The 55,207-nt window shown below is 50.9% G+C and overlaps 2 protein-coding genes across 6 annotated transcripts; both read left to right on the top strand.

Annotated features, from left to right (window-relative positions):
• The first annotated feature begins 25,025 nt into the window (after positions 1 to 25,025).
• MAJIN (membrane anchored junction protein) lies at positions 25,026 to 40,648 on the top strand. Of its 5 annotated transcripts, none has more exons than XM_048315598.1 (11): positions 25,026 to 25,108; positions 25,641 to 25,768; positions 27,641 to 27,686; positions 28,937 to 29,012; positions 31,525 to 31,650; positions 32,949 to 32,980; positions 33,707 to 33,861; positions 36,321 to 36,375; positions 39,156 to 39,228; positions 39,335 to 39,479; positions 40,293 to 40,648. In XM_048315598.1, exons 2-11 carry the CDS (start codon positions 25,668 to 25,670, stop codon positions 40,336 to 40,338), a joined length of 855 nt encoding a protein of 284 aa, XP_048171555.1. In that variant the 5' UTR covers positions 25,026 to 25,108; positions 25,641 to 25,667; the 3' UTR covers positions 40,339 to 40,648. The 5 variants fall into 5 exon arrangements, with proteins under 5 accessions (XP_048171555.1, XP_048171556.1, XP_048171557.1 ...); XM_048315599.1 differs by having other exon boundaries at positions 25,039 to 25,192; XM_048315600.1 differs by lacking the exon at positions 25,026 to 25,108 and adding an exon at positions 25,357 to 25,447.
• A 3,729-nt stretch (positions 40,649 to 44,377) lies between these two features.
• Positions 44,378 to 53,210, top strand: LOC125331742. The gene is made up of 11 exons (XM_048316084.1): positions 44,378 to 44,582; positions 44,893 to 45,150; positions 45,309 to 45,590; positions 45,711 to 45,995; positions 46,102 to 46,198; positions 49,828 to 49,991; positions 51,225 to 51,485; positions 52,022 to 52,306; positions 52,392 to 52,676; positions 52,799 to 52,895; positions 53,026 to 53,210. Exons 1-11 carry the CDS (start codon positions 44,393 to 44,395, stop codon positions 53,069 to 53,071), a joined length of 2,250 nt encoding a protein of 749 aa, XP_048172041.1. The 5' UTR covers positions 44,378 to 44,392; the 3' UTR covers positions 53,072 to 53,210.
• Positions 53,211 to 55,207: the final 1,997 nt, after the last annotated feature.

The raw sequence follows: 55,207 nt of genomic DNA, 5'->3' as shown, positions 1-55,207 counted from the left end.
GGCTAGGGGTTAGGGTTAGGTGGGGACAGTGCTGGCATGGGCTCGGCATTCAGGATTATTGACTCCAGCTGTGGGGAGGGTGCTGGCATGGGCTCAGCATTTGGGATTATTGCCTCCAGCTGTGGGGAGGGTGCTGGCATGGGCTCAGCATTTGGGATTATTGCCTCCAGCTGTGGGGAGGGTGCTGGCATGGGCTCAGCATTTGGGATTGTTGCCTCCGGCTGTGGGGAGGGCTGCTGCCTGTGGCTGCTTTTGAGGAGAAAGGGGTGTTGTTTGGGGTCCTGGTTAAAGTTAGGTTTAGGGAACAGGGCTTGTGTGTCATACCCCTTGTGTTTGTTGTGTAGTGTGTGATTTTTGAGCCCTTTCTCTTTATTCCCTGGACTCCCCCCGGGCTCATGGCCTTTGTTATGTTCTCCTGCTGCCTCCTCCTTGGGCTCTTGGCCTTTATTATGTCCCCCTGGAATGTCCCCCTGGGCTCTCGGCCTTAATTGTGTCCCCCTGGAGCCTCCCTCCTTGGCTGCCACCCTCTGTGTGTTTTTCTAACCTTTTTTGTGTGGGTGTTGTCCTTCCATGGGGGCTGCGGTGTTCTCCTGGTGCTGGGGGGTCTGCCTGCTGCGGCTGGGTGGGCTAAAATGGTGGCCTGAGGGGTGCTGTGGGGTGGTGCATAAATGGCGGGAAGGGGGGGCTTGCGGGGGGGGGCGCCCTGAGGGGAGCCGCAACGGCGGGAAGGGGGGCCGTGAGGCGGCGGGGGCTGCCCTGGGGGGACTCGCGGGCGGCACGGGGCGGGGGGTACCCTGAGGGGAGCCGCAAAGGCGGGAATGGGTGCCGTGAGGCGGTGGGGGCTGCCCTGAGGGGACCCGCGGGCGGCACGGGGCGGGGGATACCTTGAGGGGACCCACAATGGCGGGAGGGGGGAGCGGCGGGCGGCGGGGAGGTGCGGTGGGGCGGTTTGAGGCGGCGGAGCGGTGCGGGACCGGCGGGGGGGGCGGCGGCGGCTCACGGGGGGCTGGCGGGTGGCTGCAGGCGGCGGCGGGTGCCGGACCGGTGGGCTCCGGGTGGCGGCAGGTGCAGGAGCGGCGCGGGACTGGCGGGGGAGTGGTGCCGGGGGCAGGAAGCACCGTGAGGGGAGAGGGGCGGAGTGAGGGGCGGAGCGTCGTGACGCGCGCGGCGGGGGCGGGGCCGGGGGCGGAGCGGCGTGACGCGCGCGGCGGGGGCGGTGACCGGGGCCGGGACCGTGTGACGCAAGCCAGGGGGGCGGCGACCGGGTGCGGGGGGGCGTGACACGGGCCAGGGGGGCGTGACGCATGTGTGTGGGGTGGGAGCCTGTGATGAATGGGGGGTAGAGCTTAGGATGAGTGAAAGGTGTGGGTGGTGTGTGTGCACGCCGAAAAATTGGCTAATTAACTAATTATCCAATTATCTAATTCAATTAATGCTCCAGCTGGGATATATTAGATTTGACAAGGAAATTCAACTCATTTCCTTGACAGAGAATAGTCAAAAACAGCAGTGAGCAATGGCTACAAGAGCCTACAAGAAAGATGAGGAGAGACTGTAAGAGTGGAGTGACAGTGACCCACAAAGACCGTGCTGTACCCGGGCCCGTGCGTGGTCCTGGCACTTTTCCTGCATTCTGATTTTCTGTTCAGAAGTCACTATGTGGCCAAATCTCTGGGTCTGGCTAAACGGTGTTTAGTGCAGAACTGATGTGATGGTCACTCGGAATCGCCCAGAGCAGAAGCCAACTTGCAACTCTGGTGAAACACGCTCCAGATAACACACTGTGGGTGTGCCAGGGTCAGGGGCAAATGGTCAGGGCTTACCTTCTCCTAGTTTGAGGCCTGGTTTGGCAGCAACACAACATTCCAGTGCAGGATCAGTGCCAAAGGGAAGGGCTGCACAGATGCCCTGAGCCCCAGTCTCTGCATCAGCAGCAGTGGGTGGGTGGACCTCACCTACTTCCAGATTCAAATCCCTTTGTTTGTCACTCCTGCTAGTTTATAGGCTCCGAAAGCTCATTTCAGCTGTTCAGTGACAGCACTAGCTGGTCCATGGATTTAAGGAAGCAGACAGTCTTTGGGAATGTGTGTTGCCATTTGAGACTTGTCCAACAAAAGGGGCACAGGAGGAAGACAGGTGTTAGGGACCGAGTCCGGAGAGCTGGCCGCATAAACAACACGTACACCGATACGATTAAGCATCCTTCTCCCTTTATTGTTCAACTATGCCGACTTATATCCACTTTTGCAAAGATTCATGCCCAGTCCCTCTAGATGGCCTCTAATCAGAGGGGGAGCCAGGCAGCTGTATACCTTGCCAAGGACTCTCAGGGCTGCCTGCAGTCAGGGGCCTGTTCAGGGGCTTTTCCTCAGCAACCCTGCATTGTCCAATCTTTCCAGGGGTATCATATGCCCTTGTTCCATAAGGAATCCCTCTACAGACAGGGAGTTGTCACCGGCCCCGTGCTCATGGGCTGCAGGGGACACCAGCACTGAGGAGGAAATGGAAACGGCAAAGAGGGAAATGCAACCGGATGGGACGCACCTCTGGCACCACACCTCCTCTTGTTCCTGCTGTCCTGAAAAGGCCCAAGTAAATCCAGTCCCTCAGACCTTGCATCCCTGAATGCCAGGAGAGCCGGTGTTTTACCCAGATCCCAGTGCCCTGCACGGCTGCGCTGACACGAGCGCAGGCCGATCGCTCCGCCCAGCACCATCCCTCATTTGCCTCCCACGGCTCCCCAAGCGGCCCCAAACCACCCCAGCGTGTCTGTGCCGGGGCCAGGGCCTGCCCCGAGCCTGACCAGAGGCTGTCACCCAGCCCTGCACCAGCTCCCACCCCCGGGAGAGCTGGGAATGCACTGAGAGCTCGGCTCCCCGGGCTCCCCAGCACCCAAACCGGTCCTCACACACACAAAAATGCCCAACCTGCCCCTCTGGGCACAGCCAAACACCACAATTCCATCATCCCCAAGGAACTCTGGCACTTGCCCCTTCACCTCTGCCCATTTCCAGTAGCCGGGGCTAGGACCGGCCTGTCAGAAAGAGCATTCCCTAGCCAGTTCATCCCAGCCCAGAGGAGAAGAGGAGCCTGTCCCTGACCCACACCATGGGCAGGACAAGGGGGGCCCTAGCTGGCTTTGCCTACTCCAACACCAAAGCTCTTGGTCCCAAAGATGGGGCGAGTTCAGTGGTTTTTCCTGTCCTGAAAGAGAACAGAAAAGGGAAGTTAATCCCACTGTAGAATCCAAGACTCCTGCATTTCATAGTTCTGCTCTGATTGCTCACCGTGCAGTTTTATCCATGGGAAAAAAAAGGAGAATGACACCATATCAAATAAAAAGTTGGTTAATCCACGTAGGGGCTGTGGAGAGAAGGATACAAAGGAACTTTTCCATGATTTTGGGGCTTGAAGAGGGAGTGAATTTCCCTCGAAGCTGGGAAGGGCCTGAGGATGATAAAGCAAAGGAGCAGCTTCATCTCTCCCTGGCAGAGAGCTCTGGGCTCCATTATGGATACAAATCAATCCCAGCAGGATTTCAAAGGGTTTCTTTAGGATGTCAGGTCCCTCTTTATCAGATCCCTGCTGGGATTCAGGGCCTGCCTGGTCACGGGGTGCTTTGATAAGGGCTGGATTTAAATCCCAGATCTGAGAGCAGACATGAAAGTTCCCTGGGTTTCTAAGGGTTGAAAAGCTCGAGCTGGATTCGCTGCAGAGCTGAAAAGTCAGGATAAGAGAGAGCAAGGAGTGGCCAGCAGGCTCAGGCTCCTGATCACGCCCCTGGGATCCATGGGATCCATAGGATCCGTGGCCTCTGGCACGCTGCTCCAGCACCCTGCAGGGTGACTGACAGCCGGGCAGGGGAAGGAGCCACCAGCAGCTCTGCGATGTGCACCATCATTCACCTTGCACGTGGCCTAAACAGCCACCAAGCACCGATGGACTGACTGAGCCGAAAATATTGGAGAGATCTCAGTTTGCACTCCAAATTCCCTGCAGCCTGTTCCCTTCCTGATCCATCCCTTGAAGCAGCAAGAGTGGAATTCCTTCCGTGGTTGCTCTTTCCCTCCTGTTTTCCACTCAACAAGAAAAAGCAGCCACTTGAACAGGAGTAAAAGCCCCAAACCCACAAAAAAGCACACATTCTCAGCATCACTAATCCCTGCCAAATTGCCAGGAACCTTCCAAAACTACATCCAAGCTTGGAAACAGGGAGCCAGTTGTTTGTTTAAGCAGCTATTGATCCAGTCTCTTCCAGCTAATTAAACTATTCACTATTTAAACTCATTAAACTGCTCATCCTGCTCCTGGCAGCCAGAGGCAAAGAAGAAATTGTGTCTAGATTAAATGGTGATGGTGAATGTGCCCATGCCAGTCCTTGGAGAGGTTGGAATTGCATCCCTGTTCCTCTGCTCTCTTTTCCTTCCTTTTTCCTGCAGTGATTCCCACCCGGATTCCTCAGCTCCAGCTCTCTGAGCAGCCTCACGGGGAGCATTTCATCCCCTTGGAGCCAACTCCATTTGTTGCATCCTTCATGCCTCAACCACTCCTAAAAGCAGGGAAGTGCTGATGGGCAGTGCAGCTGCTTCCACTCGGGAATGTTTCCAGTGGAACAGGGAGGGAATTCTGAGAAGCTTCCACCCACTGCACGTTATTGCTGGATAAAAGGTGAGGCAGCAAAGGATCAACAAAGGGAGATTTCAGCAAGACAAAGTCCAGACAGAGAGGCTGCAAGTGTTGCTGGGGCTGCTAAGCTGGGAAAACTGCAAGGTCAGGCTGTGGGAACATGGATTATACTGAGGTCTGGAACTGGTGTTGGGAAGAGAGGGAGAAGGAGAAGGAGAAGGAGAAGGAGGAGGAGAAGGAGAAGGAGAAGGAGAAGGAGAAGGAGAAGGAGAAGGAGAAGGAGAAGGAGAAGGAGAAGAAGGAGAAGGAGAAGAAGGAGAAGAAGGAGAAGGAGAAGGAGAAGGAGAAGGAGAAGGAGAAGGAGAAGGAGGAGAAAGGGCCCAAAGTAACTGCACAGCGAATTTCCTTACCATGAGCCAGGCTCATTCCCTGAGCTGACCAATATCTCTGAGCTCCCCTTCATGGCACAGCCCTGCCAGTAAAGAACAGAAGTTCCTGCTGCTCCCACTGGAATTCTGTAGCGTGCCTGGCATTCCATACGTTCTGCTGCCTGAGAATTCCTGCAGCCGTCCTTGGGAAGAGCAGTTCACTGCCACAGGAGGAACAAGAGGAAAGCAGTTGCCACTCTCGAGTTCTGTGCTCTGTAAAAAGTAAAACCAGATAAAGATCAAAGCTCCATAAAGCTGGAACCATCTCCAACCTCGGGACAGCCCTTCTGTGGGAAAAGCGTGGATGGGCAATTAGGAAGGAGATCATCATGCACATGGGCAAGGGGGGGGGAATTAAATTCTGTTGCTTTCTGATTGAGGCCTGCTTCAATTTGCAGCCTTTATAATATCAGTTTAATGGGACTTTTTGTGCTTTAAAGAGGTTTTTATTAGCTGGGGGTTGTCCCTGCCTGGACTGAGGCACAGCACAATGAGTCTCCTGCCTCCTGAAGCCGTGTCGTTATCCCAGCATCTGAAATTAAAAACCAGCACTCTGGGAAACCTCTCTACTCTGAGGAGAAGTGTGAGGAGTGCTTGGGTCTGTGGAGAGCCTGGAACAGGTCTGAGAGACACCAAACATCCTGTGGATCCCAATGAACAGCAAAACATTCCAGCAGCTCCTTCCAACACCGCCCTTGTAGGGAACTCTGTCACCCCAGTGGGTATTTGTGGGAGTAAGGAAGAAATCCCACTGATGACCTCAGTGTGATCACCTCTGCTTCGTCTGGGGATAAATCTCCTTTATCCTTCTGGGAGAATAAAGGAATCCAATGCTGCCTTAATCCCCTGCTCCTCGGAGTCTGGATTTCCAGAATCCATCTCCTGGCCCAGCATGGGAAGGGTTGTCCAGCGCTGGAACAGCTGCCCAGGGCAGTGGTGGAGTCACCAACCCTGGAAGTGCTCATAAAATACATGGATATGGCACTTGAGTGTTCATAAAATACATGGGGAAATACATGGGAAAATACAGGGATAAATACAGGGGGAAATACGTGGATAAATATATGGATAAATGTATATGGATAAACATAGATGGATAATCCATGGATAAACATATGGATAAATATAGGGATAAATATGTATGGATAAATACAGACCTTGCATCCCTGAACACCAGGAGAGCTGGTGTTTTACCCAGATCCCAGTGCCCTGCACGGCTGCGCTGACACGAGCGCAGGCCGATCGCTCCGCCCAGCACCATCCCTCATTTGCCTCCCACGGCTCCCCAAGCGGCCCCAAACCACCCCAGCGTGTCTGTGCCGGGGCCAGGGCCTGCCCCGAGCCCGACCAGAGGCTGTCACCCAGCCCTGCACCAGCTCCCACCCCCGGGAGAGCTGGGAATGCACTGAGAGCTCGGCTCCCCGGGCTCCCCAGCACCCAAACCGGTCCTCACACACACAAAAATGCCCAACCTGCCCCTCTGGGCACAGCCAAACACCACAATTCCATCATCCCCAAGGAACTCTGGCACTTGCCTCTTCACCTCTGCCCATTTCCAGTAGCCGGGGCTAGGACCGGCCTGTCAGAAAGAGCATTCCCTAGGCAGTTCATCCCAGCACAGAGGAGAAGAGGAGCCTGTCCCTGACCCACACCATGGGCAGGACAAGGGGGGCCCTAGCTGGCTTTGCCTACTCCAACACCAAAGCTCTTGGTCCCAAAGATGGGGCGAGTTCAGTGGTTTTTTCCTGTCCTGAAAGAGAGCAGAAAAGGGAAGTTAATCCCACTGTGGAATCCAAGACTCCTGCATTTCCGATTTCTGCTCTGATTGCTCACCGTGCAGTTTTAGCCATGGAAAAAAAAAAAGAGAAAGACACCTTATCAAATAAAATTGCCCTTTTCCAGCATTTTTATTCCAGGCATTAAAAGGATGCTCATTTCTCTTCTAGCATTGTTTCCCTCATTTTAGGAGAACCGTTTTCATCCCAGACCCCACTCGTCAGTTGTTCGATCCTCTGGCACTGGATTTGGACAAAAGAAGGGACGCACCCGGATCGCAGGAAATCACTGAGAGAAAACCCTTCCAAAACCTGACAGAGAAAAAACAACAGGACATGCAGGAAGACACAACCCTCATTTGCACGTCTGGAATGCTTTTCTAAAGACTTCTCTGCACCTGGACGCTCCTTGCTCTTGGCTTTCTTTACAAGAATGCATTTGCTGCTAAACACGTCTCAGACCCTTACTTGATCGGGATAAGGTGGGATGGAGATGAAGACTCCCACAGGGAATAGCCAGGGAGATGCAGGGCCTGGGAACATCAAGGACGAAGAAGAGAAGGAACAGGGATTGTTTTTCTTGTTTAGAGCCAGCAGTGCTGTGAGCTTGGAGAACACACGGCACCGCAGGGATCCAGGGCAGGAGCGGGATAACTCCGGGATAAGGGGAATCTGCTCCCACTCCAGGGCTGTGCCAGTGAAGGAGGGGAATTTTTTAGTGCCTTCATTGCACGCAAAAACCAAACCCAGCACCACCGAGCTGGACTTCCGTGAGCTGCAACACAAAGCGGCCCCTGGCCTTTGGGGGAACACAACCTCCCCGAGTCACGGAGCCAGGGGATGACACTTGGGAATGATCCTTGCTGCCTGCAGGCAAATCAGATGAGGGAGCCACAGGAGCTCTGGGGTTTCCTGCTCTTCCTGCAACACCATCGGTCCAGACCAGGAGACCTTTCCTGGAACAGATCTTCCCTGTAAAGGGAGCTGCACCAAAGCTCAAGCCCTCATTTAGAGACCCTTGGAAAAGCAAAGGTGAGAGGGGATTACCTGGAGCCCCAGGGGACCGAGGTGAAGGCGATGAAGAAGCAGACAGCAAAGTGCTTCCACTGCTTCTCACTCCAGCAAGGGGAACATCCCTGGAATTTCATGTCCAGCGTCGCTCCCAAACCCCACCGGTGAACCCACACGTACTCCAAGGCTGATCTCCTTCAAACTTCCAGCAGCACAGACCCACCGGGAGGAACTGCAATCCAAGGACACACATCAGCAACCGTCTTCCCGCTTACTGCTCTCTCCACATTTTCCCTTTCCAGTGGGATGCAGGTGCCACCCCCCAGAGGCAGGAGAACTGCCTTGCAATCCGCTACAAAACCTGCCTGGAAAGCCCAGGATGCCCGGAGCCAGCAGCCGTTTCTCCTGGAGCTCCTGCTGACAGGCATTTGAAGCCTGCTGTGCCTCACAGCTGCTTTTCTGCCAAGGGCATTCCCATCTTTTCTCTTTTAGCCCAAATAAAGGTTTGCAAAGCTGAGTTTTGTGAGAAGTGCTTCATATTTGGATTATTCTTAACTTGGAGTTTCCCTCGGCACCAAAATCAGGGGGTAAACCCAACATGGCCTCAAAGGGCCATAAGATCCCAGATACCTAATCCCCAGTTCCCTCAGGATTGGTTCATTAAAGCTTTTCAGGGGTAATTTGGCAAACTTCAGGGTTTGCTGATTTCACCATCAAAGCCACATGAAACCTGTGCAAAAGGAACTTAACTAAAGCTAGCTAAAAGTGGTCCCTGCTGATGACTCATTAAAACACCCCCTTAAAAAGGAGCTAGGATTGATTCCACACTCACAAACCCCCCTTGCCACGATCGGCGCTCTCTGCCCACCAAGGACACAGCACCGGGCAGGGACATTTCTCCCACTCCCCGGCAGAGACCTCCTCCTGCCACATCCAGGGAACCGCAGCCGCTCAGGGAACACCAACTTTGTCCTGGGCTGGGAACAGGATAGGGACAAGGAACACTTTGAAGTCATTCCCACCTCGGTGCTGTCCAGACCTGGCAGAAAGCGCTTCCCACACCTCTCCTGGAATTCTCTTCCCCGGCCCTTCCAGCTTCGGAAGGCTTCTGGGGGAGCCTCAACTTTCGGTGCAGCTCAGAAGCTGCACGCGCCTAAAGCATCCCCACGGGAACACGAAGCTTCCCTCGGGCATTTCGTTTCTTTATCCCAAATATTCTCCCCACTCAGCCACAATCTAGAAAGAACAAAAGGGAAAAGAAGGAAGACCAATTAATTCTGACGTAAGGAGTCTTGACTATCCCGACACACTGCCACGTGAAAAAACATCCCTGCCCCTCTAACAAATCCCTCTGATACTGGCTCCATTCAGGATCAATTATTTAAACACTGTATTAAGGAGCGTAAGGACACAACGCTTGGAATTCTCAAAAACGGCTCAGCTCTCGGCTACTCCAAGCACTTTCCCACCCGGGGAGCTGAGCTGGCCCAGATTTAAACGCCACGTTTGATCCAAATCCGAGAGAAAACTGATCTTGTTTGGCTACTGAGCTTTCCCAAAAGCTGTGCAGTCAAGCCTGGAAATCCTCACTGAAGCTTTGCCATGTCACATCGGGATTTACCCTTGGGAAAACCCCACTCTGAGCACTTGGGTTTCAAGAGGTTGCACCCGATGTTACAGACGCAGAATTCCTGTGGGGTTTGGCATTTCCTGCACCTCCAAACACGTGAAAAGAATGAAGTGCAGAGTCCCAAGGCTCCATTATTGCCATTCTCCTCACATCCCTTTCCTCAGCTGCACGTGGCTCTGTGCCTCCTCTGAAGGGCTGGAAAGGAATTTGGGAACCCCCCCTCAGCTTCTTCGGTTTTCAGCCTTTTCTCTGAGGCAGCCCAAAAGGCAAACAGGAAAAAAAAACCCCAGAAGTGCACAAAATCCCAGCCCCTCCCAAGATGCAGCTCCTCACACCAAACCTTGGGAGAATCCCTGGTGCTTCCAACACCGCTGCAATCCCACCTGGAGCTGAGCTTACAGGCTGCTCTGCCTAATCCACATGCAAGCCTGGATAGCCCAAAGCCTGCAAGAAAAGAGGAGGCAAAGTGAAGGAGAGAGGGGAAAAAACGGAGTTTTGGGTTTTCCCCATGTTTGCAACAGGATTGAAGGGCAGGATGGAGAGCTTTCGTGGAAAAGAAGTACCAAAGGCTGCTTAATTGCCAGCAATTAGCGCCGCTCAGGTTGAATCCAAGAGGACAAATGCACCAGGATCAAACAGGAGCGGCCGACAGGATGGGTTATGACACAGATCTGTGAAGCTGGAGCCTTCTTTCTTCTCCCGGGCTCTCCCAGAAATTCTCCATGGCCGGACGTGCTCCCGCTCTCCCCGCTGGGGAGGATGGACTTGGATAGCCCGGCTGACTGGTGAGCCTAAAACAAGAAAGTGATGCAGTGATCCAAGTGTTTTTCCAAGGAAATGACATATTCTCTGGACCTGGGATAACCCATATCCCATGGCCTTCTCCAGGAAGGGTCCCAGCTGGATATGGTCTCCCAGAAAGGATTCCATAGGGGCTCACCTTTTGCCTGGAGCTCGGCTGAAGTCCTCAGCAATGCCAGGGAATGTGGCCATTGGAGGCTTTGGGCAGGATTTGGCTCATTTGCCTTTTTAGGCTTTGTTTCCTTCTCTCAGCCTTCCCACTGGATTGTGGTCTCCGAGGAATACGTAAAATCCCATTGGATTCCTGCTCTTTTGGACATTTGTTTGTACCGTTCCTGTACAAAACGAGGCCCCCTGTTCGATGCTTTTCCCCACCGTTCCCCGGCAGTTTTATCTGCCAGTGCATTCCCTGCGTTGCTTGGGCTCTTCCCACATCTCTGAGCTCCTTCACAAGGCAGGAGATCGATTTGGCCCAGGAACTAAACCCTCCCGAGGAATTGTCTGATGCCATCTCCGCATTTGACAGCTGATCCTTGTGCTCAAAGGATCCCTCTTTCTTCCCTTCAGCCAATTCCAAGGCTCATGCCCCCAGCTGGGATCAGTCCCCAGTCTGATCCCTGCAGTCTTCCCTGCCGGGATCCTGCTCAGGAATCCATGGGCTACGAATGTAAGAATTAATTCTTCCCACCCCTGCCCAGTTCCAAAGGATTTGGTGTCTGCCTTACCCGGCTGGAGCCTGCTTCCAACTCTGTTCTTGCTGCTTCTGCTGCTTTCCATTTCCCAGGAATTCCACCGACGGAGGGACAGCGTTTTCCACCTCCTCCAGGATTCCCTCTGTTGCGTTTGGGTGCTGGAAGGATATCAAAACTTTATTCCTAATGCTGGGCTCTGCATATGGCCGAGAAAATCCCGGCCTCCACACAGACCCAGATTCCAAACTTTTTGATACATTTTAGCAAACCGAGAAATTCACCTTCCCTGCTTCTTCTTAAGGGCATCCTTCTCTTCCCTTACCCGGCGGGCTCTCTCCCACTGGGGGTGGGTTTTCCCCTTCCCATGCTAATTAGTCCCTACTTCTAGGAGGTTTAGGTACCTTTCTTCCCTGGGAGGGATTTCTTAACACAGCTACCGAGGCTTTGGGAGTCTTCTTTTTCTCCTACTTTCTGCAAAAACACCCTGTGATCCACAAATGCCACAATCCAGACGCCCAACTTCAACAAGACATCCTTTTTACCTAAAAACACTCACTCTCAACTCTTAGGTCTTTGGAAGTTTTACCCCTGCAAAATTCCTCTATCTTTCCACCACTGAATTCCTCAGTCCTGCTTCCAAGGATTTCTTGAATACCACGGGGCTTTTCTCAACATTTACCCCCACCACCTTCCCTACGTGCCCACTGCTCATCACCTCATTTTTCCCTCAATGTCTTCGTTCTCCACCCCAGAGAGTTTGTCAAGTGTTGCCTCCAAAATGTTCCCCATCTGTCCACTACTGAGTTCCCCATTTTGCCTCCAAAATATTCCTTCTGTCCCCTCCAGATTGCATCCACTTTTACCCCCAACATTTTACTTCCTCTACAATATTGATCAAACCTTTTCCATCCCAAAAATGTGCACTCTCTCCCTTAAACAGCACCTCAGCTTTTCCCTCAAAAACGCCCCAGAGAGAAATTCAGATTCAGCCCCCAAACTCCCATTTTCCTACACAAACAGTTCTTGTGGCCCCTCTCAATTCCCCCAGGCTTTCAGCTAAAGGAAGAACTGGAAGCCTATTCCCTCATCTCCGCCCCTGTTTTGCTTTCCCGGAAAACCTTGCGATCCCACACTTTCTCCAAGAGATCTGCTGGGAGTACTGCAAGGTTTGCTCTCTCAGAGCGCCAGGGGGGTTTACAGCACTTGTTCCTCTGCATCTTTACCCTTTCATCAGCTTTCCCCTGGAACGGTGTTGTGGGAGAAGCTTGGAATTACCAGAAATGGATCAGGTTCACATTTCTGCCCCACCAGTTTTTATCTGGTTTGAAATTCCTGGAATTACCCTCAAATGTGCCCTAGAACACTGCTGTGAAAGGATCAATGAGAAGAACAGCCTGAAAGCAGAAAACCACCTCCAGCAGCAGCCAGAATGATCCCATTTCTCTTCTTACCTGGTCCTGCCAGAGCTCCCAACAGCCATTCCCATTCCAAAACAAGAGCTGTGGAAGACATTCCTGCTGTCCGTGAGGGTGAGGTGGCAGTTCTGGATGTTCTTTGCTGTGGAATCAGACAACAAACAGAGTGTAAAGGATCTTGGTGGTCCCTTCCAAGCCAAACTAGCCCGTGATTCCATGCGTGGATCAGCACCTGTCCCAGCTCCATTCCAGAAACCTCCTCCCACTAACCCAGAACTTTCCTTTTGCTGCTCAACATCAGGGATTTGCTGCCGAGTGCCCCGAGCAGGGGACGCCCCAGCCTTCCCTGGGACCGCAGCATTCCCTGGGACCGCAGCATTCCCTGCGCTGCCTCAGCACTCCCTGCGCTGCTGTTCCACGCCGATCCCGTGGTCCAGCGCCTGTGCGGGCTGCAGTGCCGGGCTCTCCCCACAAGGCGGCAGCACCGGGAGCGAGCAGCCCCGGCCGGTCCCGCTGGCTCGGGGCAGCTGCGCCTTGAACCCGCCCTGAGCCGGCGGGGCCGTGAACGCAACGAGCAAAAACCCCACCGATCCCCTTTATTTCACCCTCAGAGGCACAGGATCGCAGCATTTCCTGGGCTGGAAGGGACCCGCAGGGAGCATCGAGTCCAAATCCTGGCCCTGCACCCCAAGAATCCCACCCTGTGCCCGAGAGCCTTGTCCAGACCCAAACTCTTCCCCCAAGATCCTGAAAACACAGCGGGGCTGGGAGAAGGATGACCATGGAGGATTTTTTATATAGATCTCCTTGTACGATCGTTATATAATATTATTAGATAGTCCAGGAACCCATCCCTGTGCCTGGACACCCATCCCTGTGCCGGGACACCCATCCCTGGGCCAGAATACCGATCCCCCGCGGCCCCCACCGTCCGCTCGGGGCTGTCCCCGTTCCCCGCTCACCTCCGAGCCCGGAGCAGCCGCCCCGGTGCCCCCGGCCCGGCCGCGCTGCTCCCCGGGTTCCCTGCCATTGCCGCTCCCGGCGAGGAAGGGCGGAAGTCGCCGGAACCGCACCAATGTGGCGATCGGGTCAGTGGCTATTCGACCTTCTCAAGATGGCGGCCGGAAGGACCCCGCTCCGTCTATTCAACTGCCTGAATGCTCCCGCCTGCCCCAGGCGCCGCTGACGCCACAGTCGGTGTCCACATAGCGGGAAACGCCTCAGAAATCTGCGTGCAAGCGCTGGGCTGGCGTCGGCGTCGGCGTTGCGTTCAGGCAGCCGAATAGACGCACCTTGGGGGGGGGGGGGGCCTTTCCTGCCGCCATATTGAGAAGGTCAGAAAACAGCGTACACGGCCGCCATATTTAGTGTGGCGGTGACGCAACTTCCGTCCTTCGCCGCCATCTTGGGTGCTGGCAGAAGCCACTTCCGGTCGAGCCGCCATCTTTAGTGTGGTACACTTAAGGGCCCCCGCCGCTCCTCACAAGGGCGTCTATTCGGCTGCCTGAATCCGGCCCGGACTCCGACGCCGGCCCCGCGCTTTCCGCGCGATTTTCCGCGGTGCTTCCCAGTGCGAGGACACGGCTGGTGGGGTCAGCGGCGCCGGAGGCGGGCGACTGCTCCGCGACCGGCGGCAGGCATCGGCAGGGACACCTCTCAAAGGGGCCTAGTGCGTCCGCCATCTTGAGTGTGGCGGAAGTGTAAACCACCCTCTGCAAGGTCCTGGCAGGTTCTAATAAAAACGTCACTTAACGCCGTCCCGAGAGCGCGGAACTGCGCCTTCCTTTCCGAGCCGCCTCCTTGAGAGCGACACGCGGGCGGCTCGATTCCGACCGTGCCCGCCCGGTGCCCCCCGCCCGGGTCGCGCTGGGACCGCGCCTCTGCTGCCCGGCAAAACCGGCCCCGCCCCCCGCGCTGTCATTCCTCGCGGTCACCGCCCCGCACGGCGCCCACTCCTTTCCATAGCTGTGGCCCCACTCATGCACGGCCGTGTCCCTCGGCGCTCCGAACCGTCCTTCGCCCCTCCCCTCCGCTGACAGACCCAGCCCCGCTCGCTCCCGCTCCTTGCCCTTGCCACGCTCGGCAGCCACCGAGGCCGCCGCCCTCTCGGCTCAGCCGGCACCGGGCGGCAGCAGCGCCGGGGCGCCGTGTCGGGGGCGGCAGTGCCGCGCTCTCGCCACCAGGCGGCAGCAGCGCCGCCCAGCTCAGCCCGGGGGCAGGGACAGCAGAGGGAAAAGCCGGCTCTGGGCGCTCTGCAGCTCCTGCAGCCCGAGCGTCTCGGCTCCTGGGGCCAGGCGCTTGCTTCTTTCCTTCCTACAGAAAAACGCCGGCTCGTTATTCGCAAAACTTGCTGATCTCTATTCCCAGCTTCTTATATTCCTGTATGCGACAGAGTAGAGAGAGAGGGCTGGCTCATTTCAAAATGAATTTACATCTAAATCAGTAGCACTTGCCTATAGATGTAAAAGTGAAGAACTTAACAGGTTTTAGTATTCTGCACACATCCCTCGCTGGGAGGAATGGTAAAAAAGTTAAAAACAAATGAAATGTAAAAAGTAGAAAGTTCGAAACAAAGTTACAACAGCAGAAATTTAGAAACAAACAAAGAGGTAAAATACAAGAAACAAACAAATTTCCAAAGGTCGAAGGTTAAAACCAAACAAAGTTAGAAACAAAAAAAAAAATTAGAAACAAAATTAGAAAGGTAGAAATTTAGAAACAAACTCAGAAAGGCAAGTGTTGAGCCTTTGACAGGGTACCCTTCCTTCTCGGACCAGGGTGAAAGAGCAGAGGAGGCTGCTGTTCTGCTGAGTTCTTTATTTCACAGTCTCACAGCTGTCTTGAAGGCAGAGTTCGAATGGGGTTACATGATAAAGCCAAGCAGCAGCAGCAGGCAAAACCAGCTTCTTCTATATGCTCCATACACTGTATTTTTTCTTACACAAGTGTGGATTCTATTTGTTAATTGACCAGTAAGATTAACACACCATTCTAGTTTTCTTTTTCTTAACCCATCCTGGTCTAATTCTAACAGTCGTAAGCCTCACACAAGTGTCATCTGCCCTTGTTCCATAAGGAATCCCTCTACAGACAGGGAGTTGGCACCGGCCCCGTGCTCATGGGCTGCAGGGGACACCTGCACTGAGGAGGAAATGGAAACGGGAAAGAGGGAAATGCAACCGGATGGGACGCACCTCTGGCACCACATTTCCTCTTCTTCCTGCTGTCCTGGAAAGTCCCAAGTAAATCCAGTGCCTCAGACCTTGCATCCCTGAACGCCAGGAGAGCCGGTGTTTTACCCAGATCCCAGTGCCCTGCACGGCTGCGCTGACACGAGCGCAGGCCGATCGCTCCGCCCAGCACCATCCCTCATTTGCCTCCCACGGCTCCCCAAGCGGCCCCAAACCACCCCAGCGTGTCTGTGCCGGGGCCAGGGCCTGCCCCGAGCCCGACCAGAGGCTGTCACCCAGCCCTGCACCAGCTGCCACCCCCGGGAGAGCTGGGAATGCACTGAGAGCTCGGCTCCCCGGGCTCCCCAGCACCCAAACCAGTCCTCACACACACAGAAATGCCCAACCTGCCCCTCTGGGCACAGCCAAACACCACAATTCCATCATCCTCAAGGAACTCTGGCACTTGCCTCTTCACCTCTGCCCATTTCCAGTAGCCGGGGCTAGGACCGGCCTGTCAGAAAGAGCATTCCCTAGGCAGTTCATCCCAGCACAGAGGAGAAGAGGAGCCTGTCCCTGACCCACACCATGGGCAGGACAAGGGGGGCCCTAGCTGGCTTTGCCTACTCCAACACCAAAGCTCTTGGTCCCAAAGATGGGGCGAGTTCAGTGGTTTTTTCCTGTCCTGAAAGAGAGCAGAAAAGGGAAGTTAATCCCACTGTGGAATCCAAGACTCCTGCATTTCCGATTTCTGCTCTGATTGCTCACCGTGCAGTTTTAGCCATGGAAAAAAAAAGGAGAATGACACCATATCAAATAAAATTGCTCTTTTCCAGAGTTTTTATTCCAGGTATTCAAAGGATGCTCATTTCTCTTCTAGCATTGTTTCCCTCATTTTAGGAGAACCGTTTTCATCCCAGGCCCCACTCGTCAGTTGTTCGATCCTCTGGCACTGGATTTGGACAAAAGAAGGGACGCACCTGGACTGCAGGAAATCACTGAGAGAAAACCCTTCCAAAACCTGACAGAGAAAAACAACAGGACATGCAGGAAGACACATCCCTCATTTGCACGTCTGGAATGCTTTTCTAAAGACTTCTCTGCATCTGGATGCTCTTTGCCCTTGGCTTTCTTCACAAGAATGCATTTGCTGCTAAACACATCTCAGACCCTTACTTGATCGGGATAAGGTGGGATGGAGATGAAGACTCCCACAGGGAATAGCCAGGGAGATGCAGGGCCTGGGAACATCAAGGACAGAGAAGAGATGGAACAGGGATTGTTTTTCTTGTTTAGAGCCAGCAGTGCTGTGAGCTTGGAGAACACACGGCACCGCAGGGATCCAGGGCAGGAGCGGGATAACTCCGGGATAAGGGGAATCTGCTCCCACTCCAGGGCTGTGCCAGTGAAGGAGGGGAATTTTTTAGTGCCTTCATTGCACACAAAAACCAAACCCAGCACCACCGAGCTGGACTTCCGTGAGCTGCAACACAAAGCGGCCCCTGGCCTTTGGGGGAACACAACCTCCCCGAGTCACGGAGCCAGGGGATGACACTTGGGAATGATCCTTGCTGCCTGCAGGCAAATCAGATGAGGGAGCCACAGGAGCTGCGGGGTTTCCTGCTCTTCCTGCAACACCATCGGTCCAGACCAGGAGACCTTTCCTGGAACAGATCTTCCCTGTAAAGGGAGCTACACCAAAGCTCAAGCCCTCATTTAGAGACCCTTGGAAAAGCAAAGGTGAGAGGGGATTACCTGGAGCCCCAGGGGACCGAGGTGAAGGCAATGAAGAAGCAGACAGCAAAGTGATGCCCCCTCCCCACAAAGGGCACTCTGATAAGAAGAAATTCAGGAGACTGCATCACCAAATAAAATCCTAATGGCAACTGCTTCAATGCACCAGAAGAACAAAGAACTCCCACTCTGCATCCAGCAATCCCTGCTCTGCAGCCTGTCTGCATCTGCTTTTGTAGGGCTTGTGGGGCTTTTGCACTCACTTCCTTCTCCAGGGCAGTTCCCACAAACAAAGAATGACTGAATTTCTGCAGACTGTCACTCGGCAATCCAGGGAAACACACGCCCAAAAGGGAAACACACGCCCAAAAGGGAAACACACGCCCAAAAGGGAAACACACGCCCAAAAGGGAAACACACGCCCAAAAGGGAAACACACGCCCAAAAGGGAAACACACGCCCAAAAGGGAAACACACGCCCAAAAGGGAAACACACGCCCAAAAGGGAAACACACGCCCAAAAGGGAAACACTTTCCTTTGAGCCCTTTATTTCAAGGGGTCTCTTTTCTACTGAGCACCCAGTGAGAACAGTGCCCAGTTGTGGCTGTTATTATTTCTCTGCTTTTGCTGCGTGGCAATATTGTGCTGGAGCTCTGCAGAACACGCACTGCAGCCCTTGTCTCACTGGGGCACACCGAATTGACAAAAAAAAGGCACAAAGATGAAACTCCTAAAGCAGCAGCAGCCCCAAGTCACTGAGCTGCTGCTTCCCACCACCAACACTGTGTCTCAGCAAACACTTCCAACACATGAGCCAAGGCCACAGGGGAGTGAAAAGCCCAGAGCCTGCGGGCAGGACAAGCACTCCATTGATCAGTAACAAACCAACACAGCTCAGCTGGATGGTGCACTTAAGACTAGACCTGGAAGCATCAGGAAAAGCCATTGGAACACAAGCTCAGCAGCACAGAATCCATTTGGCACCAGCTGATGAGATGGGATGCTCTGTGTGGGACACGTTGTGCATTCAGCTTCAACAATTCCACAGCAGCGCTGAAAAACTTCTGCTTTTAACAGTTGGAGAGGATTTTCTCAATGGAAGTGAAGCTGTCATTAACAGAGGAACAGCACATGATGCACAGCATAACCTGCAATAAAAAGCTTTTGCTTTCCAGCATGTAAACATCCAGGTTACTGGACTTTAGCTCATATCAACGAATCTGATGATAGATTTTTTTAAAATTTTTCTTGGAACTAAAAAAGTAAAATCTTCCATAAAAGGATAAAGCACAAAAATACTCTCTCAGTAAGTCTCAGGAAGCCATTTAATACCTTCCATGTCCTAGGAACAACTAGGCAAAACACTTGGAAAGTGTGAGCAGTAGAAATGTTGACCATTGAATGTTTGGCAGCCGTGTGCTCCAGCCCCTGGGAGGGGCTTGTCCCCCACTCCACACCAGTCCTGCAGCTCCCCAGCTATTTCTTCTTCTTCTTTGGGGGCTCATCCTCAGAGCTGCTGCTGCTGCTGGAGGAGCTCGGATCCGAGTCGAAGTCGGAGGAGGAGGAAGAGCTGCTGGAGGAGGGGGAGGGGGAGGAGGAGGAGGAGGAGCTGTCCTCACTGTCACTGTCCTCAGAGGAGGTAGAGGAGTCCTGGCTGTCAGAGGAGGAGTCGCTGGCTGAGCTGTCACTGCTGCTGCTGCTGCTGGAAGTGGTCACACTTTTGGACCTGGGAGAGAACAAAGAGCTGAGCACAGCCCTGCCAGAGCCCATGGCACCGTGTTCTCTGCTCTGCTGTAATAATCCAAAGATCAATTAGTTGCCTTGAAAATTTCCAGGCCTCACCATCTAAGATGAATTCCTGTGCCCTCCCTCCCTTTTCCACTCCTGGATGAGTGGATTTTGGCCATTTGAGCAATGGCAGAGTGGCCCCAGGGCATGACATAGCCCAGCAGGACTGCAGAGAGGGGCAGAGAGGGAAAGCTGGCCAGGATCTCGTTCCCAGCCCTGAGCAGGGGCTTTACTGGCCTGACTGTCCTGTACTACCCGAGCTCTGGGGACAATGAACCAGGCTCAGTCCCTGCCTCACCACTGCCACCGTGAAATTCTGGCACTGCAAGAGTCAAGGGAGGTTTCAGCAATGATTTCAGCAAGGTCAGAGCTGTCCCCAGTAAAAGCTGTTCTTGGACTACTCCTGGCAGAAAGCTTCATTGCAAAGTCCCTTAAAACTTCTGGAGGGCCACAGGGGCAGCAGGCTCACTTCACTTTGATTTCTGCTATCTGGCTTTACCTCCTAAAAATAAAGACAAAGAAAAATGCTGTAACATAGGCAGCATTTACACTTGCCCTACAAACACAAACGGTGACTCACCTTCTTGCAGGAACCCCCTCACCCGGTGTGGGGCGCTCTGCCACAGATTTAATCCATCTGCATCTGAAAGAAAGTGATGACAAAAGTCAAAGGGCTGCATGAGAACTTAACAGCCCCAGCCATCCTGTGTCCATCTAGGAATACCATCTAGATGCCAAACTACACCCTATATTACAAATTTCAAGTCCCGGGGCCTTGTTCTATCATACCTATAGGCGAGACTGCAGCAGGGCAGAGCAGCTCCAGGCCATACCCATGCAGTGACACAGCAGATGACAAATGAGGGGATGCAACAAGGAGAGAGAACTCTCAGTGAGAAGCATGACTGCAAGCACAGCTAAGGGCTAAGGCAAAAGACCTGCGACACAAGATGCCCAAACACAGAACACACAATAGACAAGTGACACAACATGCACTGGGACTGCTCTGCCCTGCGCACCTCAGCATTGTGATCAAATGTGAGACTTTCCCTTTATGTGGCCTAAGTGGCCGCTTCTTGGGTATCCCCATCTCCAAAGCTGACTCAAAACTCCCTCCTGGCAAGTCCCGACCCAACACCCCGCTTTCATTCCCTCTGTGGGTCATAGCCCTCAACTTATCTCTCGGACATCTGGGGATGTGAATCTGCCTTGGGCCGCCTCTCGCTATCCAGGAAATTCCTGCCATCGCCACGCTGGTGTGTCTCAGTCAGCTACAATAAAGAAAACCAAACATCAGTACAGGAACTTAGTGGCACATTGGTCAAACCCCAACAATTCTGCTACTCACCATCTCCTAAGAGGGCCCAGGTCCTCGGGCTGCACGCTCTGGCCATGCTCCGAGGCCGACACCATCATCGCAGGGTATACCTGGGTTGAGTGGAGATAAGGTGTTGTGGCACTGCTGGAACTTGAGTGGACCCTCGCTCCTCCTCCCTCCCTCCCCGACTTGCCACAACTCCTTGGCTGTTGCCGAAGGCTACCCGGATGGTACCTTCAAAAGGAAAATGTGACAACTTCATTGCAGAGTCCTGTAATACTTCCAGAGGGCTCACGAGGGCAGCAAACTGGGACCATCAGCCAGTCGGCGAGGAGATTCAGCATAAAAAAGTGGACCCCCTATAACACATAAATGACAATGGATGCTTAGAACTGCACCAGAAATTGATAACTGAGCAATAACCACTCATTCTGTCCACCAGTCACCGCTTACCTCACTCACTTGACCTTGGCTGCTGAGATCCGGCTTTACCTCCTAGAAGTAAAGACAAGGAGCAATGCTGTAACATAGCCACTATTTACACCTCCCCTGAAAAGCCGAACGATGACCCACCTTCCCGGGCAAGACGGGGCAAAACAAAAAGGAAAGGCATGTACCCACATAGGGTCCAAAGGCATCACATTAGTGTGGCAGTTTTCATCTGAAACGCTTGACCGTGACCTCTTTCCGCAAGGGTCTCTGTCATATTGGAATAGTGGTTTGAATGCTGCAGACCACCTGTAAAATACAGAAAAACCAAAGGATGCTTACAGTTTTATCACTAATAAAACAACTCTGGTAGCATTTACTTCAGTGCTGGAATCAATACTTGTCTTGGCCACTAGTACTCGGCCGGCTCACAGTCTCCCTTGTGCCGAGACCTGGCCATGCTGAGCACTTCACATCTTCAAAATGAAACGAAGAGCCAAACATAGAGCCAAAAGTCAGGCCATCGCTCAGAGGTCAGGTGCCAACTCACCTGGTCGCTATGCTCCTCTGGCCTCCTCCATTTGTGCCAGGTTTACATCCTATCCCTCTGCCTCTGCAAAAAAATTATTTGTCAAAGTCACTCAGACACACAGGGAAAGCTTAACCTTTCCCAAGTTCTCATTTGTCAAAGCAAACTGCCTAGGATCTGACAACGGCATACATTAAGACGAACAGCTAGAAAACTGCGAGACGCCGCCGTACCGCCAAACCTCACACGGACTGGCCACAGTTGCTGTGTCCGAGGTGTGACTTGGGTGGCTAAGCAAAGCTAAAGCTTACCTGTAAAGTCTTCTTTCTATTCCACCTACTCCCCACTCTATTCCACAGGGCAGAGCAGTTCCAGGCTAAACACAAACAACACGTTATGCTACAAACAGCATAACACAAGAATGATAAAAAAAGCTCTCAGGGAGAAGACTGACAGCGAGGACTGAGACAATGCCAACAGAGATGACCAATGGTGTGGCAACAATGGACAGAGGAGGCTCTAAGGAGCAGAAAACACGACTGTAACAGAGTGACCTGTTAGAAGAACAGCCAGTCACAATGATCAAGACAGCTGCGAGACAATGCTACATTCAGAATGCTCCTCATATCCTTACAAGCCCCAGGACATTACAACTCACAGCTGGAAAGGATAGATAGCAATACAGCCAGGGACAAGGACACAAAAGGCATCCGACTCTACGCTTCTGAGATGCGATTCCAAGATGCGGCCAAGCCTGCCAGTAAAAGAACAAACGAACATCATGCTGAGAAGCACGAACACTCAAGAACCTAGAAATGACGAACAATGCTTGCAATAAGGTCCTCGAGGGGAGAAGGCAGAGATAGGTGATCCAAAGGATCCCGAAGACACGCTAGACAACACGACACAGGCTGGAACTGCTCTGCACTGCACACCCTACGGTTGCAATCAAAAGTAGGGCCGCTACCTGTAGCGGTCCTAAGAGGCCCCTTAGAGGACATCCTTTACCCCTGCACTAATTATTAAATCTCTCCCAGGAATTTCCACCTGGCTACCCTGCTATCATCCCATCTCCAAGTCAAAGCCCTCGACTTATCTTTCGGATGAGTGGCAACATGAATCCACTTTGGATGCAAAATGAGTCCTCCGCAGCCATCTCTAAAGATCCCGTGATAGCCTCTTAGTCAGCTAAGATGAAGAAAACCAAAATCAATGCACAAGTTTAGTGGTACATGGGCCCAGTACCAGCAACTCAGCTACTTCCCCTCTCCTAAGTGCACCCAGGTCCTAAGTGCACCCTGGCTTCATCTCAAGTCAAAAGCTGTGGCCATTATTTCAATAGACACCTGAGTTAGCAAAGGACAAAGTTATATGGTGTTTCTGTGAGCATAGTGGATGCATTTATGTGCTTTAAGACATGTAAATGCATCTACTGTGCTTAAGGAAAAGCCTCAGGGGGCCCCAAATGGATACCTTTTTCTACCATGCAGCCTTTAAAACCCCTCTCAGTGCTTCCTAAACCGGCTACCCTACTCACACTCACTCTCCTAGACACAATCCACAATTTACCTATTAGAAACCTGGATTACAGATGTCATCTTTGACTTGGGGCAGGTCCCTTTTGTGCTACAATGAATACACTGAAAAAATTTGCAATTTCATACTTGATGCAACCAGAAGTTACAACACTTCTAAAAAAAAAAACCCAAAACACCCCAAAATTACAGAAGCACCTTACCATCCCTGAATGCTCAGGCCAAAACCATGAGCTTAAATAGCCCCTGTGTTCAATGCTATCTTCTTTGTGATGTCTTCAAAGCCTCTGTTACTTTAGAGGCCAAAAGCATCCACCAAAAAAAAAAAAAAAAAAAGCTGAGATAAGCCAAAACATCCCCGCCATTGAAATAAGAGGAAAGCCCTTACTCCCATCCAGCCTAGGGAGGGAATAAACCCCTTTAGCAAAGGCTGAGGTTAATATACCCCTGGCCGGGCCCGCCTCTCATTCCCATGATGCCTGGGAAAAGGGAGGAGTTAATTACCACAAGGTATAAAAGCTCTCAAAGGCACTACAGTCGCTTGGCTGCTCTGACTTAAATTCAAGGTGAGTAAAGGGCTGGAGAGAGAAAAAAACTTTACAGAGAAATGATCATACTCTCTTTTTTGCTAAAGCTGTACTGAGTAAAAGGGCAGGGACTGGGTAAGAAATAAAAATTTGTATTTTGGCAGCATAGATAGATAAGTGAGATAATTAGTTGTTAGTTTGCATAATTATTAGAGTACAGCTGCAAGAAACAATGCAACAATTTTCTTAGAGAAGGGGAATGGAACCAATTTTTCTCCTTGTTTATTCCTATCAACAGAAGATTGAGCACAAGAATGCAGTGTATAAAATGTATTGGTCCTCTTGGACGTGAAAACGTTGGAAAGACAGACATACATCATTAAAGGTGGCCGTGGGTTAGACTCTGTGAACTACATCTGCAAGCCTTCCCCCCTCAGCATTTTCTCTAGTATGGCTAAGAGAGGGAGGTACATAGACTGTTCCAGGCACAATCAGAGGACATCAGGAAGCACAATAGTGGTAAGACCTCTAATTAAAAAAAAAAAAAAAATTGAATTGTATCTCCAGCTTTTGAGGTCACTTTATCTGGCAGTAGCGCAGGATTCCTGAGGGTGCTGTTCTACTGTTCTAGAACCAACTTAGAGCCTCCCATCTGCTATCGAAGAGCAGCTCAAACAGGACACAGCCCTTCTTGCTGAGATGCACCTCAGAATGCTGGGCTCGTCATTATTAGTGAAGGCTAGAGTCATTAGCGAAGCTGTGTTTTCCACCAGGTTATCTGCTAGAACATCATTTCTGCATAGTTACCGATGTCTTGCTTGTGCATAAAATTGATTTACTTCCTGACTCCCTAAGCTTATTTTGCTTTTTTAAAACAAAAAACCAGTGAAAATCAATTTAAAATTGTTCTGCAGCTGCTGAATTATTCTCTGTATCGTGTCTTTAGCAATACTGAGGGGCGCCATCGGGCAGCTGCTTACAGGAATTGGACTTCATCTCACTGACTGGATGGTGAAGGATGCTGTATCAGTCCCTGGATATCAACACTGTGGGAAAAGGGAAGATCTTTTAGTGCTAGTCTTTCTTAAAGAGATGTAGTATATAAAATGTTCCGGCTATAAAGGGAGGACAACAGGGGCTGCAGAAGAAGTGGAACAGGGAGCTGTGTGGCTCAGAAAGGGAAAAGAAAGAGATGCTGTAGCAGCTAAGGATCGACCCCTAGCCCCTCTCGCAGCAGGTCTAACGTCTCCTGGAGCCTCTGGCTCATCTGAGATGCCACCTCAGCAGTCTAGACCCGGGCAACTCCAGCACCCGCCACCAGCACGTCCTGCCCCGCTACCCCTCAGAGGAAAGGGGCTGCAGAGCCCCATGGCTTTGGGCCATGTCCTTCCCCCTCACCTGCAGCTGGGCTTGGCTGCAGTAGGCTGGGCTCGCCTTGGTTCGGCTCCATTCGGCTCGGTTCGGCTGTGCTCGGCTGAGCGCCATTCGGCTCCGCTCGGCACCGCCCAGTCCGCAGCCCCGGTCCGGCCCCGCCCGAGGCGAGGGCTTGGTGGGCGCGGCGGGCCCGGTGGTCGTGGAGCGGAGCGTGGCCGGTAGGAGCCGGAGCTATCCGGAGGCCTTTCAGGCCGCCCCCGAGCCTAGGAAGGCGGCGGCATCTCACGTCTGGCAGGCCAGACACCGGACCGGCATCCGCAGCGAGGTCTGATCTTGCCCCAGCGGGCCTGGGCTCTCCACCTCACCCCGGGAGCAGCCGGGCAGTGCCCGGCCGCGGGGCAGCGGAAAGGTGCGGCGGGGGTGGGGAGAAACGAGTTCTCGCGGGCCAGACTCGCGGGCGTTGCGGGGATCCGCGGCAGCGAGGTCTCTCGCGCAGCCGGTGCCGATTGCGGGCCCCACAGGGCTCTGCAGGAGGAGGAGGGGGGGGGGGGGGGGGGGGAGGGGGGAGATAGTTTGCATTAGTTTTGCCGGTAGAGCTCCGGGGACCTCGGCAGAGATAGTTCCAGGGCTGTGCAGCTGAAGACGAGGTGGCCGTCTGTTCCAGGTCTGTCCTCGGATCCTGCTCAAAAACACCTCGCTATTGGAAGGAACACTCAGATCAGGCGTTTGCTGACTAGTAAGAGAGTTCTCGCTGCAGATGTCCTCTGGAAGAAAAACTGCGTGTAAACTTTTCATATGACAGAACGAGACATAACGAGGGTTATAGGAATTAACCTTTGTCTCTCTTGCTTTCCTAGTCCCGGCATTCAGGGAGAGAGAGAGAGATGTCGTTGAAACCATTCGCCTATCCGTTGCCCGAAACAAGATTTCTTCATGCTGGCAGGCTTGTGTACAAATTTAAAATCCGGTATGGCAACTTCAGCAGGTACGTGTATTAAAGCCAGGAAGTCAGCCTGCAGTTTTTTGACTGCATGTGGCAGTGAGTTGATACAAGACCTTAAATTCATACCTTGGGGGCTACTCATTTCCTGCCTATCTTTCACTGACCAACAAAGTGGCCGTTTAAAAGCTGCTGCTGCACTTCCACGTGCTGGGTAATTTGAGCTGTAGCAAACGCTCCTGTTTCACTACCTTGTGGGAATTTTGTGCTGTTTGGTGTAAAAAGAGTCACTTTTTACAGATAGCATTTTGAAATTCTGTAAGCTTTTGAGAAACTTTAGAGCCTTTGTAATGTTTTAATGCTGTCTGGCAACTGAGCATCACGTGGCAGCTTGCTCTGCAGTGGAGTGAGGGAGAGAACTGGAAGGGTAAAAGTGTAAAAGTAAAACTTACGGGTTAAGATAAAGACAATTCATTCAATGAGTAAAGCGAAAGACACATATGTAAGTGAAGGAGAATAACGAGTTTAGTTTATTCACTGCCTCCCGTGGGTAGGCAGGTGTTTAATCTTCAGAAAAGCGGGGCTCTGTCACGCGTAACGGTTGCTTGGGAAAAAACCCGCCACGGCGTTTCCCCCGTATTGTTCTTCCTTGTGTTTTATTCCCGAACACAACATCCTAGGGTCCGGAATATCCCTTGAGTTGGTTGGTGTTAGCCGTACCATCCTCGTTCTCTCCCAGCTTTGTGTGCACTCCCAGCCTGCTCACTGGTGGGATGCATGAGGAGCAGAAAAGCCTTTGTTGCTGGATAAGTACTGCTCAGCAGTAACTAAAAGTATCCATACGTTCTCAACACCGTTTTCAGCACAAATCCAAAACACAAGCACATGCAAGCTGCTACATAGGCTTAAAAGAAAACCATGTCCTCTTCTTCAGTCCCTCTCATGCCTTTGATCCCAGCCCAACCAGTGAATCCCCTGCAGTCAGAGAGCAGGTCTGACATCCTTGTTATTAGTGCCTTGCCTTCTTCCATTCTTTCCGCCCTCATTTCCTTGCCACCATGGCAGTATCCTTTCCAGAATGGTGCTTTTGTTTCCCTGATGATTCATGACCACAGCATAAGCCTTGGGTGGGTGGTATATGTCCTTCTGCTTTGATGCCGAGTAATTCCTTTCATCGACTCGTTCCTTACAGAGCCAGGAGAGAACCTTTCCGAAGAGGGACTTCTTGTGTCTGTCCATGTTCTGGCCCCTGAATTGTGATCGTGGCTGCCTGCCAGACCGTAGACCAGAGAATACTTGCATGCCAGGATTCCTTGTACTCTATTTACTTATTTCCGAGTGACCTTTATGTAATTTGTTTACTTTTTAATAGGTTCAGATTTTCTTTAAGACCTTCTCTCTCCCTGTGCGTTTGATTATTGGCTGATACCTGGCAGCAAACAGCTTCTGAGAAGATGGCTTCCAGAAGCTGTAGTTGGTATTTGGGAACAGTTTGAGGTAGGCGGTACACAACTCCCAGCATCGCAGGGCCTAGCTCCGGTGCTGTGAAGGGCCATTTCTCTGCAGGCTTGCACAGAAGGGGATTAACAGACATGTGCTGCTAGTTCCTCCTTTCAGTCCCTGAAGCAGAATGTCAAAAAAACTGTCCTGAGGGTTACTGAGGATTGATTGAAGAGATCTGATCTCTCATCCGTTGTATCCTCAGGCACAAAGAACACAAGCGGGTAGAAAGTTCACAAGGAACAATCCTTGTGGATGAAGGATGTTTAAGAGTAATAGATTAGGAATTTACCTGCCTGCTAAGTACTTTTTCCTGTTCAGTGGGAATTATGTTTTGTTGCTCTTTAAAGTCTTGCATGAAATGTAGCTTCATTGCATTTTGACTGGGATGGTTCAAACTCTCTCTTTGTTTCACAGCCCTCCTAACCTCAATCTCACTGAAAGTGCTGCCAAGGAGTCAGAGGTAGGAGCTGAGGCAGGTCCTTAAATGGGTGTTAGGCTGAACAAATCATATGCTTGTTATGGGACTGAGAATGTCATTTCGAGTGTGAGTAATGGGGAGCTTCCCTGGAGAGTCTGAGGGTGAAAAAAAGAAAAATTACATAAATGAAAAATGTTCTTCGACAGGCAAAATTTAATGTAGAAGAGTCATGCTTTTATTTGAAATATTCCAAAGAAGCTACTGACCGTTGAAATTGCACAAATGGAAACTCCTGTTTGTTGAGCTAGTTGCACCCAGGTCCTGTCTAGATTCCTCTTCAGAGTCATTCTTGCAGGAGCTCTTTCCCAGGCTTTCAGTCTCAACCTCAAACCTGACTGTCACTTTCAAGTTGTCAGGCTTGACTAGCTGTAAAACCCTCTTGGTTTTTCAGGTGAGCTGGCTTGATGGAGGCAAATCTAATGCTAAATTGCATGTGCTCTCCTTGCAACTCTCCGTGGAACCAATGGGTGTTCTTTTAATGATGCCATTGCTTTGTGTCCAAGCACAAACCGACGGTCAAAATTGATGAGTTCCATTGTTGTTGTCTTCCTGAGACGGAAGAAAGCCCCTGCCATTACTGAGAAATTGAGATCAATATACTGCCTGCTTAAAAATGCCCCTTCCTATGACTTAGTTTTTAAAAACGTTCCGAGTACAGTAATAGCACAAAAAATATTAGTGAAGAAGATATGCTGATTTTAAGTGATATGAAGAATTACAGGGGTTTTTTTCACTTTTGAAAATACTGAAAGGTATTACTAGAAAGTTTTGTGTTTGTAGAGGAGGAGTTCGTTGGGGCTTAACTGCAGTTCCCTAGTAACTGATTTGGGTCAATATTCAGAGAAAGAGGAATATGTTTATTTTCAAAACAGGTAAATGCTATGTGTGTTTTGCTGGGGAAAAAAAAGTTACTTTTTAAACTTAAAACTTACTAAATTTAAAAGCACACCTCCACTTCCCATAGTAATTCTTCTATGTTAGTTCAAGATTAAGATACTCATTCACCTGAATTTCTATGAGTCTGTCAGTGCAGTGCACTTTGAAATGATAGGAGGGAGCGGAGCGAAGAAGGGGAGGAGGAAAAGCAGAATATCTAGAACCTGGTCTTCTGTGATTCATGCAAGCTGTAAAGTAATGTTAATTTTTTCCCAAGCCTTGAAAGCATACTTGATGGTGGAATTGTGACTATGTTTTTAACAGTTTTCCTTTGTTTATTTTTTTGGCCTCTCCAGGAAGTGATTCGAGTAATCCTTGGAAATCTTGATGATTTGCATCCATTTTCTACGGACCACTTCACCATCTTTCCGTGTATCCTTTCTTTCCTACTCGTAAAAGATTCAATGGCTCGTATCTCTTGCGCATTGCATAATTCAACATTTATGTGTAGGAGTGTGCAGATCTTTAGCTGGAGTAGGAGTACTTCGATCTTTGTGGTTTGACGTTGGCTGAAAGTATTGGGAACACCTGAGGTGTTACTTTCACCAGAGAACTGATGTGACAAGAGTGTTTTGCGGTGTTTTCGTCCAAATGCCCCTGCGTTCCAAATGAGGTTTAGCCAGAGCAAATCAAGGTGTATATAAAGTGCCAGGAAGCCCACCTCATGCGCTCGCAAGTGCACCCAGTGCATCGTTCCCAAAGGTTCGTGGAACGCAATACGCTCCTTCCAGGCCCAGCAATGCTGGCCCATGGGCAGGGAAACTCACAGTGCTGTTCTTGTGAGGTCCCTCAAAGGTTAAACCATGGTGAGCCTTTGGGGATGGAGGGTGGGAGCGAGTGTGAGTCTGTGCTCGTGTTTCCACAGAGATGGCTGGGAGAAGCCAAAAGCACCTCACATAGTGAGCTTTACAAGGAGCAGTGGTTGAGCTGGGATAATTGGAAGTCCAGACAGACTTTTGAATGCGCAAAGCCTGCAGGACTGTCACCCAGTTATCCTGGTCCCCTCTTAGCGTACATCTTTGAAGCCTAGAAACAAATGTGAAGCAAATGTCATCTGCATAGTATTCACCTTACCGTGCTCACCCCCCTAGCTCCTGTGGGACCGGTCAGCGGATCTTTTCCGTCTTCCCTAAAGTTTGCAGAGGCATTGAGCTGCCATCAGTCTGGCCCGCTGTCCGCAGACAGCACTGTAAAAGCTCTGTGCGATTGCACGGCATAATCGTACAGAAGCTGATACTCGAATATTGGCATGCACAGGTTTTGAGGAGTGTAGTTTCCTGGGATTTCACTTTTGATGTGTAAGTGCTGAGGCATTTGAGATTGGATTATTCTAGCTAGCAGCCGTACTACAGGTTCCTCTGCTTTCTAGGTGTTTTTTCATCAGAATGCACGAAGACTGGCCTTCATTTTTTTTTTCTCCTGGCTTGCGCAACTGCAAAGAATTCAGCTGCATCTGCTATGTATTCTGCAGAGTATTAATTTAAATTGACAATAATTTGATTAAAGAAATTGACCATTAATATTTCTGTTGCAGTTGCTGTAGTGTAATGGGTTAAGAAGTTACTCTCCTGGGGCTCCTGTGGAAGAGAAAAGTAACTCAGTTAAATGTTAGGGTTTTCCAGTCCTAAAGGTGTGTCAGCTTTTGGATCAGATCTGGCATCACCTCCCGTGATTCTGAGTGCCCAGGGGTAATGAACACCTCCAAGGCATTCCACTCCTGTCTTAGAAGACTGCATTATGCCGCCTAATAGCAGGCAGGAATGAGGCCATCCTCTTTCTCTGTCCAAAGCAGGTACATACGACAGCAACTTAGTCCTGTTGCTGTCAAGAAGAGAGGGTAGCCGAGAGCATCATTATACGGGAGACACCCAACCCAACCGACATTATTGGTTTGCTTCTCTAAAGCTCAGCCAGTTTTGCCTGTGCGTTGAGGAATGTTTGGTTCGCAAACTTGTATTTCTAGAACTTGCAAGTCCATCCAGATGCTCAGCTAGCGCTGGGCCTGGTAGAGAACTGTGAGCTCAGAGGTCTGGCACGAGAAGTCGTCTTGCAGTTGGTGTCTCGGGCTCCTCTCTGTAGAGTGGCTCTTTATTAATCACCAGCTAGGAGTCCTTCAAGCCAAAAACCAGGCAATTTCATTCCTTAAAGGAACTGACTGTATCAATGTTTCATCATCTTCTGTCCCTGGGGTGTTAGTTTCTGCTAGCAAATGTAGACTAACGGTATTTGTTTCACCTGTTTCTCCCTGAGATCAGAGGTGTGTGGGGAGACTTAAGTCCAGCACCGTTTGTTCTTCCAGGCAGAAGCTCCTGGATGTCAGAACTGCACCCGCATAAAGGAATGGCTGTAACTTATCTGTCAGTTACCTTTTTTCCCCCATTTTGAACTGTGAAGTAAATTTAATGATGCTGCTTCTACAAATCCCAATCCTTTTCCATTTTAAAATAAAATTTTAATATAACTCCCTTTTAATTAGGAAGACTTCTGAGGGTTTTTTGTATTCATAGGTTTGGAAGAGCCTGACATGTTTTTTTGCAGGAGGGTGTCAAGACTGAGAGCAAACACAGTTAAGGGAATGCTATTAATACAGGTGACTGATGGGGCGGTGTCACCTGGATAAGTGTTTCCTGTAGCGCGTTACTGGTGCAGTTTCACAAGTTCATAGTAACAAGGCCGTATTTGCTTCCTTGTGCGCATGTGTAGTGTGCTGTGACTTTTGAAGCTTTAAAAGACATTGTCAGGACTTGTGCTCCTTTGAAATGTTTGTGTTGTGTTTTTAAGTCTTGCCATTCTTCTCAGATTTGAGTAAATGGGAGCGAGTATCAAAGATGAAATTCAAACATGAGAATGTCCATCTTGTGCCTTATCTTGCCATTCTTCTCAGATTTGAGTAAATGGGAGCAAGTATCAAAGATGAAATTCAAACATGAGAATGTCCATCTTGTGCCTTATCCCTACGTTTGCACGTTGTATCTAGAACTGAACTCATTTCAGCAAAACTTCTCTTGCGGTAAGTTACTGTGGTTATGTTTGGGTAATTTCTGGAAACATCTATGTCTTGCTTTTCTCTTTTCCTTCGCCTACTGTACCTGAATCAGAGAGAGCAAAACCGCATGTGGTGTGACTGTACAGGGAGTTTGAAATAGAGCATAACAGGGTGCTCTTTATTGTCTCGTATTGCTTTTCCCTGAATTTTCCTTTGTCTTTCCAACCACTGCTGACTCTTTAGCTGGTATTTTTGTGAAGCGTTGCCCAGTGGCTCCCAACCTTCATTTTTTAATGTCAGTCACTGGGCTGGAGCTGGCACTGTATATGGAACGCATGGTTTTCTTCCTTGTGCTTGACTACATTTGTTGATGTCGAACATCACACTCTTCATTGCTATTTTCCTAAAGAAAGAATGGATTTTTATAAAAAAATAATGATAGTAATTGTGGTAATAATGTCCTTTGTATAATTAGAAAACATTTTCACCTCCATAGTGTCTCGTTTTCCAGGTTTTCTGTGAATTCCTTGAACAACCTCAGGCCACAGCTAAGGCCTCTGGGGGACTCTTCATTTAAACTCCCCTGTTGTGAAAACTGAGTATTCTTACTATTTCCTGTTCTGATTATCAGGCTCTGAAAAAAGTTACTGGTTTTTTTTATGACTGCTTAGCAGGTAACCTGATCTTTATAAAATGGCCAACTAGTAATTTCTTAGTCTTGCCTATTTGTTTTCCCTATCAAACATCCCATGTTTGGATGTAAAATCTTATAACCGTGGAGAGTTTGCTCACTTCCCTGTATACCTGCTTCAGTATTTAATTGCCCTCTCCAGATAGTACAGCATTGCTATTCTAAAATTAGGAATATGTAAGGCACTGTTACTTTCAGACTTGATGTCTCAAGTTTCTGTTGGTGAGGATTTTTCTTCAGGGAAATAGGTGTGAATCCCATATGTCCTATAGCTGGCCAGTATTCTCTAGAGGCTGTGTTCCAGATGTCTTTGCATCTTCCATCTGGTGCCCAAAGCAGGGCGAGACGCTAACTGTTCGTTGGGCCCTTCTCTTCTGAAGACGCCTTTGACGTCTTCAAGACGAGCAACTGTCCCATCCCATTGATACCTGGTGTTCATAGCCAGGAATTCTGGTTCAGAAAGAGCTGTATTTGAAGGTTTTCTATTTCAGTGTATCATATTCAGGTCCAGACTGTTTCACAGTAGTTTATCTTGCTCCCAGAAGAGGAAGTGCAGTGCAAAAATGTATTCTTCAGTTGGTTAAAGAAAGTCCAGTCTAAATATTCACCAAATTTTATACCTCTGTTGCAGGTAAAGAAGTAAACAAGGGCAGCGATGAGCTTGTAAGTTGTGCATTTGGTTTTGTTTTGTTGTTTAATTTATATTCTAACTATTCTTGAGGAGCAGAACACATGTTTTTTGGCAATGCTAGAGTTCTCCTATCTCTAGCAGTTAGTCAGTGTAAAGTGGCACTGAATTCTCACCTAGAACCATCCAAGGGGAGAGAGGTTCTTCTGGCAGTTCTGCTGGGCCTGGAATGCAGTCCTGTATCAGGACCCGAGAGGACCCTGCTGCTTTCAGTTCCATGAATTTTGTGCGAGCCTGACTGAGTGAGCTGTCCAGTGTTTTCTTCACTGGAAAAGTCTGTGAGGTTGATATTGCTGAGTAATTAAGTAGTTCCCTAGGTACTGTGTATGTCATAAACAGCAAAGTTAAGCTTATTTGAGAAGTTTTTGTGTAATGAGAGCTCAGGGTAGGTTTATTTTCAACGTGGTAAGTGTCTGAAGATGGAGCGAATTAATGAAGAATAATTCAAATCCAAATTCCCCCAAGGAATTTTTCTACCTCTGCATTCCTGCTCCTTACATTCCTTGGCGGTCCTCCAAAAATGGAGGAAATAGGATGTCCTAGAAAGAAATATTTTGTTTAAAACTGTTGAGCATAATTCTGTGGCTGGCCTCCCAGTGCTTATTTTAGTCCTGAATCCTTTTTTGGCTTTCAGTGTATAAGCAGAAACAAGTCTTGCAAAATATGAATGTATATTAATTATGAATTTTATTCTGAAATAGAGAAGTCAAAATCAGTTATCAGTACCAAATTTGCAATGTTTGAAGGTCAAGAGAAGAGATGAAATGTCAGAAAGTACCGCAGTGGAAGAAGCAGTGAAGAGGAGAAGAGTGGAAGTCAGAGCTGAGACCTCATGGCCACAGCCATGTGTGGACAGGTCAGTTGACTCCAAAGGAGTATGCCAGGACACATATTAATGTTTTTAATGTCTCTTGTACCTTCCTCATATTTAATTTCTGTGCAATCCTTTGCCCCATTTTTCTTCTTCCTTCTCTTCCGTAGGTAACAGAATGTAAGCATCATTGTTCATATTGGGAAAGAAGTGGTCCCGTGCTTTCCAAGTTCCCGTACCATTGACCAGAGCTCTGCCTGTTTAACTCCACTGTGTTCCTATCCCTTTTAAGTCACAGTGAGGTCATACCTCAGCGGCCAGATAGAGCAGTGCACTAGCTTGCACACCTGAGCCTGGGACAGCAAGGGAAGAACTGAAACAAGTTTTCCACCTGCTTCCCAGGATGCTCCATTGAGCCAGCTGATGAATGCTGCCCTCTTGGCTCGAGGCCGGTGGCAAAACACGTTGGAACTTGCTCTTTTTCAAGTGCTTTAAAGTCTCCCGAAATTGCACGTGTTGTGCGTACACAGGAGTATTTTTGCACAACTTCACTGTTTGTTTCTTCGGTAGCTGAACTTTTCATGGCGATTCCCAAGTAGGTCTCTGTCTCTGGATTTTACAGAATGGTTGAGGTTGGACAGGTCCTTTGATATCATAGAGTCCAACCCCTCCTGCTCAAGCAGGGTCACCCTAAGCAAGTTCCTTCAGGTCTTGAGTAGACTCTGAGGGTGGAACCAGTGCAGCTGTGGGGAGCCAGTTGCAGTGTATGACCCCCGTTCTAGTCAAAAAGGTTTTTCTTGTGTTCAGATTTGATTTCATGTTTTGCAATTTGTGTCCTTTGCCTCTTGTCCTGCCAGAAGACAAGAGGGCTGAGGAGAGCCTGGCTCCCTGTTCTTCATTCCCTCCCATCAGGTGTACATTGGTAAGATCCCACCCAAGCCTTCTCCAGGCTGAACAGCCTCATCTCTGAGCCTTTCCACTTAGAAAAAATTCCCCAATCCCATCATCGTGTTTGCATCGTGGCCCTTTGCTGGGTTCACTCCACTGACTCCCAGTCATGTGCTGGGGTTTCCAGTCCAGACAGGGCATGCAGAGCAGCCTCAGCAGCCTTGAGCAGAGGGGAGAGATCACTGCCTGAGGGCAGTGATTTGTCAGAGCTCTGCCTAATTCAGCTCAGGGTGTTTGTTGGATGCGTTCAGCATGAGGGTACAGGCTGGTTCACGGCCGACCTTGGGCTTAGTTCTTGACTACCTCTCGGAGACCCAGTTACAGGCTAGTTACAGGCTGTCAGGCTTCTTTCTTTAGAGAGTGTATTTTTTTTTTTTTAAAAGAAGAAAATCTATACTGGTACCGAATCCTCAGGACTATGTGGCAAACAGTCCCAGATCCATCACTGGTTGGAAGTGTTTATGCGTACCTTTCCCCTACTGCGTACAGACCGTATCCAATCGTCTACCTTGTTGCCTTATTTCCTACCCAATTCCCAAATGTGTTTCATGCAGAGATTTTAACAAAGTCTGAAGCCAGTTCTTTTCCTGCTCATACAAATGTAGTCCTTTAATCCCACCCCTGGCCCCCTGGCCTGTTTCTAGTCACGGTACAGCTGTTGGAAATGAGGGAGGAATGAGCCCAGGATTCAGAATGCTTTTTGATTTCTTTTAGCCAAGATGCAAGCTGTAGATTAATAAAATACAAGGCCAAAAAGGGCTGTTTCATGGTCCAGTCTGGCAGTTCTCTCTAGGTCCTGTATATTGCCACAGCAGTTACGATTGTAACAATCTGTAGTTCTTAAGTGTATGCTTGAATTCAAAATCAAATTGGTGAGTGCTATCTTCAAGCCTTATGTAATTTTTTTTTCCAGTTGTTACACTCTTAGGCTGAAGAGCTCATTCAGGCTGAGCATCTTCCCTGCCCCGGGAAGGAGTGTGTCTGCTGTAGTGAGACCAGCTCTGTCTTCTCTTCTCTCTGGACAAGCTCTTTTACTTCTAAAATCTCTTGGGGGATTTGGGTTTTCTTGGCGTGCTACTGAGTGTTGAGAAATCAGAATCTCCAAGTGACACTCCCAGTGATACCGATCACCCCAAGCGAAGCCAGGATGGTTTCTCTGCACGTACATCCCTTCATACTTCCCCATACAGAGTTTCCTCTGCCATTTTAATGCTCCGTGACCAAGTCTTGCCAGATTTTTCTGCGGTTCTTTGCTACCTGCCCTTGTAAACCTTTTAGGATTCACAAGCTTTCTCAGATATCTGCTCATCCCCCTTTTCATGTAACACTTTTTCTCTTTAATTGCTTGTTTGTCTTAGTAGAAAAGCAGAATGAGTGCCTATTTTCATTTTTAAGGAAGACTTTGAAACATGAGTACTAATATAGATTAAAGGTATGTATCTTGAGTAGAGGTACTAAAGTCCTGGTTTCTAGTGAAATACTTGGAGTCGCCATTTACAGGATTGCTTCCTTTTTGTGACTTTTTGTAAACTCAGTTTTTACTTACTTATCTTTAGAACTGGAGCTGACGGTGTTCACCACATGAGTAAACCAGAGCATGGATTTAAAAAGGTAAGCAAGAGGATATTCAGAAACAGACACCACCACCTATTTAGTCCTGGACCCTTACAGTGGCAAGCATGAAAATCCCTGCAGGTCATTTGTCCCCTTTTTCCCTGCTTCACCCTCATAATTTTTGATATTTTTGACTCCTCACCAGACTTAGCAAATGGATGAGTTATATTTTTTTGAGGCGACACAAACTTTTCTGACTGTTGAGCCACAAGCTCAGGGGTAAGCTCAGCCCCTGAGAGCTGAGCCTGAGGGATGCCCTGCCTTTTCTCCAGTACTCCAGTCCTCTGTCACCTCAGATGCCTCTTTATGGAGAACTCCACAAAGGGCCAGCAGTGGGTGCTGGCATCTTGCCACTGGCTTTGCTGTGACCATGTGCTGCTCCCCACCAGTGTCCTTCTGTTTGCTGATGGCCATGCAGGCATCACCCTGTTCCTGAAACAGTGCCATGCCTTTTCTCGCTATAGCACCAGAAGGCAGATTCATGACAGGATTGTTCCAGAGGGATTGGCTGTTGCTCTCTAAAGCCACTGTTTCTCCAAAAACCTTGTTAGGAGGAGAAGATTCTTTCTCTTTTAGCCCACGGGCTCTGAGGCTGCCCTGACAGAGCTGCTCTTAGAGATGCCCTAATGCCTGTGTCCTCCTGGCTCTTGCGCATCCGCCCATGTGCACTTCATCTGTTTCCTGGATGCTCGTTCTAAATTTAATTGAAATCCCTGCCATGCTACCACCTTCCTGGCCTGTTCCCCCTCTCTAACTCTTTGGAAGAGAGTTTTTTTCCAAGGAGGCAAACACCTTTCTCTTGGGTTTGCCCACAAAGGAAGCCCAAAATTTTCTTTCAGAACAGGGTTTTTTTGACAGGTTTGTCGGATTTTCAGGATAGGAAGAAGACTACCTGGTAACTCATTGGGAGCATGCAGTAAAGAATAACTTCTCTAAAACAAGCAGATTTATTTGTCTCTAAAACTTTTATCATCCCCCCCATGTCTGCACATGCCCTCTCTGGCTTCTTTTCTCAGGTACTTGAAACACTCTGTTGGTGAGATAAGGGTCATCTTCTGAAAGATGCTTTTTGTTACAATCAGGGTCTCCAAAATTCCTCTGTTGCTTGTACAGTTTTCAAGATATCAGAGTCCTTGAAAGCTGGAGCTCCAGGTTAGCAGGTTGGACCCTGAAAAATAATATGGCAGGTGGCAGAGATCGGTGCAAGGTCCTCTTGTGTTAACTAATATGGGAGGGCATGTGTTGAGTGCTTTCCGGGTAAACTGGAACTGTGATGCACAAATCAACTCAGCAAATAGTAACTCAGGTGAGAGGAACCTTCTCCAGAACAGCTGCTTGTGCCATCATCATGACTTATCCTTGAAATTGCACTAGTCAAGGTGCCATTGCGCCGAGAGCGATGTCTGGACACAAACTGTTCTGTTGATGAACGCTAGATCGGGTGTCACAAATACTGTGTGAAATCATGGCCAGAATTCTTCTTCCTAACGTGCATTTTTAGAAGTTGAGAGCCAAGTACTTCCATGACATGCTTTCCATTTGGGTTTTGTTTGGTTTTTTTCTTTTAATTCGGGATGAGAAGAAAGATTAGGTTTAGGATAAAAACATGTCAGTAGCTCCTGTACTTTATCGGAGTTTTTCTGGTCGTTCTTCCAAGGCTCTTGCTCAGTTTATCAACAGTGTATGGCTTTGGTTTCAAATTCACCTGGTGTTTTATAATGCTTCTCAAGAAGGGAAGGGTCTCATTAAACAGGAATGAAATCTGTCTACATAGAACATGCGGGATTGACTTTGGGACGTGTGCACTGGATTCGGAATGAGGAGCATAGAAGTGCCACAGGCACGTGACTGTTCAGTGGATGGCATTTTCAGCTGTCATTCAAATGTCTCCCAGGCCTGTGATGGTGACATCTGGTCAGGATGAATGTGGTCAAACCTGCATATCTTTCCACTTACACAGTGCATCAGTAAAAGTCAAAGAAAGAAAGAGATGCTTGGCCTGTCACTCCAGAGAATTTTCCAAACTTCGTTAATGCTCTCAGACTAAACTGCAAAAATCTCAGGCCATCAAAGGTTTGGAATTTTGTGTTCACCTGAGCTTAGCTGTGGTATTTGGGGACATGGTTTAGTGATGGCCTTGGCAGTGCTGGGTTAGCAGTTGGACTTAATCTTACAGGGTTTTTCCAACCTAAATGGTTCTGAGATTAGTGCAAGGGAAACACCATCAGGATCCGCCTTTCTTTTAGGGTTTACTCTCTTGTAGAAGCTTACCTGCTGATTTGTTGTGGTTTTATATGCTTATCTTGGTCTTTGTGGTACTTTGCTGATCACCTTCCTAATGGGTATTCCTGGCCCACCTCTTGCTTCTGGCACTTTTCATTTTTGTCCCTTCCAAGTTAAGTCTGTGTCCCAGGATTACGTCTTAGAAGGGCTAATATCCAGGGGCCTGTACTGTCCAGGGGCTATTGTTTCCCACAGCTCTTCTGTTCATGTTTTTTGAAATCTCTGCCTATTGCATAGCTACTATTAGTTCACTGTCTGGTATGCTAAAGCCTTCTAAATGAATTACAGCTTTATGTTATGTCCTGAGGAGGGAGGTGTAACAATACCTTGGTGAAGAAGGTCCTCATAGTAGCAGAAAAAAATTCTCAAATGAATCCACACAACAAAGACTGTAGACCTTGCTTTTTAATACTTTTAGGAAGCAAGCAAACAAAAATCTCTGTACAATAGAATTTAGCATTATGTAACAGTTCTTGGGTTCCTTTTCCTTTTAGAATTCCTCCAATGCAAATGGGCTTGAGTTTAGCCCGGCATCCCATACTAAAGACTGTGACCAAATGAGTTTCTGTGAGTAAGGAATTCCTGGATCCCACTGGGTTTCATTCCCTTGGGTATGCAGGGAGTGTGTAGAGAAGCAAGGTTGTGGTTTTGTTCTTGCTGCTGTTTCTTACAGGGGAACCTGTGGAATTTGCCCTCGAAGAAAGAGTAGCCAGTCAGGCTGAGGGTGCAGTGCAGCTGCTGCAGCAGCAAGTGGACCAAACAGGAAAGAAAGGAAACATGAAGTCAGAAGGAAGAGGTCTTTCAAAGTTCTGGAGAAGGTACTAATCCTGCACAGATGAGCAGATGCAGTCCTGGCTCTGTCCAAGCCTGTGTCAAAGGCTGATTCTGTCAGTTCTGGGTGGTTCTCTATCATTTTGAAGGATGGAGACATCTTTTCTGTGGTTAAACCAAAGTCTCCCAAGGCAAAAAAAAAAAGGGATGTCACTTTCTCGTGCTAAGGGGCAGCATTCCCACTAAATGTTCCTCTTCTGAGCTGTCTTTGGGAAAAAAACTCCTGATAAGAGAGGGTCACTGAACCTCCATCACAGCCCTTATACAAAGTGGCTTCTCTCAGCTGAGAAGTGCCAGCTAAAAGGGCCTTCCCGGATGGTCCTTCAGCCCCATGAAGGTGCATGTGACCTTTATTTGGCCACTGAGCAAATCTGGACTTTGTAACTCTGACTCCCAAAGGCACCGTTTTAAATGGAAATTGGTGTCACTGTGCAGACACCTGCTGGCTGCCCAAAGGAGTTCTCTTGTGCTGCTGAGGCTGGATCGTGTGAGTGCTGTCCATCACTGCATGGCACCAGTTGGACGTTGGCAGCTGCTGTTTGGTTGGTTGTTTCTTCGTTAGTTTTTTAGAAAATAAAACTCCTTGTTATTTGTGGTGTGTGCCATTCCTTTAATGACTGAGACCAGACCATTAGTGCACAAGTTATCCATTGTTGCCTCTATTTTTTCAGTTTCCTCCTGTATTGTTTTGTAGTGGCATTGTGTCTTTCTGTGGGATAGAAATTAGATTAGCTCTTTCCCAATTTTCAGAGAAGTATTTGAAGTCTAATGTGCTCTTTTTGTTGTTATTGTTTCCCCAGCATCATCTTTTCGCCACTACAACATCTTTTTGGTGGAAAAAACTGACCTGGAAGTACTAATTGTTGTGGAAAGGTAGATTTGTAGTATGAATGTTGGGTTGCACTGTTTCTTCTGTAATTCAGCTTTTCACGTTGCCTGTCTCAGCTATTAAATGCTTTAAATTAATTTCTACTTTGCTAATATTTTCAAAGTAACGTTCTGAAGATGTTGGGTTAGAACAACATGCTGGGGTTTTCTTCACAGCTCAGAGGGTTCAGAAGAGAGCAAAAAACTTTTAAGATTTTGATCTTTAAGGGTCATAAATTGTGAATTTCACGTTATGTGGTATTCTAATAAAACAAGCATCAGCTTGGAACTGTGTGTTATTTTAATCAGACTTACCCATGCAGAAGATACTCTTTCCCTCCAAGAAGAAGCAGAGGTTTCTAATGCAAGATGGACTCCAGTGCTATGCTTCACAGCATTAAAAAGGTCAAGATTATGGGTAATACTTTGCATTAGATATTGCCACTACACTACAACTTGGGTAATTTTTTATGCATTCACTATGTAATGGGATGAGGCTGGAATTGAAGATTTCAGACATGCCAAGTCCATGCTCAGGCAGCTTTTTGCTGCCATGATTATGCTTTTTAAATGATCTATCATTCTGGAACCACCCCCTGAACCGGGACCCCTTGAGCACATACCTGCCCAGTCTCACATGGAACACTGAGGGGTTGGTACTGTACCAGGAGCAGCATGTGGCTGTTTAACTGTGTCTCAGGTAACTTGCCTGGCAGGAGAAGACTATGCTCTGAGTCAGACAGTGCAACACCTGGGCCCTTTGGCTTGTTCCACCCTGGCCCACAGGCATCCACCCTCCATACTGACCTGTTCTGGTCTGGACTACCCTCAGCAGTGGAACGAAGCTTTCCCTCCAAGAAGAATGGAACAGTTATGAAACTGGTTCCATTTATCTTTTTCTCCTTAGTCCTTTCCCACAAACCTAAGTCAAGGCTGTGTGTACCAATTCAATCCCTTCTGCCAGAGGACTGTGCAATGAGATGCACAGGGCGAGGGGGGACCAGGAAAGGGATGAAGGGTTGATAACAAGCCGTAAGTAAGAGCAGTTATCCCTGAGTTGATATTTATCACTGCTTATGTCAGAAGATGACATCCCACTTCCCTGATCTTAGCATAAAAAAGGACCTTTACCAAGAGCTGGCAATGTGCAGCCTGGAGAAGAGAAGGCTCAAGGAGGCATTTTATCAATGTTCAAATGCCTGGAGGGAGAGAGCTGGGACACCAGAGCCTGGCTCTTGGCACTGGTGCCCAAGGGCAGGCCCAGAGGCAGAAAGTTTGACCTGGGACACAGGAGGTTCTGTTCCCCATCAGGAAACACTTCTTCTGTGTGAGAGAGACCAAGCCATGGCAGAGGTTGAGCAGGGAGGTTTTCCTACCTTGGGGATACTTGAATGTGGTCCTGGGCAGCTGGCTGTAGGTGACTCCACTTGGGCAAGGGCTTGGGCCCAATGGTCTCCAGAGTTCCCTTCCAGCCTTGGCCACAGTGTGATGTGGTGAAGAAGTGTTTTCTGAGAGAGTTTCTTTCCCTTGTTAAACCATCTGTATCTTGACCTCTGAGTGTTTTCTCACATTTGCCTTTGTGACTCTCTGCCCTCTCCCCCTGAGGGGGTGGGTGAGCAGCAGGATGGGGGCATCACCTGCCAGCCAGGACCACCCCCTCTTGCCCCTGAGGGGACTGCAATCCTGCAGAGAAGCCAGGGGCGAGCACAGGCAAAGCAAGAGGCCTTGCTGTGCACAGACCCTGTTCTCTGCACTTCCTGGTGCTTGGCTGGTGGCATTGAGTGTGACTTGCAGCTGTAATGAGCAGGAAAAGTCTGAGGGGAAGCTGAGCTTGGGAATGGGCAGGAACAAAGCCAAATTGGTCTACTTCAAATGAAGTGACCGTTTTGGGTTTGTCTTTGGTCCCCTGGAGTTTGTGGGATTTAGCAATTTTGTATCTAGTGATTACTTCCACCAGTAAGGAGAAATGAAATATGAGTAGATAGAAGTGGATTGATGCACCTCATCTGGACCTACTGGGGACTGCTTGTTATTTGAGTTTTGTCACATGCACCTGCGCAGGACAGAGGGCTGTGAATGGCCTCTCAGCTGCTCAGCAGGAAGTGGCCAACAGTCATCTTAGGGGAGACCATGGGGACAAGTGATCACCTCACAGGACTGCAGAGACAAAAGTCCCCTTGTCTCTTCCCTCCCTGGCTGCCCCGTGACTGTGCTTTGCCATCCTGACAGCCAAACACTCTCCTTTGGGTCTAGGACGAGTGGGAGGGATGCGGACTTTGTGGTATAGGCGGACATCCCCTGTGTCATGCCGCTGGGGAAGTTGGGGCCATTTCTGGGCCTACCAGGCCACCACAGCAGCCCGACTTCTCTCTGGGACAGCTCCGTGGAAGGGAAGGGGTTCGGTGTCCTTTTGTCCTCATGTCTGACTCAGTGCCATGGGGTGCTGGAGCTCAGCCTGCAGCAGCCCCATATGGGCCTTCCCCATGTCCCTACAGAGGGAGACACCAAAAATGGCAACATGGAGCAGTGACACCTGGTCCCAGTTGTGCTTGGAAGGGTCACATACCAACGTGGATACCCCTGCTCCTGTTGTGTTTGGTTGTTATGGGGTCACCCCACTTCAGACTTCTCCTCGGCTGTGGTTTCAGCTCTGCCTTTGCCCTCAACATGAGCAGCCCCCAGGAAAGGGGGAGAGAAACTGCAGGTGATGGAGGAGCAGTGGATAGGGGACATCGTGGGGGGAGGCTGTCTCTGGTCACCCCATCGTCCCTCCAGCACTGGACACTGGTGCCAGTTTGGACAGAGCAGGGGCAGGGCTCCCACCATTTCTGTTCCCATGCACAGGGGACTCTTGGGGAGGCGGACCGGATTCCTCACCAAAGCTGCTGGGAAGGAAAGGGGAGTTGCCAGGCTGCAGCCAATCCTCAGGCCCTCCCCTGTGGGGGTGTTTAGGGCAGAGTTCAGGCTCCCCGACACTGTGGGGTGCAGGGAAGCAGAGAGGCAGCTCCCAGGCTCCATGGCATAGATGGAGCTCCATGGAAAGGGGGAAGCTGCATATCCACTGCAACTCCCTGGAATGGGCCCGATGGTGGGGGTCTCATCCCCATCCCAGTTCGAAGATCCTGTCCAGCCGAGTGCCACTGCTCCAGGAGTCTGATGACTGTCAATGGGAAACGGTCCTTTCCAGCCCCTGCAGCCCATCTTTCCCCTTGGCGGCGACCACCACACTATAGCTGCTCTTCGCTTCTTGCACCCCAAGAAGAGCTCCTGGAGGACTGCTTCCTCCAGCTGTCCCTGCAGCCATCCCTGACCCCACAGCTGTGGTCCAGGCTGGAACTGCTCATTACCTCAACCCTGGGAAGTCCCTTCCCCAGGATCAGACCAGCAGTGCTGAGGGGTCAAGGGATATTGCCATCAACTTTTCTCCATCCCTCTCACCCCTCACAGCTTTCCAAGGCCATGGCCCAGCTCGCCTGCAGGTTTGCCACATCGCTGGCTTATATAACTGTTGCCATCACAGTGGCCTGGCTGTGGGACAGTTGGGAGGTAACAAAGAGGCATGGGACCAGTGCACAGCCTGGGAGCACAGAGAGCCCAGACGTGAGGCCCCATGGTGGGAATAGGGTTTGCCTGCCTCCTGTGGGAAAGACAGCCACGTTGTTGTGAACCCACCTGGCAGCACAGAGCAGGTGGCAATGCCTGTTCTATGCGGGGCCAGATATGCCAGGCACGAGTAAGGGACGCTCCTATCAGGACAATGGATGCAGCGCATGGCCAAGTGACATGTCCACCCGAAAGGGGGGTAGAAAAGAAGACTCAGTTCACCCACATCACCCTGATTGGCAAGGTGCTGCTGCAGCAATGAGGGACTGCTCCTGCATGCAATGGGATGACCTTGCTCCCAATCAAATTCCCCCAGCACTCACAGCCATACTCAGGATGCTCCAGCTCACTCCAAGTGGGAACCTCAGAGCCCTCCCCTAAACCTCAGTGCCAGCCCCATTGGCTGCCAGGGCCATTAGCACCAGCAGAGATGCCCAGGCAGAGCCAGTCTGAGGAGACATCTGAGGCCACATCTCTCAGCAGTCTCTTCTTCCTGCTGCTGCACCCTCTGCTGCACACTCTGGGCCTCACTGCTGGAACCATGCAGTCCCCTTGCTGCTGCCTTCTCTCTCTCCTCCTCCACCTCTTCCTCCTCTCTGGGACATGGGCAAACCTGGAGGGTAAGTAGGACCCCTGGCTCATATACCTCTACCTCCATGGGACTCTATAGGGGAGAGGCTTCTTGCTCCCCACCCACCTTGGGTACTTGCTTCCTCACTTGTCCCCTGGCTCCACATCTCCTCCCCAGCAGGGATGTAGCCACGCCAGGTGGGTGCAGGGGATGGGAACTGGGGCTGTAAAGGGTGTAAGGGGCTTATGGGGGGCCCATGGATCCCTGCAACCTCAAGGACCCATCCCTCAGCCCCTCCACTTTGCTCAGCCCTCTTCTCCCAGTCACATCTCCTCCCTGTCAACCATTGTCTCATGTAGGGACCTTCACTATCCGGCTGCTCCAGACCACCACCTTCCAAAACACTTCATTCGTGGACACAGAAGGGCTGGGCCTGCTGGAAGACATCGAACTCGGGTCTCTTGATAAACACACATTCTCCATCCGCTTCTACCAGCCCTGGCTGCGCCCAGCCCTGCCCCAAGCGGACTGGAACACCATTGAGAACCTGATTAAGATCTACTTGCAGCAGTTCAACCATCTGGTCAATGAAGGGGCCAGGCAAAGGGACGTCCCCTGTGAGTGCCCAGTCTTCACTGCATCCCCTTTCTGAACAGCAGCTGGGAAGTGGGGAAGGATGTGATAGTGCTGCTGCTGTATAGGAGACACTGACCATGTCTGCAGGAAGGCAATCCCAGCCCCTCATGCAACCTCTCTCTCCTCTCTGCCCCACCAGACCCCTTTGTGGTTCAGTGCATGGCAGGCTGCGAGCTCTACCCCAACAGAACCTCCCGGGCCTTTGCCTATGTGGGTTACAATGGTCAGGATTTCCTCCAGTTGGACACAGAGAATGCCACCTGGACCCTCTCCCAGGACACCAACTTGTCACGGTATGTCCAGTCATCTCTCCAGAACTACACTGCCTTCAGTGAGCTGGTGGAAATTCTCTTCAATGAGACTTGTGTCGATGACATGGAGGTGTTACTGCAGTATGGGAGGGCAGCTCTAGAGAGACAAGGTGAGACCACCCTGATCCTGCAACAGCTGCCCCAAAGCCCCCCCACACTGGGGCCAAGCTGTGCCCCAACGGGGCTTGCCCCATCCTGGCTTGCCCCACCCCTTTGCTCTCATTCCCCAGAGCTGCCTGTGGCCACGGTCTTCGCCCGCACTCCCAGCCTAGACCAGCTGCTGCTCGTTTGCCACGTCACTGGCTTCTACCCCCGTCCCATCAGCGTGGCGTGGCTGCGGGATGGCCAGGAGGTGCCTCCGGGCCCGGTGCTCAACACCAGCGCCATCCTGCCCAACGCTGACCTCACCTACCAGCTCCGCAGCGTCCTGGCCGTGACCCCCCGTGATGGGCACAGCTATGTCTGCCGTGTGCGCCACCAGAGCCTGGGCACCCGCGCCCTTCTCATCCCGTGGGGTAGGTGCCACCCGTGGGGAATGACATGGGGCTCCTGAGCCACCCTGCCCTGCAAGATGGAGCAAACCCCAGAAAGTTCATGGCAGCTTCTCCTTATGTTTCCCAGGGGACTCAGAAGTGGTGCTGATCACAGGGCTCGTGGCTGGGCTGCTTGCAGCCATGGCCGTAGCCGCCATGTCAGTGCTTTGGGTGTGGAGACAAAGGTGAGTCCCTGTCTGTCCCATGGAGCAGCAGTGAGAAAGGAGGGGAGGAGATGCCCAGGGGATTTCTGCACTGAGCAGAAAAGCAAAGCTCTTGCTTTGGCCCTGCCAGATGCTGTCTTGCACTCCCACAAGGTCTCTGCCATGGAGCATCCATCAGCTGCTCCCCTCTCATTTCAGAAAGCACCAGCAGATGGAGGAATCAGAGTCCAGGAACTCCATCCTGAGCAAAGAAGCTTAGCTCAGAAGGGAGCCAACAGTCCCCATTCCCTTCCACTGCCTTCACAGCAACAAGAACTACCTTTTTCTGCTTCACCTAAGTTCTGGGCATTGCCAATTACAAGACTAACTTAATTCAGAGATGCACAAGAGAAACCTGGGCAGCGTTTGACTCACTTGAATTTTCTAAACAGACACAAATGCAAGTCAGAGACCTCCTCACTTGTTACACGTGATCATCTCTTAGCTTGTGGCACTGGCCAGTGCACCCACTGATGCTCGAGGGCACCTCGATGCCCAATGGCAAATTCTCCCAGTTCTGGTTCAGTAACACTTTTGTCAGAAGGTGGAAAGCTGTACCCTTCTACTGTCACTTTCTGGTATTTTTTTTTCCCTAAAAATTGCCTTTATTAACCATATTCCAGAAATATTTGCGCTGAGACTGAGCTGTTCCATACAGACTAACAGAACCTGGCCAGAAATGGCTTTACAAAGTGCTGAGTAACACTGAAACTCTGGTGTAATGTGTGGGAGCTGCAGATGTGTATGAAATGAAAATAAACCATTCATATTTTCACTAAGCTCACGTGCTTTTCCTTAGCAGTTGCGTGGGCTTGGAGAGGTTTTGATCAGCCACGTATGGAAGCTGAAACACCACTGAATTATTGGCACTAATTGCAGAAAGCACCAAAGCACGGGGAAAAAACAGTACATGTGTGCCTGTGCATATATGAACATATTCTTACATATTGCATAGAAATAAGCAACTGTGCACACGGGGGTAAAGTGACCCCGAGGCTCCTAATAAAGGAGAAAAAGGAAGCCCGTGTCCCATCAAAGGTAGCACACACACACACACACAGAAAGGCATGTAGTTCATGCTCCCAATCAACTTGAACATGTAGCTTCAAAAGGTTTGGTTTTATTGGACACCTTCCTGCAAAGTTTCCCAGGATAAGTCTGGCAGCCGTGTGCAAGCCAGAAAACCTGGCTGCCTTGTTGCCATGTCCACCACAAATCCAATGGTGTTTGTTCTCTCCTGGCCAGACCCTGGAAACCACAAAGCTGGGGTCAGGACTGCATTTCTCTGGGAGCCAGAGTCACCTGCTGACATGACAGGGCTCAAGGACCTCACTGCAAGAGGAGTGACACCAAGCCTCTCCCAGCCCCTGCTGACTTGGGACAGACAGATGAAACTCTTAGGTGCAGGCATGCCTCCCTGCAGCCTTGGCATCCACAGGCAAATGGGGCAATTTCTCTCCCAAGCAGAGTGGAACATCCTGCAGCACTCATGGGACAGGGCAGACCAGGAGAGCAGGTGCAGCCAGTGAGGAAACCTGTTGAGGAAAGGTGTTCATGTGAATGACCTCCCAAGAGACCCTAGAGTACCACACCCACAAACACCTGGTACCAGGGAGGTGTCTGCAAGTGTTTGCTCACATTCCCTAAGAGACCTTACAATAACACACCTCACCCAGGCATTTTAAGAGGGTTCTTAAGGCACCTCATCCCAGCCCAGTGCACTGGGTGCTGCTGCCCACCCACTCACCCACCCAGAGTGACACCCAGTGGCACTGCATCGCTGTCCACCCCGCCCCAACTCACCCAGGCACAGCTCAGGGGGTTACAGCCTTCACCCCAGGGGAGATTGCAAGGACCAATGTCACCTGTGGGGTCTTTGAGGACCGGGGGCCACATGAGCACTTCAAAGTCCTACAGTCCCCTAGGGCAGGGGGAAAGTGAGGACCAGTAATCACTTGAGAGGACTGTAAGGACCAATGTCACCTGAGAGAACTGTGGGGACCAGTGGTAACCTGGGGGTGACTCTGAGGACCACGGTCACTCGAGAGGACTGTGAAGACCAACAGCCTGTGTGGACCAACAACCCTCTGTCCCCTTGGGTCATTTTCAGACCAGAGAAGTGACAATACGAAGGAGGAAGAAGTTGTGAGTAAAAAGGAAAGTGAAAAAAGCTCCGAACATGAGAAGTATATTCAATAGAAAAGTGCAAGGGCTAAAGCAGAACTTTAAAGCAGATCCACTGCAACAGTGGGAGACATCTGGAGGAAATTCTGAGGGGGCAAAACACATCGTGACCACCTGCACAAGCCAGGTGCCCGGTCCTGTCCCATCAGCAACTCAGACACCAGTAGTGTCACATGCACCTGCGCAGGACAGAGGGCTGTGAACGGCCTCTCAGCTGCTCAGCAGGAAGTGGCCAACAGTCATCTTAGGGGAGACCATGGGGACAAGTGATCACCTCACAGGACTGCAGAGACAAAAGTCTCCTTGTCTCTTCCCTCCCTGGCTGCCCCGTGACTGTGCTTTGCCATCCTGACAGCCAAACACTCTCCTTTGGGTCTAGGACGAGTGGGAGGGATGCGGACTTTGTGGTATAGGCGGACATCCCCTGTGTCATGCCGCTGGGGAAGTTGGGGCCATTTCTGGGCCTACCAGGCCACCGCAGCAGCCCAACTTCTCTCTGGGACAGCTCCGTGGAAGGGAAAAGATTCAGTATTTGGATGCTACCGAGGTGCACCCCTCAGACTTCCCCTTGGCTGTGGTTTTGGTTCTGCCTTCCCCCCCAGTGCAGGCACCACCCAAAAAAGGGGAAGAGAAACTGCATGCTGAGGAGAGGAGTCGGGGAGAAGCAGTCGATCAGGGACATTGTGGGGGAGAGGCTGACTCTGGTCACCCCATTGTCCCTCCAGCACAGGACACTGGTGCCAGTGGGGACAGAGCAGGGGGATAGCTCCCACCATTTCTGTTCCCATGCACAGGGGACTCTTGGGGAGGCGGACCGGATTCCACACCAAAGCTGCTGGGAAGGAAAGGGGAGTTGCCGGGCCCATCCCCAGGTGTTTAGAGCAGAGTTGGGGCTCCCCAGCAGTGTCCTACAGCTCGGGACTAAGTGGAACAGCTTGTCACCTCCTCCTTGGGAGCCCCATCCCCAGAATTAGGCAAGTGATGCAGGAGTAGCCTGAGCTGGAGGTGCCAGGAATGGGAAAGGGGGTGACCCAAAGTATCCCTTCTCCCTATGTGGGGGCTGAGAGGACAGCAACCATCTTTCTCCAGTCAGGTCTGAAATCCAAAAGCCATTGTCACCTGCATTGGAGCTGATGCATCCCACAAGAACAGGGATAGGACAATGTAAAATTTGTGGGGAGGGGGAGTCAGGAGAACCCAGCTTAGATCCTTGAAAATCTTTTTTCCTAGTGCTGTTTCCTGGGACTCTCTTTCCCTGCCTTCTCCTTCTGGCTAGGCTTTTCCCAGCCCCAGCCTGTCACGGCACTTCATGCTCAAGACCTTATTTCATCTTTTGTCCCTCCCACACGTCCCCAGCCTTCAGCTTGGGACCTCTGGGCCCCTCCCTGACACATTCATTCTCCTATTGGTGGAGAGCCACTGCAGTGACGGCTGGGCTGGGTTGAAGCTTGGGATCCCACAGGTTCTTCCTCCTCCCACGGTCACTGCTGCTGCTTTTTCAGCCTTGCCGCATGCACCATGCAGCCCCCTCACCTCCTCCTCTTCCTCTTTCTCCCGATCTTCCTCCCTGGGATGTGGGCAGACCCAGAGGGTAAGTGGGAGCTCTGGCTCACCTCGACTGCTTTCACCCCCCCCTCAACACCCTGTCAGAGGACCCCACAAATTCTCCTCAGGGGAGGCATGGCCAGGCCACTGTGCCGTATGGGGGGGACAGATGATCCCCAGCATTGGAGGGCCACCTCCTACTGTGCACCACCCGAACATGTTTGTCCTTGCCCACCCTCTCTCTTCCTGCCTCCAGCTCAAGACTTCTGCCCCACCAGCTCCAACACAGGGCCTTGGATCACAAGCAGATGAGACAAGAGTGGTCCCCAGCCGGGCCTTGGGTGTTGAGTTGCCCCCCAAGATGTCCTCCCCCTGCAGGGAGCCCATGGGTGCCAGGCAGGTCTCAGCTCCACGTGGTGCTGAGGGCCCCTTCCGGCAGCCCCTCGTTCGTTAGGGAGCTGCACCTGCAAGAGGCTGTTTTGGGCACTGCTGTCACACAGAGTGTTTTACCACAACCCCGTGAGACCTTATGCTTCCAGGGCAGGCAGCATCAGACACGGAAACGCCGGATTGATCTCTGGGCTGATGTCCTGGCTCTATCAGGGAGCCCCAAACCTGGACAAGATACCCTTTCCTTCCAACCATCCTCTATATCCTCTGCACTATGTGCAGGTCTTTGGCAGATACAGGTCCTGGCACAGGTGCTTGTCCTGGGGGGAAACATCACCCCAAATGAGCAGCGAGGTGCCCCTTCATCTGCTCTGCACAGTCAGAGAGCAGCACTGGCCAGGAGGGAGGCATGGAGGGGAGGGGACAAAATGCCTAAAATCCTCTGCAGGAAACAACCACTTTGTTGAAAGTAAAATAGAGAAGGAAAAAGAGCAGTGAAGTCAGAGGAAGTTCAGACAGGAAGGCGACCCTGAGCAGAATGAAAAGCTCATATGATCCTATGAAAATGATCATAGAAGTGCAGAATGATTTGGAGTGAAAAGGACCTTTAAAGGCTATTCAGTCCAACCCCTCTGCCATGGGCGCGGGCACCTTCCCTGCTCAGAGCCCCGAACAACCTGGCCTTGAATGTTTCCAGGGATGGGGCATCCACCATATGTCTGGGTAACGTGCCAGTGTCTCACTACCCCTCGCACTAAAAAAGATCTTTCTTATTATCTAGTCTGAATCCCCTGTTCCGCCTCCAGCACTTCCACTTCCCCCGTTTTCCCTTTAGCACCTCCACACATCTCCTTCCTGCACCCTTTCCCATCTCCATCCTTTCTCCTAGCAGAGCCACAGGTTATCCAGTACCTCCTGACTAGCTTCTTTGCCAACATCAGCTCTGCTGAGGTGTCATGCGTGGCAGTCGTAGAGGACATACCCATCTTTGCACTGGATCCTGCCAACTGGAGCATCCACTTCTACTGGTCCTGGGCCAGCCAGGCTGCAACTGAGGGTGACGGGGAAAAGATATTGTCCCAGTATAGAGTCGCTCTGCGCAATATGATCCGATTTGTGCACGACACAGTTCAGCAGACCAAACAGCACTGTGAGTATGGGAACGAGCCCTGCCAGAGCCCTAGTCCTTCTCCCCAGGTTCCGTCTGTGGCCTCCTCCCCATCAGGATGGCATTTGCACGGTGTCTCACAGGGTGCAACAGCTCCTGAAACACTGCAGCTGCTGGAACTGGCAGGAGTGGGTAGGGCAGCAGACCAAAAATACCCCTTGGGGCTTCTGCCATCTGGCACAGGGAACCCCTCTGCATGTCAGGGAGCTGCCGCCAAATTTACTGGAGCTGCAGGATTGACACAGCAAAGATCATGAAAGAGAAAACTGGGGGCAAGTATTTTGGGGAACAGAATTCTTTCTAAGCAAGCACTCCACACTGGTATCCACTCCATTCTTCCAAGGGGCCTGAGGGCTTGCAGGGTGTCCAGGGTCTCCTGAAGCATGGCCTTATGCCCTGCTGCCCACTGCACCCCGCTCTCCGCTGCACCCCTGTATGTGCCCTCAGCCACATGCCACCTCATGCCTCCCATGTTTCACACGCTCATGAGACCTCTCCACTGGCTTTGCCCTTGGCAGACCCATTGGTGGTCCAGTTACGTGCAGGCTGTGCGCTGTACCCCAACAGGACAAGCCGGGGCTTCCTGGATATCGGCTGGGATGGCAGAGACCTCGTAGCTTTTGAGGTAGATAAACAGCGCTGGGAGGCCCGGCAGCCATTCCAGCTGGCAGAGCTGGTCAGCAAGAGCCTCAACAGGCAGAAGTCCGTCACAGTGCTCTTGGAGTACCTTCTCTCCATCAAGATCTGCCAGAGCAACGTCCTCTCCCTGAAGCGGTATGGGAGGGCAGCACTGGAGAGACAAGGTGAGACCACCCTGACCCTGCAACAGCCGCCCCAAAGCCCCCCACACAACGAGGCTTGCCCCACCCCTTTGCTCTCATTCCCCAGAGCTGCCTGTGGCCACGGTCTTCGCCCGCACCCCCAGCCTAGACCAGCTGCTGCTCGTTTGCCACGTCACTGGCTTCTACCCCCGTCCCATCAGCGTGGCGTGGCTGCGGGATGGCCAGGAGGTGCCTCCGGGCCCAGTGCTCAACACCAGCGCCGTCCTGCCCAATGCTGACCTCACCTACCAGCTCCGCAGCGTCCTGGCCGTGACCCCCCGTGATGGGCACAGCTATGTCTGCCGTGTGCGCCACCAGAGCCTGGGCACCCGCGCCCTTCTCATCCCGTGGGGTAGGTGCCACCCATGGGTGATGGGATGCAGGCTGCAGATAGCAGCCACTGGCCCTGTGATAGGCAGCTCCTGACTGGTGCTGCCATCCTCACACAGATGCCCTCTTCTCTCCCTGTCTCAGAAAACCGCAGCAGAGCTCCAACTGCCAGCATCACCATTGCAGTGCTGCTTCTTGTGGCCATAGCCTCTGCCGGGGGATTTTGGTGGTGGAAGCGCAGGTGAGCTCTCCCTCCCATCACCTGCTGTAAGATTTACGGGCATGTAGGTTGGTCCAGGGGTTGCAGCAGCAGCTCCGTAGGGGTGAACTCCCTGGCTGTCAGCATGGTTCATGGTGTCCCTCCTTTGCAGGAAAGGTAACGAGGCTACATGGGAGACCCAGGAATTCATCATTTGAGACCTGGTTGTCCACCCAGCAAAAACCGCTTGCTCTCCCTTCTTACTTCGTGTCCCATCCCTGACCCATCAGGACCGACACGGTTTTGTTCTGGAAAACCACCGCATTAAACAGCTACAAACTTCCCCTAATGCACATAGCTCTCGTGTCTCTCACCCTTCTTCCCCCTCAGGAGCTTTTCCGAGGAAACCCCTCAGTGCACTACAGAGACTCCATATTGCAGCCAGGAAGACTCTTCCTTTCCCTGGACTGTGGTTGGTCTCCACCCGGCATGTCAGGAGAAGCCAGTCCTCTGACAGCCCCTCCCACATCTCTCCATGGCCAGTGCGTGTTCCTGACAGGGCAGTCACAACCTGAGACCAGACCACTGTGGGGCTACTGAGTGAGATGTGGGATGGAGCAGGCCACGAACCAGGGAGAGATGGAGAGAAGTAAGCTGTTTCACTGAGGAGAGAAGGGGAAGGGAGGACAAGTGACACCCCTGACATAGGAAGGCATTTTGAGCACATCGAGCTGCTCCAGGGCTGATCTCATCCTCTGTCCAGAATGGTTTTAGATCAGGGTCTCCTCCACTCCTGACTCCTGCCCCCATGCCTGCCTCCTGTCTCTGTAAAAGCTGGAAGGATGGGGGATTGTCACCCTTCCACTATGCCTGAGCGCCATGAAAGAGAGACACTGAGGCTCTGGGAGGCTCTGAGCAACACACCTCACAGCAGGACATGGAATGTGGATTGTCATCAGCTCATTACGTATTGTCCGTTGCTCCTTCCTCCTCATCCTGCTCCAGTGTGGAGTCCCACTCATAGGAGACAATCTTCCACAAATTTCTTCAGCATGGGTCCTTTCCATGGGCTGCAGTTCTTCACAAACTGCTGCAGCATGGGTCTTTTCTATGGGGTCAGTCCTTCAGAAACAGGCTGCTCCAGCATGGATTCTCCTCAAGGCCACAAGTCCTGCCAGGAACCTGCTCCAGCACAGCGTCACAGTCTCTCTCAGGCACACCCCCCTGCTAGGGCATTGGGCTCCTCCAAAGGCTGCAGGTGGATGTCGGCAGGTGTGGACCTTCATGGGCTGCTGCAGGACAGCTGCTTCACCATGCTCTTCACCACAGGCTGCAACGAGCACCATCTCTGCTCAGTTGCCTGGAGCCAACAGAGTCCCTGCCTTAACGCGCCCGAGCGAGCTGCCAACGATGACCCGTGCGACACCTGACGTCACCTGGTGCCCAGCAGATCCCCGGCGCCACCGCCCCGCCCGCTTCGCGCTTCCATTGGCCATATCACGGCCCGTTCGCCAATGGCATTCGTGCTCCTCCTGCATCACCTGTCGCCGGGCGGGCCTGGGGCAAGCACGGCGGAGTGGTGGCGCTGACCCGGACCCCCCGTCCCTGCCCTCGGCCCCATCCAAACCCCGGCCTGCGCTTCCAAGCATTCACTATGACTTCCCCCCGATTCCTCAGGCCGCCAGATCCAGGCCTCAGCCTCCCCCAGTACTGAAGAGCCGGGGATGACCCCAAGGTGTTTCCCGCCTCAGCTCTAGATTTCAAGATAAAGGCAAAAAACCAGGAGGATGTTTGCAATTGTCAGGCCTGCTTGAAAACTCAAAGCCGTGCTGCGCCACCTGTCTGGGGGAGCCAGAGAGACACGGTGAAATAATCCAACCATTTGGTCCAGAATGATCAGAGCTCTGTGGACCTCACTGTCATCCCATTGTTTCCCTCTCTCTTTCTGTATGCACATACCTATGTGTATGTACACAAAGTGTGCGTATAAAAATAATGAAAAATTAAGCTTTCAAATTTCATACTAAAGCAATAAAGACTCCATTTGGGTAGGTTATCCTGCAATTCCCACTTCTTCTGTGAAACATCTCTCATACCCATTGCCAGTGGGTATGCCAGGCAAGAAATCTGAGACACCAAGGTACAGTCATCTTTGGGGACTGACACCAGCAAAACTGCTTCTAATAAACTCAAGGGTAAAGCCTTTATTGTAAAATAAATTAATTGATGGATATTATAAACGGAAAAGATTAAAACTTACCTGATCTGTGAACCTTTTGTCCCTCATTCAAACATGGTCTCTGAACGCATTCAAAACCTCACCAGTACCTGTTTATTCACAGCTGGCTGCAAAC

The sequence above is a fragment of the Corvus hawaiiensis genome, chromosome 11 (assembly GCF_020740725.1).
Source record: "Corvus hawaiiensis isolate bCorHaw1 chromosome 11, bCorHaw1.pri.cur, whole genome shotgun sequence".
Lineage (NCBI taxonomy): Eukaryota > Metazoa > Chordata > Aves > Passeriformes > Corvidae > Corvus > Corvus hawaiiensis.
This window is presented reverse-complemented; position numbering and strand designations above follow the sequence as displayed.

Coding starts and splice junctions, on each gene's coding strand:
- MAJIN (XM_048315598.1), top strand. CDS start 25,668: ATGTCGTTGAAACCATTCGCCTATCCGTTGCCCGAAACAAGATTTCTT. Junction 36,376..39,155: donor CAGAGCATGGATTTAAAAAG/GTAAGCAAGAGG, acceptor TTTTCCTTTTAG/AATTCCTCCAATGCAAATGG. Junction 39,229..39,334: donor CTGTGACCAAATGAGTTTCT/GTGAGTAAGGAA, acceptor TGTTTCTTACAG/GGGAACCTGTGGAATTTGCC.
- LOC125331742 (XM_048316084.1), top strand. CDS start 44,393: ATGCCCAGGCAGAGCCAGTCTGAGGAGACATCTGAGGCCACATCTCTC. Junction 45,151..45,308: donor CAGGCAAAGGGACGTCCCCT/GTGAGTGCCCAG, acceptor CTGCCCCACCAG/ACCCCTTTGTGGTTCAGTGC. Junction 52,307..52,391: donor GGCAGCACTGGAGAGACAAG/GTGAGACCACCC, acceptor CTCATTCCCCAG/AGCTGCCTGTGGCCACGGTC.